The sequence below is a fragment of the Ammospiza caudacuta genome, chromosome 1, assembly GCF_027887145.1.
Source record: "Ammospiza caudacuta isolate bAmmCau1 chromosome 1, bAmmCau1.pri, whole genome shotgun sequence".
Classification (NCBI taxonomy): domain Eukaryota; kingdom Metazoa; phylum Chordata; class Aves; order Passeriformes; family Passerellidae; genus Ammospiza; species Ammospiza caudacuta.
The window spans coordinates 100,827,948-100,900,036 of NC_080593.1; the positions used below are offsets into that span (position 1 = coordinate 100,827,948).

General features: G+C 38.1%; 2 protein-coding genes across 2 annotated transcripts; both read right to left on the reverse strand.

Annotated features, from left to right (window-relative positions):
* Positions 1–36,231: 36,231 nt before the first annotated feature.
* On the reverse strand, positions 36,232–39,789 carry LOC131557671 (uncharacterized; the record flags this gene model as incomplete). The annotated part of the gene is given in 2 exon segments (XM_058805111.1): positions 36,232–39,669; positions 39,671–39,789. Coding segments are annotated over 2 exon segments (3,543 nt in total), but the record flags the coding sequence as incomplete, so codon positions are not given.
* On the reverse strand, positions 39,681–43,534 carry LOC131564154 (uncharacterized). Its single transcript, XM_058814446.1, has 2 exons — positions 42,779–43,534; positions 39,681–42,370 (listed from the first exon to the last, which is right to left on the reverse strand). Exon 2 carries the CDS (start codon positions 42,070–42,072, stop codon positions 39,811–39,813), a length of 2,262 nt encoding a protein of 753 aa, XP_058670429.1. The 5' UTR covers positions 42,073–42,370; positions 42,779–43,534; the 3' UTR covers positions 39,681–39,810.
* Between the last annotated feature and the right edge of the window lie 28,555 nt (positions 43,535–72,089).

Genomic DNA, 72,089 nt, shown 5'->3' on the forward strand with positions numbered 1-72,089 from the left:
AGTCAAAACCTACATTATAAGAAAATAAATTAATTAACTGGGGAGATGGCACTCAGAAAACACTGAACTGGCCAAGTAAGGGTAAAAAGCCATATGGCTTTCATTGTGTTTCAGGTTACAGCTTGCCTGAATTTGAAATTGTTTTTTTTCAGTACAGGCTAATTTCAAAATCTCTTATGGCAAAACAATGTCTATTTATTTTGATACTACATGGCATAAACCAATAGGAGTTCAGGGGTAGTGAAGGTTCAGACACAAATCAAGCAATCTCTGTGTCCTTGAGGTTAAATGCAGAATTCCTCTCTGTTCTTAATGGCTCAAGGAGATGCCACATAGGAGAGGTGCAGTAGTTTCTCTTTTATATTGTTATATGACTGCAATCTTCCTTGTGCTAAGTGCCATAGTTAATGGCTAACATTTATAACCAAACAGTTTATTCTGCAGCTGGAGAAGTAAATCCAGTCAAAAGCAAAAAAAGCTGAATTTGTGTTGAGAGTGCTTAGCCAAGCCTCGCACTTCACTTGGAGAGGTCCTTAAATGAGAAGCTGCTCAGGTGCATCTAAATATTTGCCTACAGCAGCTGCTTTTCACTCTCAGGGGTGTAAGGTATAACTTATGCTTCCCCACATGTTGTGCATGTCACTTTTTCAAGTGTGTTTATAGTATCCTGGAGGAAAAGCTTAAAAATCTGCAAGCCTCAGACCCCAGGACTGCAGAAGTTTTAAAGGTTAAAACAATGCTTATGTGTGGAAAGCCAAGGCAAAGGAAAATAAGCTTATTTCCTGTTTCATGGCTGAGCGCTCAGAGAGAGATCGCTGTGACGTGGAAGTAGATATTAGCATGATGTTTTATGAGCATTACAACAAAAGTAGGGTGATATAGTAAGTTTCTCACATTTAGAAAATCCTCTGTGGAGAGCTTTCTAGTTCTATTTTCTCACAAAAAAATCACGACAGATAAAATATACTGGCTTTGTTTGTTCTTCCATTCTCTCCCACTGAAATACATTTCATACTGTTCATTCAAGAGATTCTCTGCTTTAATTTTCATAAATATTTTGATTATCTGTCTTTCTAAGGACAATATATAATATATGTGTTATAATTTTACATTCTATGTGTTTCTGAGCAAATAATTTTGGTCATACTCTAAAATAAATACTTTGACTGCTAATGGGATACTGTTACTGGTTTCTTTGTTTTGCCATGGTTTTTTACAGTTTCAAACTTTGAGAATATTTTTAATTAGAAAAAAATTAATATGAAAGAATCATAGAATTCAAAAGTACCAGTTGCTTGTAAAGAAATACAGAAAATGTGAGCATGCATGAAAGTCAATCTCCAAACACAGAAAAGCTTAAAAAACCCTCGTTTTTTTCAGCGCTAGAAACAGAAACACCCTGAGACCTATTTTAGGTAATTTGTTAAATGTTGTCACTTGTTCCAGCCATCCATAAAATACCGACCCATATGTGAATCCTTACATATTAATCGGATTGAATTATGCTGCCAGCTGTTACAACAGCCAGAAAAAACACCTGTCCCTTTTAATGACTACTATCAATAATCTTCCTTGCAGTGTTTCAACTAAAGTAAGGAAAGTAAGTTTTTTGTGATATTTTCAATCTAGGTGAACTAGGAAGCAGAAGAAATCTTTGCAGAAACTTGTTCTCCTGGGTCTTTTAGTTGAGATGCTACGACTAAATAGGGTCTGATAAGCTCCAAGCAATGAAACTCCAAGCATTTTTGAGAATCATCCCTTGCTAATTATCATTCAGTGTGTTAAAACCTCTTCAGCTCCCTCACCTCCACTAAATTAAAATAAGTGGCAAGACCTGTATTAATTGGTTGAGCAGAAGCTGTTTCAGCTCTCAGCATTTTTGGAGCACTCTGTTCCCTGCTGCGATCATATAGGAGCAAGGAGAAGGTGTAGGTTGTTGTGAAGCGCCACTGATATTTTGTTTGTTATTTTCCTTTAGACTCCATTTACTCCTGGAACATTCCTGTGTAAAACTACCACTTTCCACTCAACTGTTTCTTTCTGGTAGCACTTTATCTTAGTGTTTCTCCAAGCCTGTTACTTTTGAACCTATTTGGACAGCCTCTTGGCTCTGCTAAGTAAACACTTTAGTGTGATTTGACAGCAGTGAGATCTCTGCTTTTTTTAAGATTTAAAGATCACACACAACATTATTTCATTCATGTAACTAAGAAAGCAGTAAATAACAAGTATCTTCAGGACTTTTTCCTAGCAAAGAGGAGGAAGATAATAATGTCTGCAGACTTAATCACCTTACATAATTTTCCACAATGATTTTTCTGTTTTATAGAATAAGCTCTGTTGAAAGACATATGCTCCCTCTTCAAAAAATACTCTAATGCTCCTAACTATGGATTTCTCCTTTCTTAAGTACCACTGCTCTCCTATTGTTTTGCTCTCACTAAACACATTTGTGCATCCATATTGGGTCTGGTTGAGATGCAATTAATTTTCCCCATAGCAGCCCCTACAGTGCTGAGCTTTGTACTGGTATCTGGAAGGATGTTGATTAAGAAACCAATATTTTGGCCACTATCAAGTAGTGCTGGAACGCCATCAGCACTGACTCTCCAACACGACATACACACACCAGCAGGCTGGGAGTGAGCAAGATCTTAGAAGAAGACAGGGCCAGAACAGCTGACTCAAATTGATCAAAGGGACATTCCATGCCATATGGTGTCTGCTCAGCAATGAAAGCTAAGAGGAAGAAGGAGGAAGTAGGATTGGCATTAATTATTCAGGACATTTGTCTTCAGAAGCAACTGCTACGTGGACTGAAACTCAACTTCCCAGGATGTGTCTGGACCTCCCCTGTGGCTAAGTAGAAAACAAGATCTTTTGGTTTGCTTTTCTATTTTGCAGAGCCTTTGCTTTTGCTTTATGAAACTGCCTTTATCTTGATCCACAAGCTGTTTCTGTTTTATTTTCTCCCCACCCCATTGTGTTGAAGAGGGGAGTGATGGAGCAACTCTGTGGCTGTCTGATGTCCAGCCAAGGTCAAGCCCCCATGTCATCAAACTACACTCCTATGATTTTCCCATCCGTTTTTTCCTACTATAATATTGCTTGCTCTTCCATGTTGCATCTGCATGGTCAGCCTAACCAATTTCCCTAGGAGATCCTGGTCTGTTATTGGGTCAGGAAATTTTTGCCTCACAGCAGATCATTCAAATATATTCTCCTGGAAGCAGGAATTCTTGTACAAGAGATAGAATGCATTAGGTAACTGTCCTAATCTGTTGTCCGTCCCTTTTGTCACTCTTTCCTGCCTTGTGAAATAAAAACATAGCACTTGTGAAGCCCAAGAAATGGTTTTGTAAGACTTTAGAATTTTTTGTGAGACATCCAGTTCTCATGAAAGTTTTAAAGCCTATTAATTAGTCATGGATTTTTTTTTTTGCCATTAAGTTATCAGCTTTTACTGTCATTAACTATCAGCTCAATACTGCTGTTTATGAGAATGTTTGGTTAATTTGCATATATTTGGAATAAATGTTTTTGCACACCAGAGAAATACATACTCAATTCTCTCTTGCCTTGGGCAGACATTATCTCAGAAATGAAACAATTAAAAATGAGCATATTTTCTAAGACTTTATTATTATGCCAAAGGGCTTGCACTAAGGTATCTTAGTTGTGCTCATCACAGTATTGCTAAACAGTGCTCACACCCCATATACTTAGATAAGCAAATAATTCACATTAGTACAGATGTAGAGAGTTACACAAATGTAAATTTCAATGTATATTGTGGTACTCAAACATTTATATTTTACAACCCTCAGAAGAAACATATTTTTCTTCACTGCAGTTAACATAAATATTTATCTCAAACCATTGTCAAAATTGCTAAAGCAGGCCAAATAACATCTGTTAAGTAGTACTTTAGCATGGGTTTTCCAACAAGGGAAGTGTTAGCTCCCAAAGGATAAGCTGAAACTAGAAGGATATGTATCAAGTAGTTTTCTGTAGTACAAAACGTTGAGTGTTTTGTTAAATGACCTTTTGTTCAAAGGCTATGGCATACTTAGAACAATACAATGGAAATCAGGACTCTGACCTGGTTTTTGATGGCAATACCCACAGAAATTTCCTCCCTTTCCTGTTCTCTTTTCCTCCCCAAATAACATTTCTCTACCTGTCTTACCTTAACAGATGTTCTTAAGGTCATTGATTATAGTAAACAACTTTTCTTCTCTCACTTTCCAGCAGAGTTCACAGATATGTTAATTCTGAATTCTACCTACAGTGTCAGTCACATATTACTATACAGAATGTATAAGAACATTGTTTTCTCAATGTTATTTTTTACAGGGAATCTGTAGAATAGTTGAAAAAAAAACTTTTTTCTTGGTTATGTTTCCATTTTTACAAAGATAGCATAATTATTCATCTCTTTATCACTGAATTATGAAACCAAAGAATCATAGGATGGCTTGGGTTCAAAGAGACCTTGAAGATCATCTCATTCCAACCAGTATGCCTTGGACAGGATCACTTTTCACTTGATCAGATTTCTCAGAGCCCCATCCAGCCTGGCCTTAAACATTTCCAGGGAAGGGGCACCCACAGCTTCTCTAGGCAAATTGTTCCAGTGACTCACCACCCTGACAGCAAAGATTTTTCCTCATATCTGATCTAAACTTATCTCTTCCAGTTTGATGCCATTCTCCCTTACCCTGTAACTACATACTTTTGTAAATAGTGTTTCTCTGAAAAGAACAAAAGACTTTCTCCCTTTTCTCCCTTTTTATGAATGAAATGAAACATTTTTTCTGTATAGACACTTTATCTTATTATTTTTACATTATAAATACATACTTACAAAGATAGAATGTTAATATTTGAGGATTATGAGACTATCCTAAAACAAATCAACATCAGAATTTCCAAACCTACAGTGAAGCAGCCTCTTACTTTCAAAGTAGAATCTCACAAGCTTTAAAATTCCACTAGGAAAATTTCAAGGATTTTATATTACTTTCTGACCATATTCAAGCCACAATTTTATGACCTCCTTTGCAGCCAGCCAATGAGGCTACGAACACAGAGGATACAGTTCTGCCACAGAAAATGCTGCTGGTTAAGTAATGGGCAAATACATTAAAGAGAAATACTAGTTAATCAGTCCTAGCCTACCATTCTGTCACATGCCTGTCATAGCATGCAGCAGTAGAACATGGGGAAGCCTTTTTAAATCAGTTGATGGTCTTCTCCTGCCACAAAAATAACTGAAGATTTATATTATTTGATTTTTAAAATTTCTTTATTATTTAGCTGGTGGAAATGAAAATGCTACTGAAATTACAACCTATTTCAGGTCTTCCCTTTTACTTTAGTATTTCTAAGCCATATTCTCATTATTATACATTGGAAATAGTATTGTCGAGAGTAGGGAAACAGAAATGGGACAGAAAAAATAAAAGCAAACAAGAGCTCATACCAAAACATATTTGCTTCATTATGTAAGAAAATAAAATATGGCACATATTAGTTAGAAAAGCACTTCACTATTTTTTCACTACTTTTCTGTTATGAAAACTAGGTTGTTACTGCTTGAGTCCAAGGACAAAACTATTATGTGTACTCTTTTCTATCCTCTGTGGATATTTCACTTGTCAATAAATTCCACCTAAGCCTCTTTTACGGAGAGCACATTCAGTATTAGAAATTATTTTAAAATAATATATCTTTAAAAATAAATTATGATTAAAAGTAGATCTGTTCTGGAATGAGAAAAATAATTTTGATTCTGATTAGACAGTATATTATTTTGGGAAAACTGTATGCTTTCAGGGAGAGAAAATGTGCTAAGATTTTCCTTTTTACTGAGTACGAACAAGTTGTTTAAAAAATAGTAAGAGTAACCTATGATTTGGACCATGCTAGGTGGAGAGAGAGCTGCTCTGGGTTCTTTTTAACCAAGAGCACACATATAAATGTCATTTCTGAAATTGACTGTTATGTTCTTCCAAGCTTTTGTTGTGACAAGGGTTTGGCCAGCTCTTTTGTTCTGTTTTCATTTCATTATCCATCTGTACATTATCCATCCTGTTTTGAGGATCAAAACATTTCTTGTATTTCAGGGCACCTATAATTTTGAAATTGGCATTCCATGAATCTTTAATCCATGAAGAGCTCACCCAAGAAATAATATGAGATAGAGTACCTACCCTGCCTATCATGAATGGATATCCATCTTTCTGCAACACAAACATCCCTGTGTCAATGACTTTGCAAATGGCTATGAATTGATACTGCTTTCAATTAGGGGAGTCCTGAAAGCATGGTTTTCTTGTTTGTTTGTTTGTTTGTTTGCTGTTTGAGATTTTTGGGGGGTTTTTTGGTAGTTGGTTTTTTGGGATGGGTTTGCTTTTATTTTTCTTTGTTTGTTTTTTTTTTGACTCAGCACTAGCTCTGGAAAGACAGAAAACAAGCGATGTTGAGAGGAGAGGACCTGGTGATGTTTTTGTTGCTTTTAAAAACTCATGAAATTTTTGAAAACAGAATTTGAGGTCTTTTTGAAACTGAAATCTTTCAAATAATAAAGTAGTAATGATTTATTTGGGAGGTTTTGTCTGTGACAGAGAGCATGCAGCAAAACTAAGACAAAAGGTATTATCTGGTGTCACTCTACATTAAGACAGGAAAATAAATCAGTGAAATAATAGACCCTGAGTCTACCTCAGGAACACTAACATGATGAATAATTCAGCTGAGAAACCTGCAAGTCTCCATATGGTGCAGTTGGAAGCACACAGATAAGCTGCTTTGCTTGCTCCTCAGAAACTGATATGAAAACAGGTGATTTTGGGGTTTTGGAAAGAAATAGAAAGCATGAAGGGATGTTCCATCTTTTAATTCAGAGGCAGCATTTCTAACTCAGCCTGCTTTGGGTGACTTTCTCTGAGACAGCTAGAAAGGCTACTTGCCTTTCTTCAAGTATCTGAACATATTACACCTTTTAAAAATGCAACTCAGTTGCTGCCATCTCAGATCTCTTTTGCTTCTGTAAATCAGTTATTTGTACAAGTCAGGTAGAGGTGAGGGGAAGACTATGTGTTGCAGATGTTGCTTTTCTTATGTTGAAACTGCAAAACAGTAGTTTCTTTTTCTTTGTAGTGAAAAAAAAAAATATAAAAGGAAATTAAACAGTATCCCCGTGAAGCCAAGAAGCAGATAGATGCTACTGAAGTGATATTTATATTTGAATGGAAATAAGAGCATAATATTTTTTTCATTGGAGAGTTTACCCATCAGGACTATTAGCCCATTAGGGTTCATCCCTGTTAAGTATTCAACTTCTGTAGAACAACATCTGATTGCCTCTTGAATGATCCTTTTGTTTTGCCTCAGCAATAGTGCCTGATAGACCATTCCATATGTTTATTATGTGCTAAGTGTAAAAAGTGTTGCTAACATCTGTCGAAAGTTAGCTTCTCTCTCATTTCAATTTATGTCTCTTGAAATTCTGCTGGGTGGGAAATAGTTATTCAGGCTGACATTTTGCACTCTCACTAGCTTTCAGCCTTCTTCAGCTAAGACCCACTAACCTTCATTCTGTCTCACATCATATTTATCTTCTGAGCTATATCTTTTTTTTCTAATCTACTTGTTATAGAGCTAATACACAGATTTTGTCAACACAAGCATTATGAAAATAAATTTCAGGTAAATGCCATTGGCTTGATGATCTGCTGATGCAAATCAACATGTTTTAACTGAAATTAATGGAGCATGGAAATACAACACAACAGAGAGGAAGGATTCCAAGAGGTTCCCAAACTATGTGGAAGAAAACCTACTAGCACAACTGGTAAATGAGCCTACCAGGGGAGGTGCCCTGCTAGACCTGTTCGCTGTGAATAAAAAAGGGTGAGTAGGTGATGTGGACGTCAGTGGCTGTCCTGGCATGGTGACCAGGAAATGTCAATGTGTTCTATGCTGAGAGAAGTAGGACAGGCACCAGCAGAAGATTCACCTTGGACTTAAGGCAGGCAGACTTCAGCTTGTTTAGAGCATTGATTGACAGAGTCCCTTGGGAGTCAGTCCTCAAAGGTGAAGGAGTCCAGGAAGGCTGAATCTGCTTTAAAAAGGAATAGTTAAATATTCAGAAGCAGGCTTTGCCAACATGTAGACAGACAAGTTGTCAGAGAAAAAGACTGGCCTGGCTGCTCAGAGAACTTCAGCTGCAACTTAGGGAAAAAATGAGAAACTACTGACTCTGGAAGGAGGGTCAGGTAACTTGGGAGGACTTTAAGGATGTCACAAGCTCGTGTAGGGAGAAGATTAGAAAGGCCAAATTGCAACTAGAACTTGATTTGGCTGCTACATTTCAAGATTTAAAAAAAAAAAGTTTCTATGAATACACTAGCATGGTCAAGGTCTATTTCCATGAATTGCTGAATGCAGAGAGTAGTGGTAGTTACAGGGAATGGGGAAAAGGCAGAGGTGCTTAATGCCTCAGGATTTCCAGTTCTCTGAGCTGGAGGTTTCACCAGCTTGACTTTGGTGATCTTAAAGGTCTCTTCTGACCTTGATGCTTTTATGATTTTTTCTGGAACAGAATAAACCTTTTGAGATCTGCCTTGATTTGCTATATCTGAAAGCCAGAGCTGCATGGTCCAGTGATGCTGTTTGATCCTGATCAATGTTCAAATGATGTTTTCTCCTAGCACCCTCAGAAGGTATTAGTGTAGTTAGCAGCTGACAGGACTTTCACTGAAAGTGCCACAGTCCTTTTTTCTGAAGTTAACAGAGTGGCACTATGGAGAAAATTTCTTCCTGATCTAAATCTGAGTGCTGTTTTCTGTCTGTGCCACAATTCCTTTAAATAAAAGGATTAAAATCTGTGTAGTAATACCAAAATTATTTCCACAGGTGCTCTCAGTGTTCTGAAGACCATCTTGCTCCTGCACAGCATGCTGCATGATAAATGCTTTCCCTGTACAGAGTCTGTGCTTTGCTGCAGTCAAGGAAAGGATTCCCACCTCACCACTATATCTTTGCAATGAAAAGCAGGTTGGCACAGATTTTTCCAGACATTAATGGCCATTGAATACTGGAAATGAGTGAAACCTGGTGATGAAAACAGGAAAAATTTTCCACCCAGTCTCTCAAGATGCTATCTGCGCTGAAATGGAGAAAGTAGCAGGAAGAACAGCAAACATCTGCTATTTCTTTACCATGTGCTTGGATGTGTGCTCTCACAGATGAATGTGTGTATGCGTGTCCATGCATTTGTATTTGTGCGCAACATGCAAGCTGCAGTGAGCATTGAGATCCCATTGGTCCTACAAAATTGTATGAATCTGGGGGCTTTACTGGAAAACAAGCCTGGTTATCTTCCTGCTGATGGAAATATGCTTATCTCAGCATGCAGTTCTGCATATATAGTCTCTAAATTGTGCTGATTTTTGTTAGCTTCTGCTGTGTAATACTGATCTATTCTGGCCTAGAATGTCCACCTTTCCTTAGATCCTTTTCATTAAATTCTAGGGCTCCTAAATAGCAGGAATATTCTCATGTTCCATCATAGAGCTATCAATGTGACTTCTTGAACCTAATTGACATTGTGAACTCACAAGTCAAACCATTCATGTTTGATTTCTCACTTCAGTAAATTCAGCCTCAGATTTTAAGTCGTGTTATTCTTCTCACATATCATCAGATGAAGCTAAGCATTTGAACCTAAACTTTTATCCTCAGCCATTCATAATTTTTTGAAATAATTCCATTAAAAACTTACATTTTATCACTTTCACTGACTATAATAAATATGAGGAACTGTGAAAGAGGTTTGGGTTAACCTATAATTCATCATTCACATTCCATTGTCCAAAGGTATAGTTTGGATTATGTTCTTTATTGCTTGGCAGTTGGAACAGTCTAAGAGATTGTTCTAATAATCACCTTGTTAGTTGATAATAACATATTTTGCTACCACCACTTAACCTCTTTTGATGGGCACCTGTGCCTTGACTTGGAGTTTGCCCTGCTGCTTAGTTGCTGATAATGTTGATAGTATGTAATGTATCAGGAGCTAGACTATTCCTGGAGGAACACGTTGGAAGACTGAAGGGTAATAGACAAGTTGCAGCAAGGGAAATTATGATTAGACATAAAGAAAAATTATATCTGAAGAAGATGATAAAACATTGGATTCCTGTAGAGACTCCGGTATCTCTATGCAAAGTAAAAAGCTGTTCAAGGTTAGTGTCTATTTTTTAACTAAAATCTTTAGAAGCCTAAACAATAACATATAATTTAAAATCTATTTATTTCATACATCTTCAACTGCAAACATTACCTGGAAAATTTGCCATATTTCAGCACCTCAGAAAAGATACAATTTGGATTGTGAGTTTTCTGCATGTGCTTTCTGTTAAGTGGACAAAAACACGTAGGTACCATTACACAGACCAGTTTAAATGTAGGATAATTGAGGCTGGAAGAAATCTTTGGAGGCGATCTAGTCCAGTCCCCTGCTAAGACCTGCTTTGGACTAGATCACCTCCAAAGCAACTAGAGCAGGTTGCTCAGCAGTGTGTCCAGTTTGGGTTTGAACATTGCAAGGATGGAGACTCAGCAACCTCTCTGGGCAACATGTTCCAGTGTTTGATAACTCCCACAGGAAGGAGTTCAACAGGACTTTCATGTATTTATGTTTGTGTTTACTGCCTCTTGTCTTTTCACCGGGCACAATTGAAGTGTCTTCTTCACTCTCTCCCATCAAGAATTTAAATACACTGATGAGATGAATCCTCACCTGAGCCCTCTTTTCACCAGGCTGCTCAGTTCCAGATCTCTCAGCCCCCACCTCATATGCTGGACATTTCAGCCACTTAACTATTTTCATGACCCTAGAATTTCATTTATATGCAGGGAAAAAAATAGCCTTTAATAAGAAGACTTTAAAAGAAATAGTCTTTGTTACATTAATACTTTTCCATCTAAAAAGTAGAGAATAGTTTATGTACAGAAAGATTGAATAAACTATTTCAAAATAAGAACAAAAGTAATCTTATCATTTTCATTTACTTTAATTTGAAAGACAGTTACATAAGACAATTTTCTACTTAGATGATTTTCTAGTAAGTCTAATAAAACTATAAACTTCCTTCTATTTCTCCCTTCAGTGAATATTATCCAATTACATAGACTTGCCATTATATATATATATATACACACACAGATGTATAATATCATTAATTAAAAATATCTTTTATCAAACTATCATTGAAGAGGAAAGATTCACTAATGAAGATGTTTCCTGTAATTGCAGAGGTATTTGACCAATTGTCCTTTCCCTATTTGCATTGAAGCTTTAGAATTCTGCCAGATAAGTGAATCCATTCTGATTTTTCTTTTCACTTGTATAACACAATATGATATACATTCCACATTTTTAGCTGCTTGCTATCAATACAAGGCAGTGATTCTTGTTTTCAGCTGGTAAAAATTTTATTTTTTAAAGTTGCCACCTTAGCTGAAATAGCCCAAGAGATATAAAAGCTCTCTCTGGGATGTGCAGACCTGTTGTAATTCAAGAACACACAGACTCAAGTAAGAAAGGGTCAGGACAATTCTTTAATTATAGAATTATATCAAGACACACTGAGTTTGATTTTGTATTTTTTTTTTATAGTCATGAGATTGTCCAATTTGAAGTCCTCTTTAAATATGATTTTTTTTAAATGTTGAATAACACCACATATTAACTGGTGCTAACATGAATATGTAAGCTGTATGAAACATATTTTTAAGCATTCTATGCCGTATGTGATCATCTGCATGCTGTGCATGTTCTCTAATTATGTATTTAACTTTTTAAGAGAATACATTGCATTATTATATGGTATAATACCATGGTGGTTTTTTGCAGCTATTACTGTCAAAGGAAGAATATGATACTGTCAAATTTAAGTGACTGTCTAGACTTCCAAGGTTCAACTTGTTCCATGTTAGAACAAATTTACTCTTCGAGCTCATTTCTAACCCTTGTTTACCTGTTTTCTCGATGCTCGGTCTGTCATTCAAACATTATTTATCTAAGACAGGTAGTTCTACATTTACTAAAGAACAACCATTTTCCTGTAAATGTTTACTTCAAGCAAGAGACAGGAAGGATTTAGGGGTTCATTGACTGCAAAATGTGTCCTGCAAAATCTGTCTATTTAGCATTGTAGCCCTGTGGATCTTGTGTTTTGATGTGGAAAGGCCAAAAGAACAAAAGAGGAGAAGGTTTAGATGGAACAAGGCTGTTGCACAGACCAGGTCAGCTGAAAAATCTTCCCCAGAGATATTTTGAATGCTTTCCTTCCTCTCCATAAATACATCCCACAAACAGGTGACACAGGTCAGGGTGCCACAGGTGCAGTCTCTGCTTAAGTTATTTTGCATTAGACTTAAATATTCCAGGGTACACTCAGTTGTGGTGGGAAGGACATCGTATAGGTTCCTAGTTTAAGAAGCAATATGATGAATCCTACTGAGGCAGATTTTCCCCTGCTTTTTTGTTTCTTTGGTTGGTTGGTTTGTTGGTTGATTTCTTTTTTTTAACATTTATTTCCCCAGGAGAAAAGGATGAGTTAACTCTACAACCCACATGCAAGAAAATTAAAACAGAGCTCTTCCCCTTTGGTGATCAGCTGAAATGAATGATTTTCCACTGTTTATTTCATGAATGAATAACCAAGTCATTATTTGCACTGTCTTTATTAATAGAAGGACTATGTCTATGTGTTTTTCTTAGTTTCCAGAAAGATTTTATTCCTCAAAGAATATCAGGAAGTAAAATCAGAAATAAAAGTATCTAGTTGCATAGCAAAAATAAAGATATTTTGATCAAGAACACATTTTACTAAGGCGTTATAAGGTGAATATTTTTATATTGCAATCATATGAATAATGGCTAATAAAAATGACAGCACTTTGTGAGAGTTTTATAGGAGATAAAGTGGCTGGAAGGGTTGTGGTCTTGGTCTAATAAATATCCCAAATAATTTCATTAATTACAAAAAAAAAGTTTTAATTAATTTTAGTTGACCATCAAGATTTTTAATTTATATTTATTCCTGAAATGTGAAGTAGAAAAGACCCTGACCAGCTTCCTTAAAAGATCTTATTCAGATAATTTAGCAGGTTTTGCTGCAGTAGGCATAGATCCATTTTACATATACTAATCAATAAAAATGTGGGTCTGGAGAAGGAAGACTTAGTAACAAGTCCTGGCCTCAAATAGTCCCAACCTCTGTGGTTTCTGAGCAGTGTCAGAGGAAAGACAGCAAGGAAACAGCTGTGAGTGGAAAGTACAGAGAGCTTAAAAGGAATACAAGGCATTAATAGATAAGATTTAATCAACTCTGAATCACTGGTTAAAAAGTAAAAGCAAGAAGTCAGAGAGTAGTTTTATTTCTGGTGTTATCTGGTTTTGACACACTTGGTGCTTTTAACAGTTTTCTGCTAGTAAGAGACAGCTAACCATAACACAGTGTTGTCTAAGGGAAAAATGAATAATGAATAAAAGAGCATGGAGGAATTGAGATGTCTTTGAAAACATTAAAGCTGGTGATAACTTTATTTCTACACTAGCCTGGCATTCTGGAATCTGTTTCTTCTTATGTCATCTTGCTTTTACACACTAACAAGAGAGCAAAGTCTGGAGTGGGGAGAGAGGTTTTTGTTGTTTGTTGTTTGTTTTAATTTTTTTCCTTTCATTTTCAAAGGAAATTAGGCAGGACAAGACAACGTGGCTCTGCATGGACCATGGGCTGAGAACCTCTGGTAAAGAATGTATCTGTAATGCAGGACTAAACTATTTGAATTGGAAATTATTTCCTACAGTCCTTTCTTTGCAAAGTTAATCACTTTTTGAAGCTTTTTAAAGATAGTTTCCAAATCTTATTTAATTATTTTCTTGGATTTACAAAATGGATGGTATTTTTTGCCATGTCTTCTTGTTTGAATCCCTTCTGTACAAATATTTCCATTATAAATGATCATGTCAAAATTAACCTCTAATAAAATGAACTTCTCTTCCTTTCTGCCATTGTATAGACCATCCACCCTCTCAATAAAAATCTCATTTATGTTTGTGCAGCATCTCTGTGGCAACTACAAGAAAAGCTTCTTGGAAAGTACCTCAGCAGTTTATCCTCTATTTTCTTGCTGTCTGTTTAATGAAGAGCTCCAGTCTTGCAGAAGCAGCAAGAAGAAAAAGCAGTCAACAAACCACTTCTCTATCATCCTGAGACAGCCTATACCTGAATTTCAGGGATGGGGCTTGAGGAGAAAATCAAACAAATAACTAAGAGAAAAACTAAAACCAGCAAATAATTTTCATCAAGAGTGCAGGAACTGCTGATCTCCTCATTAATGTGTTTCAGCCATTATCTTTAATGACTACACCATAAACTTAGAAATAAGGCTAATAACAGCAATTTCTTGAGTTCTATTCAGAAGAACACGTAAATCTGTGTAACGCATAATATTTCAATGAATTCTCTTTTAAGTACATTCACTTCGGGACAAAATTGTATATAACTTAACATAATTTTTCCAGTGTCCTGCTGGAAGAATCACTTATTTTCACTTTTCTTCTCCATGTGAAAAGTCATTACTTTTGCAGAGAACAGTTGGCATTTTCACAGCAGTGACTATTTTTCGCTTGAGGAGAGTGGAAAAAAATCACTATATATTTTCTTTGTGTGGAAAGTATAAAAAATATGAAGCAGATCCAGTGGTTTCATTTTTCATAGAACCTGCAATAATTTGATTTTCACTGGTCTTCTCAAAAATTGCTTTGGCCAAACTTACTTTAAAATAGCTGTAAGACATTTCTAGTTTTTATATCTGCACTGTGGTAAAAACAGTTAAACTATCTTTTCAAAAGGTCTTCTTTCTGAACCATAAGCATGTTTTAAAATAATGTTTTTATTAACATATTTATCACATATGTTTTTTATTTTAAATATTTAAACTACCAAATCAGAAATAAAGTGGCATAATCCAACTCCTCTCCATGTTCATCCTTCAGTCAGTTAGTAGTGTAGCAAAAATGTAGCTTGCTATCAAAATCTGGTCACACATACAGGCACTGCAAGAAAATAAATATAGTTCCCCCAGTTTAAATATAAATGATGCCTATAAATACCAGCTTTGTCCAATGAAGTTGTATGAAGGTTCTCTATCTTGCAACATCAATGTTAGTCAGAGCTATGACTTCAGAAATTCAAGATTAAACCTCAAGTACTTTCTGGGCTCAGTGCCATTTTGTGAGTACCAGTAGGCTGCAATAGCCCAAGTTATTTCTTATAGTAAAAAATTAATATCAAACTGCAGCAATTGATCTTCAGTGATTTGCTTTCTGCTCAAATTAGGTGAATGTAAGATTTCTATAGCTCCCTTAGTGAAAAGAGTTAATACAAAAAACAGTCTTCTTTGTAAATATTGAAAATAAAAACAGAAATCATATCAATAGTCTATATCCTTCTCTCTCAAGTATGTATTCTACATGATTCAGTTTTGCCTTTTTTTTAAATACCATACCTTACTCAAGTCTATTGAACTCAGTTATACTAACATGTAAAAAAAAATATTTCTGGCCTAAATTTGTCTCCTCCCAAAACTCTTTAAGAAACCTGGGGGGGGGGGGGGGGGGGGGGGGTTGAGGATTTTTTTTACCCTATAAAAATGAACCATAGAGGGTTGGACGAAATGTCACAACAATTAGCTAGGAGTAACCATTTCATCACCATTTCATCAGAGGGGTTTGTGTCTCACCTTGGTAGCCATTTAGTTGCAGTACTAATTTAGGTGTAACTTAACAGGTTAAAAAGAAGTTGGGTTCACGCCACAGCAGCACTTCCTCTTCTAGTTCATAAGATACATAACTGGAGGGTAATAAATCACTTTTCTGTGCTCAGGTAATATCAAACTGGAGAAGCTGCTCACTCCCTTGAAATCAAGGAGACCCTGCAGAGACACTCTGATAAATCAAAGGCCTGGGCAATCAGCAGCAGTATGAAGTTTAGCAAAGAGTGCCAGGTTCTGCACCTGGGATGGGTCAGCCCTTGATGTGTCTGCAGACTGGGGAATGAGATGCTGGAGAGCAGTGCCACAGAAAGGGACCTGGGGCTCCTGGTTGAACCTGAGCCAGCAGTGCCCTGGCAGCCAGGAGGGCCAAGCCTGTCCTGGGGGGCATCAGGCACAACATCACAGCTGGGCAAGGGAGGGGATTGTCCTGCTCTGCTCTGCACTGGGGCAGCCTCACCTCCAGCGCTGGGGGCATGTTTGGCTGCCACAATGTAAAAAAGGTGTAAAGCTATTACAGAGCGTCCAAAGGAGAGCTATGAATATGGGCGAGGGCTTTGGGGGGAAGCTGCATGAGGAGTGGCTGAGGTCACTTGTTCTGTTCAGCCTGGAGAAGAGGAGATTGAGGACAGAACCTCATTGCAGTGACAATTCCTTGTGAGGAGAAAAGGAGGGGCAGATGCTGATCTCTTCTCTGTGGTGACCAGTGACAGGACTGAAGCTGTGGCAGAGGAGCTTTAGTTTGGATATTAGGGAAAGGTTCTTCACCAGAGAGTGATTGGGCACTGGAGCAGACTCCCCAGGGAAGCACCAAGCCTGATGGAGTTCAAGTGTTTGTACAATGTGTGACTCTGGGAGTATCTTCTGCAGGACCAGGAGTTTGACTTTGATGATCTTAATGGGCCCCTTCCAACTCAGAAGATTGTATGATTCTCTGCTTCTATATTCCACGATGTGGACCGCCAGAAAATGGTTGAATCAAACTACTTGCTACTACAATGTTGCCCATCTGATTCCAGGCAGGTAAAAAATAAATTGCTACACTATTAACTGACTGAAGGATGAAAATGGAGAGGAGTTGGGGATCAAGCCACTTTATCTTCTGGTTCTGCAATACATGAGTCAAGTGAAGGAAATCTGTGCCACAGAACGGTGAAAGCTGAGAGATTCAGGTATTTCTGAGGCTGGATGACATTACTGTTAGAACAAATTGGGACTTTCACCTTTTCCACCAAGACACCTTAGAAATTACTGTTTTTACAGTTGAGAATGTCACCTAGTCTTACATGTTGCTGTGTGTATATATTAAGATATTCTCTTAGCTGAACAATGAACCAGTTATTCTGTAGGACATCATCACCTTCAGTGCACAAGAGAAAAATACATCACAAGCAAGAGATTAGTGTGTGCAACTCTCTATCCAGGCCTTCCTTCTTTACATCTTTCAATTTTCAAGCTAAATATTTTGGAATAAGTTTTTTTATTTGAAAAATTTAAAAATCTGAATAGTTATGGATCTCCTGCTCTGTTTTAACAAACATATATTTTTAAAGTACTTAAACTGATAACATACAGATAGATAACAATTTCTCCTTGATCAATCTAGTCCAGTATTTCAAATACTGTTGCTAATGAGCAGCATTTATCTGGTAGTCTATTTAATTGTTTCTATTTCATACATCAGTAAAACTCTGTTCAGCTGAAAAAGGTCATAACTTGAAAATGCAGTTCAGGAATGTGTGTATATTCTTATTCTCTTCTGTAAAATCTTATAAAATTGCTTTTAATTACTGATAAAATATTTTCTGTGAAAGTTGAAAGCAAGCTATAGAAATTGAAATCTGTTTGGCTCATTTTCTTTGGTAGCCATGAATTTGATAAAACTAACAGAATTTTCAAAGCCTTTTATAATGTTTATATAGAGGATATTTTCTCTGTATCTTTTGGTGGTGTGACTTTTTGAATTAAGGGGACGTTTCATGGCCTTCAATGTGTGATTATTTGCCTTAGCATGCAGTATTTTGTGTGTGATGAACCCAGGTGATGTCTTTAGAATATTATGGTTTTCATCAAAACCTTCATTGCAAAGCTTGTTGTTTTCTGAATTGTATGGTTAGTTACAGCTGTCCACTTTTTTCATGGAAATGTATTGACATCCTAGATATGTGTACTCCTTAACTCACATGCTCATGTTTCTTATAGCCTGACAATATTTCATTGTAGAATATCTGCATCTTCTTAACCCTGCTCAATTCATTTCACAGGAAGGAATATCATCCTTGTGTGCTGGGTAATGCTATAATCAGACTTTTTGGACTTCTTTTTCTGAAAGGATATAGTGAGCAGCAAAAGCATTTTGTCTCTGTTTGGTACACAGGAGCATGAAAAGATCTAAAACAAAGCCATGGATATAATTAGTCGTCACTCCTCATCTCCCTCATGCTCTAACAAACAGTAAGAAGTGTCCTTCACATTTCTGGTGTTTAGGCTACATTGGCAGAAATCCTATGTCATACATTTGGTGACGGCAGAGATGGAGAAAAGTGAGGTAATTTTTCTGCCCTTGTTCACCTAACCATGCACTGACCCTAAAGCTCCCGTGGAGAAGATGAAAAGTAACAAAGTTATTCTCTGAAACCCAGAATATTTTCACAATAAAAAATGCTTTTTGCTCTAATTCAAAAGTCCAGACTGAAATCACTTGCAACAACTTTTGGAGAGAAAAAGACAATTTATGAATAATCAAAATCTTAATTTTTATTTCTGTTCATATTTAATTTTGCGAGTATAATTAAATTTCCAAAGATAATTTTGAATTTTTTTTCAAAGCCAGAATTATAGACCTACAAAATCTGAAAAGATTTCAAAAGTTCTAACTTTTATCCTTCCTCATCTAAAAAAAAAGAATTCCTCCTTGCCAACTGCTTCTCACAAGTTTTCATTTCAAAATATTATTTCTTTTTTGAAGATAAAAAAATTCTTAAGAAATCCCTAACCAGTTCTACCTCAGATTTTCACACCTTTCTGCCCATGATAATGGAAAAATAATATTAATGTAGCAGATATTAGATATAATCTAGTGATTCCTACTAAAATCAAGAGAAGCATGATACATTTGAAAAAATACAGTGATGTCAATACAAGTTTTTTTTGGGATTTCTCTGTAGATTAACTGCAGGCTAGTTTACTGTGGTATAACACAAATTAAGGAACAATTACCAGCTACAGAAACTTTAATTATTATTTAAATCTGTCTTTCCTACAGCCTTAAAGGAAGGTCCTTATTGTTGATGGTAGGTTTCAATCTGAGTAATGACTCATTGATCTAAGCAAAACTTGGCCAAGTTCATAAGACTCTATAAAACAACACAAAAATTTCAAAGCAAGCCTTAAACAAAAGAAACTACAGGAAATTTCACCCATTTTCTACACTTAATTTACTTCGTACTTTACTAAAAAAGGTATATTAAAGCTTTATCAGGGAATTCCAGTTAGACTGGGATTGGTCCAGCTATTCAGAGTAGATGGTCATCAATAGTGGGAATGGCAAGAGAAAAACCCAGGAAATCAATAGTCATAATAATGGCATAGGCATTGTCCTTATTGAAATGCCCTGGGGAGGAGACTCAAAAGTAAATGGACTGGCAAATATTCCCATATTTATCCTGCTTAGTTTTCCTCTTCCTTTAAACTAATTGTGTATAAATAAAGTAGCTGTTAAGAATTCTACTAAATCTCCCCTAAATAGCCATCATTGATTTGCATTATAGTACGAATCGATAAGGAAAGGAAAAATAGAAAGCATGGATAAAAAAAAAACCCAACCCTTCAGGCATTCTTTCATAAAATTGTGCCAAAATACCCACTGTCAGCAAGAACTTTGTATTTCAAATGCCATCTATATTGTATGGTAATTTCAGATATAGATTGAGTTTATTGATAGGCTCAAGAAATTTCAAAAAAACTTCTGGTGCTGACTTATGCAGTACCAGAGTCACGTGAAAAGGTGACCTTGCATATAGAAATTACTTGTGAGTATATATAAAAATTTAGATCTTCAGTTCTATAGAAATAATCCCCACCAAATTTTATTTTTTTTTTGGAAATCCATTAGAAACAGCAAAGAGAAAAATAAAAATTTCATGCCTATGAAATAGTGTGAGTAATTGTGAGTTCCAGATTTTATACTCCTAAGACACGGTAACCAAGATGAAGAAATATACATGAAGTATACATTTTCCTATGAATACGATGTTTGTATACATATGCACAGATATAGATATATATTTGTATACACACTAGAATAACTAACAACTCTTCTATAGTTAGAAGATGGCGTATATTTCATTAGCTCTGCCAAGTGCAAGAAATTCAGTATAAAAATGTTGTCTGCTCATTTCTGTCTTTGTTCTGAAATTGGTATTTTCCACAAATAAGGGATATAAAAATTAAATGGCCTTTTTAGGAAAATGGCTGTTAGGACTTACAAAGGATGCTACCTGTTTTGGGAGAAGCCTTAATTGACAAGAAAAGCACAGGTATTGTGAGAGGTTTTCATTTAACTAACTGTGCAGGGTGGTCTTGCATGATAAAGAGAAGCACCTGTTAATCTCACTGTTCCCTTCTGCACCCCAAGCACACAGACCAGATTCTCAGCTCATGCAAATCAGTGAAGCCTCATTGATTTTGCAGAGACTGTGAATGGCTAATGGCATTGTACTGCAGCCTGAGAAAAAGTGGAGCTATAGCCCTCCTGCTTTATGGAGAGCCAAAATCTTCTCTGATTTAAAACTAGATTCCCCTCTGATTAGTTTATGGTGCTGAAAACAAACTCCTTTACACAGAGACAGAAATCCATGCCTTCTGCTGACTTTTAATGTGTCTCAGAGCCTTTCTGCAGGTGAAGACCTTACTCACTCCCAATCCCTGGGCTAAGCCATGTTTTGAAGGTCTAGACCCCTCCTGACTTCCAGAGCCCAAAGAATGAATACAGTCAGGAAAAATATTTAGAAGGCCTAAAAGTATTTTGTTTTAGAGTAACAGTCATTGAAACTAAAAAAGAATAAATAAAATTTGCTGCTCTATGTAGTGCCTTTTCTAAAAATTTCAGTGCTTTCACTGACTCCTCATTTTAAATCATTGTTTCAGTCTCTCTGCTTCCATTTGACTCCATTCTTCACCATGATTTTGGGTGGTAATGACTAGAAATATTTTTATACATATTGAGAGAGGCATAATAATATTTTGAAGCTTTTCCTGGTTTTGCTGGGCATCTCAATAGACACATTTTTCTGCTCTTTCCAACAGGAATTGTCAGTATGCTTTCCTTATACCCTTTCTCAAACATATAGGCTCCAGGATAGGATTCCTATTATCTTTCCACCTAAAAGTACCCCTCTTGCCACCACATGGAGCTGAATGCCTAAAACCCTGCTTCATTTTCAAAGGACGAAAGAGTTGTTAACAATTAATCCTTGTCAGCAAATATTAAATCATAAACAGGGTCTGAACTGCCACAAGAGAGATGGAATTTCCTTCACATCCTGCAGGCTAGGACTGCAAAATATTTTCTAAGCACCAACCCTGTGAAGACCAAAGGTTCTCTTAAGGAGTGAGTAGAGAAAACACAGTTTAAATATCTTTATTTTTGATTATGGGCTACATATATGTAGTAAATGAAGGTGTAACCTAACATTTTAAACTTCTGGCGAGTATTCCTTTTGTCCTCCACCTACCAGTGCCAACAGATTTAAAGATTAATGGAACACACACCTTTCAGACTAACTGGCAGACATGTCTGCATTCTTGGGCTTGGCATGCAGCTATTAGACTTTGCAGGGTGCTGTAATTTTTTGTGTATGTCTCTAAAATGGACTTTCACCAACTCTATTTAGAGCTATTCATCCAAAATGCTCCAGGAGATGTTATTCAAAAAGGCAAATGGTACAATATTTATTTCACTATTTTTGACCAGGGCTAGAGATATTAACCTGATTAGTTGACATATTTTACTTGTTTATTTCCTTTCTGTCAAGTTGTGAGTACATCAGAAGCAGCAAAATAAACACTCCACAATAAACTTTTGCTTGTGAAAAGGTCTTGCCAGTGCGCAAGTTGCATGGCATACTTTACGATAGAGAAGCTGGAGGGAAAAAAAAGACCCTGTAGAGATGATGGAAAACATCAAGACAAACATCAAAACATCTCCAGGCAGCAGATCAGGGACTGAATAAAGTGAGTAAAGCTGGGTTTGTGAGGTGAAAACATACTTGACATTGATCTCCTGCCAAAATGTTGATGTGGCATGGGATCAGCAGTGAGCAAGGTCATGAAGCAACTGGAAGTTTATTGACCTGAATCTTAACCAGTCAAGGATAACAGGTCTCTTTCATATGAATCATAAATGACTTTGAAAAATGCATGAATAAATAGCTCAGGAGGATGACAAAGCAACATTTAACCTTTTAAGTGCTGATTAGGGTTTACACCAGAGGTCAAATGCCATTATCATCAGAAATCTCCAGGGAGTCCTTTTGTGATTTATTTTGGTGGTCTTAATCCAGACATACTGCATAAATTTTCATATCATGAAAGTTAGTTACCAAATTATCAAACCAGCCAACATTTACTCTGAGTATTTATTCATTCCCAAAGAATTTCTGCAGAGATTCATACTGTATCTTTCCCTGTTTGTTCTGTGTATTAATAATCCTGGAGATTGTTTGGATAAGACCTAGCTGCAGGTGGAAACTGATGATACTGTAAACTATTGCTGTGAAAAAGCACTCTGTGAATTCCCTTAGAGACTTAGGGAATGTTAAAAAAAAAAAGGAAAAAAATAAAAGAAAGAAAAAAATCCTTATGTAGAATTTTATTGAAATGCCATTCTGCAATTGCAAGTAATAGCTTCATGACTGTAAAGATCACTTGCCAATCTCTTAGATATCCCTCAAGCAGCATCAATTGACTTCTGTATATAAATTTACATTAGTGAGACAAAATTTTTCAATGTTGCATTTGTGTTACCAAAGAGATGTTATTTTAAACAGGCATAAGGATTTTAAAAGGGCTTAAGTCACGCAAAAGTATAAATACCTTCAAAAGTTTTTCATACATAAGACCACCAGTAATTCAATCAATTCACCCAGCACTGTTATCATAAAAACATATTTAAACCAATATAAATTAATTTTTTCTCAGATATTTATTAAATCTTCCTCATCAGTCAAAGAATCTTGATCAATAGGCCTTCAAAAAGGCCTATTTCAAATGTAAGTTCTGTAGTTATGTCATTGATGACAGAAAGGCAGATGATCAGTCGGCTAATTATGTTTATTTTTACAATGTAATTATATATTAGAGTTCTGTGCTGTGTGAAATTTAAAAACATTCAAGGAATTCCAAGGAAAAAAAATAGATGTTTTGAGCCAATTAAATTTCTTCATGCAAGAGAATTTAGTCTCAACAGCTCGTTTTACAGAATTGAGAGATCACAGAAACGAGTGCTGCTTCTCTGATATCCAAGCACACTGTTACATTATTGATTTCTTTGGCAACAAAGAAACTCAATGGTTTATAAGGTCACTTACAACACTTTGCTTTTTGCAGAGATAACTATTTTCTTCCTTCTTGAAAGCATTTGTGAGATCCTAAAACCTTGCAGGAAATAAGCTGCCTGTTACACTTAAAAGCATGTGGTCTCTCAGAAATTCTCAAAAAATGTTGAGGGGAAATGCAGTGTTGCATATATTCTTTCCTTTGTCATTACCACAGCTTTAAACATTCCTGCCCAAGGAAAGTTTCCTTCATTATTACTACAGATAGCTAGAGGTTGTAGTTTGATTTGCTTTCTAATCCAATTTTTAATTAAAAGAAAATCTTTTGATGGGAGATCTTCTGTTTGCTTTCATCCTGGAATCCAACATTTTGGAAAAGATAAAGAATCACATATGCTTCCAGCTTGTTGTTCTTTTATAGGGAGACTTTGTTGCCCTTGTGCACAAAAAATTCTGTCTCATGGAAAACACATGAAATACTGTTTTTAGAGTAAATTCCTGGATGCCTATTTATTTACATAAATATGGATTTCTTCATTTTTATACCCTGGAAATTTTAGCTATTTGAATATGGCAATTTTCCTTCTTTCCACTCTCAAAAATATCTATTTTAATCCAACAATCTAGTGACCTCCCTTTCCACCAACCGCTTTTCATTTTTCTTTCTGTCATGGAAATCTTTGACAAGACAAATAAATTTGTGCTTTTGGACTTTATGTATATTTGCTTTTAATGGATTACATTACTTCTGCCTGAGAGCTATTGAATTGAGTATTGTGCTACATCAGGTCAACAGACACGCATCCTTTTCTTATCAGTGTATGCTCCACATTCCCAAGTTATCTGGGAAAGTCTCCTCTAGGTGTGGTCTATTATTACCGTTCAATATTTACACCTTTCGAGTGGTATCAGGGTGTCAGCAGCTAGAAAAAAAGTAGCATCTCAAATAGCCATCAGCTTTCACTTGGAGAACTGAAATTATGGAGAGTAAATGTGCATGCCTGTTTCGTCACTGAGGAAACTGTGAAGATGAGTGTATATTAAGGTGAGAATCACTGATGCCTGGCAGTGCTGAAGCCTAGCTGAATGCCAAGAGAGATATTTTAGAGCTAAAACAAGTCAGACATGATAACAAATTGTACTCACCAGCTTTAGAGAGACTTCATGCAGGTAAGTGCATGAAGAATTCTGCAGTAGCAATGAAAGTGTAAGGGAAATCGGTACACTAATCAGTGACCCTAACATGTCAGGTCTGCTACCTGTTATTATATAAGTATTCAATTCCTATTGTCCACATTTAATTGACCTGAAGTCAGCTGAAAAATACCAGCTAGCCTTTTTGGTTATTTCAGTGGATGAGAGAATGCTCCTAAAATACCGATAAAAGAATGAAAAGCTCTACAGATAATATGAATAAAAGATGTACTGGTTCCTGTTCTGAGGTGAAAGAATCTTGAAAGAAATATTTTTTCTTGTCAGAAAAACAGCTTTTCCTGAGCACTAAAATGTTCAAAAGAATCTCATCTTTTTGATTACTTACAGCATTTTGAAGGCACTGTTCCCACCCTAGTTAATCTATGTGATTGACAAGGTCTACATTTAACTGTTTTTTTTTTCTTCATTAGACAAGTCTATTTTTCCTTTTAAATAGTGAAACAAATCCACTGCCACGTACGAATTCCAATGTTGTCACTAGACCTGTGCTGCAGCAATTTAAAACTTCAGAAAAACATGTGGGATTGAATCCCATCTTTCTGCTTAAAAAGGCTTGAGATAAAAAAAAAAACCCTCTAAATAAAATTTAACCCTTAGAAGGACACTGTTATACACATAAATTACTCTGGCAAAGGCAGCTGAACAGGGGATCAGTAACGACTTTGTTTGTTATAAATTGCTATAATTTAAAAGTATTCTTCAGAACTACATAAAATAGTAGTCATTGACTCATATAATTGTGGAATGGTCTGGGTTGAAAGGGACCTTAAAGATAATCTACTTCCATGGACAGAGATACCTTTCACTAGACCTGATTGTTCAGGGCCCCTTGGATACTCCCACTGCTGAAACACCCACAACTGCTCTGGGAAGTCTGTTCCATTGACTCACCAACTTCATGCTAAGGAACTTCCTCCTAATGTCTAGTCTAAACTTGTGCTCTTCAGTTTTATTCCATTCCCTTTGTCCTGTTACTACATGCCCTTGCAAAAAGCCTGTCTCCATTTTTCTTGCAGACTTCCTTCAGATACAGGAAGGCCACAATTAGGTCACCTCAAAGTCTTTTCTTTTCCAGGCTGAACAGTCCAAATTCCTTATAGGAGAAGCTCTATCCCTCTCATCATCTTGCATCTTCCTCTGATCTTGCTCAAACAAGTCAAAGTTCTTCCTCTGCTGAGGACACCAGCATGTTGTCTCATGAAAATATTACTGCTATTGCATTAATTTAAATTAATGATATTAGAAAATTAACCATTTAAATTATTTATATAGTACTTTTAGATCACTTTTAAAGTATGTAAATGTATGTTCTTATTCAATCACCTTGACTCTGAAAATCTGGACCTAGACTGCTGTAAAACTACCCAAACCAACCAATATTTCTGCTTGATATTCAGGTTGCAAGTGTTACATTTTTGGATGCATTTTATGACAAAGGCTAGCATAGAACAAAGGAGAAAAACCATAAATGCATAATTCATCAGGTGTCATTGGGGGGGATGAATTGCTCTTGCAGGTATTGCTCTCTTGCCATCAGCTACATAAGGAACTCTCTCCATCTAGCACAGAGCAGGTACCTAAATCAGACTACCCAGTTCAGAGGTTCTCAATAAGTTAAATCTGCATTCAAAGCTCTCCTTCCACGAACACAAAAACCATGGTTAGCATCACAGCTGCATGACATTATATCTGCTGCTGTTTTAGCCTGTCTCTGTTGAGGCTGTTTTGACTTCCACGACATGCTGCATCGTGTTCTCAGCACTCTGCACCCACCTGCTGAGGACTCCTTTTGATGCTGGATTTTGCATCCTCTTCCTCTTTCAAAGTGGCATATTTCCAGCCTTTGCAAGCTACAGTCTGGACTTGGGGGCCATTAGCCCCCTTTTAAATTCGAATTGCTATGCCATTGGTTAATAAAAAAATTAACAATGCCTTGGTGCAGATCTCAGTCATAAGCTGCACCTTCACTGGCCACATAAATTGTGACACCAGTTATTCAGTCTTGTTTAGGACACAGAACATATTCTGTTTCCACCATTTTTCAATAACCTTGCTTTTAAAATATGTGTTAGAGAATATATTCATATTCCTATCTCTCATAATCAGTTCTCTGATTTTAAATAAAATTTGGCAAGACACTGTATGCCCTAAAGCGCTTTCATAGTCCCTAAAAGCCTCAGTAGTCTGAGGCTTGCTTGAACTGTTTTCTACTGGCCTGAAGTCTCAGATCTGAGGGGATATTTAACTGCACTTTTCTGGTTTGTACTTCTCTTCTCAGGTATTTTTATTCCTTTTGTTTGTTACTCAGATATCCCTCAGAAGCTGTGAGCCTGGCAAAATCATAGCCCACCAGTGAGTGGATCTGTGTACTGCTGAGAAGTTCCAAAACATCTCTGATGTGCCAGGTACTGCTCAGAGGGTGTCACCACCTAAGCTGGGGTTAAAGCCACATGTGTTTCACTTCTCAGCAGATACAGGCAGTCTCCTAAGATACACAGCAGATGCAATCTCGTCCTGCTCAAGCTGCTGGCTGGCTGGCATGGCTAGCAGGGACACTGAGCCTGCCACAGGGAACCCAGCACTAAGGTAGCACAGGCACACAGCTTCCTGCCGTCCCAGAGCACCAGCAGAGCAAGCTCTGCACAGAGCAAAAAGTTCTGCAGACATCATTCCAAACCTAGAGTAAATTCAGAGGTGGAGTAATCCTTAAAACTGCCCTTGTAGTGTGTGGGCAGCCACTCTGAAACCCCCCTGCTCCTTTCCCAAAACTTTCCATGTCTTCAAGCAGCAGCCTCCCTCACTAGCTTTGCAGTCTGTGCACAACAGATCACTTCCACAACAGCACTTGCTCACCCTTAATCCAACATGCCCTATTTATTCTTTGGACAACAAGCTCCTGTGGCAAGACTATACTTCCTAATTCTGTACAGAATGGGGATTTTAATGATGGGGAACAAAATTGACCCCTAAAGAGCTGTTAGCCATAATGTCCTTTTGGAAGTGGTTATTTGTCATTCACAGTAACAGGTCTACACAATTAGCATGTGATCATCATGCATTTAAAAATAAAGATGAGGGAGGGGACACTCTCGCTCTGATGGAAATTGCTCCCACTTTGTAGAGTTTATTGTTGTCTTGATTGCAGAGATGTTACAGGCTGCTGCAGAGCTCCTGATGAATAACCCTTATTATGTATTACATGCCGCATGATTTATGCTGAACATGGCACCTTATGATCTGTATTTCCACCATGCTCTCATAATGCTTTTGTGACTTAGCTCAGCTTGTCCTCTCTTTAACCTCTGTATTCAAAACATATTTACAAATATGCATATTTTACACATTCATATGACATTCTGCCCTGTCGGCTGCTGACTCCACCTTCAAACTACTGGAAGCTGCACAGATTTTAATGAAAACCTGCTTTTAGTGTTTCTTTCAGTGTGGACCAAGGATAAAGACAAAAAAGGCCCCAAACCTATCATAGCATTGTTCTTCATTAATTCCTTTGGTAAAAAAGCTGAGGAAAGAAAGAAAAATGGGCAAACCCATTGTCATTGCAATTTAAAGCAAAATAATTTCCACTAGTCCTTCCATAATTACAGTGGGAAGAAAGGCTAATGCATATTAAAACAGTGTTTCTTTCAGAAAGGATCATTTAGCTGTACTGATGAGCAAAAGGAGAATTAGTAATGTATTGACAATTCCTGTTTACATATGTTTGGCAATACATACATTGCACTTTGGTGAATGCCAGCAAAAAGAGGATGTGGCTTTATGTTTAAGACTGTGTGTTTGATTGGAGAAGACTTTGTTTTTAAAAGTTAACTTCAAATGTTTCTTAGCTTTCTACATCATCTAACTGTTTAAGATCTTTCTGAATCCTTTTGTTAAGGCACTTGATATTAGATTGATAGAAAGTGCTAGGTATTGATAGAAAGACAAGCCAGGTATTGGTATTTGAAGCAGTAGTTTTGCAGCATCCAGCTGATGATCTCTTTTTCTCCCCCTGAATGTATCCCAAAGAACATTATACTATTATCATCTGGATATATTTACAGTTTTGTGGCCAGAATTGCCTTGGGTAAGATAACCAAGTACAGTAAATATATATGTAAGTCTCTCTGCAAAGCCCACTTGCTTTTAAGCCTGTTTCTGCCTTAATGGGATTCATTGCTTCCCTAAGCAGCCCTTGTAATTTTCAGCAAGGTCCTTTAACTCATTTAATGTGCAACATTTGTTCATGCCTAATTTGTCTGAGCTAGGCCATGTTTGTGTTTTCCTTGAGTTGCAGAAAGGTTGATCGTGAGGGTGGAACTGCCTGCCTCCAGTGAATATATTTCTTTCCGAATTACAGTAATTACTGCAGGTTTCATTTGGTTGGTGCTCCCCTCTGTGCCCCTCCTTGACAAGGTTAACAAGCAGAAGGCAACTGAACATCAAAAGATAAGTGTCTGATTGCACGGGCAGTTGTTGACAGTGCCATTTCCCTGGTGATGGTGATAACATTCTCTTCTGGATTCTTCTGCAAAGGCACGTAGGAATTACATTTGCAGCCCTAAGGATAACTGGAGATGTCAACAGATCTGTGTTACACCCCGCTTGAATCCTGAAGGACATGCTGCCTCTGCTGAACAAAGACAATAGAGATAATTAGAGGTTTGGGGGGGGAGGTTTCTCTAATCCCCCCCTCTCAGCTTTAAAAACAGAAATATTTAATGTAGCCAGCTTTTAATGAAAGGTAATGAACTCCATTAGAATCTTTGTATTGGCTTTGAACAGCAGAACAGAATCTTTCTTGCCTCCCTTTATGTCTCTCTAAATATATATCTCTGTACAAACATATGTGCATCTGTGTATTTAAATATGTCACCATGAATATATATGTAATTATGTCTACATATATGTATATATGATATCCTTCTCTCCCTTTCTCTCGTTATATTTATATATATATAGAAAATAGAAATGTTGCCACTCTGATTTGCCTTTAGAAATACAAAACTGCATTAGAAATATGATTTTCCCTAAATAATCTAAAATTAACTCACTTGTAAAATACTTGCATCCATCCCTGGCCATCTCAAGCTGCAGTTGGTAACCTCAAAGTCTTAAATGTAAAATTATGAAAGAAAATCTACCTTTCAGTTGTTTTCTCACAGTGACAACTGCATAATGAGGGAACAGATATTTTAGCTTTAACATAGTTTCACTTTGAAGTACTTCCCTCTTGAAATTTCTCTTACAATACCAAATATCACCAGGCAACTCAGTCCTTAATGAACTGAAATACCTAATATAAAAAAATATGTTTTCCAATAAACAAATAGTTATATTTAAGATTTTTATAAACATCAGGTATCTCAGAATTCTCTACTAATTACCTCAAGGATTTGAACTAACTCTTTCTGTTTAATTCCCATCACCTGCCATTTATAATGGCTGCATTCAATTTATTTTTCCAAGGGATTAGGTGACCTCTGAATCACAACCATAATAAATCAGACTTTTAGAATTATTATTATTATTCAGATGTATACTGTTTTTGCAACTGTGAGAGGGAATGTTTCTCATGCATGAGTTATATGATAGAAGTCCTCAGACATGCAAATGGCGTATTTTTAATTCTCTTATTATGAAAATAAAAATCAAATAAGTTTATAAGTAACTTAGAAATTGGTTTCCAATCTGATCTCATTTGCTCATGTTTTGCAGAAAGTTAATTCCAGTGACTTCTGGAAAGTGACATTTGACTTACCTTAGTGTGAGGTATAGGAGATTGCTTGGCTTAAACAGATGCTTGGCTTAAACTGACTTTCAGACCATTTTAATCATTTAATTGAATGTGCAATACACTTTCAGATATACTAGGAAATCATTGTTATCTTGGAACTTTTATTAGAGGTCATAAAGAATAAATCTCACATATAAAGAACTTGCATTTTTCTCATCTTAGAATAAGTAAGGTAATGGTAACCCTTTTCTGAGATAAAAGATTAGAATAATTTAGTTTGTTACAGTCTAGATCAATGCATGTATAAATACAGATATTTCTCCTTGAGTTGGCCCAGTGTAGGCCCTATCAGGGGAAAAAAACTAGGCCCAATGGTTATTAGAGAATTAGATTAAATAAGAACAAGTGGTTTGAGCTCAAGCTGAAGTAGTGGGTCATAATTTATAAGGGAAGAAATCTTTTTGCGCTTCCCCAAAACACTCTGAGGTCAGAGCGATTCTTTTCCACACAATTTTTCACCCATTAAAGAATATAGGCAGACCTGTACAAACATTTTCTGCTTCAAAAAGAAAGGAGAAAGAAAAAAAAAAATAAAGCATCAGCCTTTTAAAATATTTGCATAGGGAAATTTGACTTGTTTATGCAATAGTTCTCGGTCTAGGTAGCGCCATTGCTGGTTCTTTATGAGATGGGTAAGAGGTGGGTTTGATCCCACAGGCTTATGCACAAGGTGCAGATTTCTGTACCACAAAGCCCTCTGCTCTTCTGCTCTGTCCTGGCATGCATGGAGTCCAGGGACAGCAGAGGGAAAACCTGATGCCCATGTAACTCTGGAAGCGATGACTGTGACGTGTGGTGCAGCCAAGAAATGGTGGCTGACAGGTCAGTGTATGAACAGTGTGGAGCCTCACTGAGGATGGACCCCATTTCATAGCAAGGGTGGTAATTAATTCACTTGGGAGGAATGGACATTCAAACTATTTGCCTGGGAAAATTAATGCAGTCTCCAGTCAGAGGACCAAAGGTAAAAGCCATAGCTCCCTTTTGTTGTCTGTGAAATGAGGTCAGCACAAGCAGGAAGGCAATTCAGGGAAACTAAAGATGCCTAATTTATATGCCTGAAGCAGACAGTTGTGAACATCCCCTGTGGAGAGCAACAAGAATATGTCAATGCTATTCCACTGTAAAAGGATTGTTAACTGCAGAGCTGCAATGTAAAGAAAAAAATCACTTCATGAAGAATCTCCCTACTGAAAAATGAAAAATTCCTTTTTTCTATCAACAGGTAAATTTTACTTTTTTCTGATAACACAGTACATGTATTGGAAGAAACTAACATACTCTACTATTCAGTCAAGCTCACAAACTTAAGCACAAAACCTGTTATCTGTCTTTTAAAATGTAAAAGAAATTCACACAAATTCCCCCCCAAAAGCCTAAAACTGGCTATGTTTTGATAATGAGACAAAATTAGAGTAAAGCAACAAATTGTGAAGCATGTGCTGCAAAAAAGAACAAATTCTTCAATAGCTACAACCTTTACACAAGGAAACAGAAGAGTATATTCTTGTGGGAGGTGAGAATATTTATTTTAAATTGCGGTATTCTGTTTAAAATCATTACTTGAGAAGACAGAGGGTGGGGGGAGCAACCCTAATGAAAAGTGTTGGCTATAGATCTCTGAGCCATATTCTCTTGGAGTCAGACTCCCATTTTCCTGTGAGCACTTGTACTGCCAAAAAATAGATACACAATTGTATCAATATGTATTTTCTCCCACATCTTTTGGCTTAAGACTGTCCTCTTCATATAATAAAGTATTACTGACACAGAAGGCTTTTCACATCATGGGGCTGCTGGTGAGTTACCTGTAGATTACTAATCAGAGCTATACATGCTGCCAAGCTCATTTCATTCCAGATGAAGAATATTTTTCAGATTTTATCTCAAACTTCAATGGGTTTTCATTTTTATAAGAGGTCAGGTTCGATATGTTCTGCTCAGAAGTATATTTAAACCCCAGCTAGAGCTCCACACAGGATCCTCTAACATCCCAAAGAAAGGGTCCTGAAGGTATGGACTACAAAGATTGAGAACAACTGATGTTTTTTACCCTTGCCTCAGACCAGTTGAATTGGGTTCCACAGAAGATTCATCTGGTTGAAATAAGAAGAAAAGTACTGTGTTTCCTGGAACAGTAAATAATGTATTACTTATCTGTGCTAGTGAGCATTTCTCTTGAACAAGTATTTTACTGACAGTGTTAGGGGAACCTTGATGGCATTCTCATGATGCCGAATTTTGCCCCAAAAGGCAAAGAATAACTGCTTAAGAGACTCAGCCTAAGTCAGATAAGCAGGAGGTATTTTATTGCGACGCGTCGGAGAAATCACAAAATGGATTTCTGAGTTCACATAGCAAAAGCAAGCCTTATATACAATTTTGTGTATAGGATTACATCAGATCAGATACATAATCATGCATATTCATATGGGGCGTGGTGTAGGCGGAGCGTGGGCGGAGCGTAGGTGGAGACATCTCTTTTGGGGAATTCTCAGGTGGTCGTTCCTGTTGCCTTCATCATAGACGGGGTCTTTCCGATGAGTCTTCCTCTTTAAACTTTTGAACCTCTTTCCTAATTTGGTTAATTCCCGGTGTACTTGGCTTGGTCTCTATAGCTTGGCAGAGTTCTTAGGGTCAGTTTGACATTGTTGGCCCTGAACATGCTTAGCCCATCAGTTCCCCCTATCCCTATCTCCTTCCTGTCCTTGTGTTTCATGCTTTAGCTGATTAATTGCTCTATGTGTTCCCTAATATTATGTCTTCTTCAAATGCCTCACATTCTATGTTTTAACTCATTGTTTCTTGGAGGCTATCTGCTTTGGGGCTTCATTCCCCCCTTTTCTTATAGCTTACGAATTCTTTCGTCAAGTTCTGGTCCCACAGGACGCTGATAGGCTCGTGCCATTGCCCAAATCATTTGGGTCCTCTTCATTATGCCTCTTAGTCTCCACCACAAACAAATGTTTGTAAGAGTTAGTAATAACAAAGCTATAATTACTACTAGCATTGGGTGCACCAGGTAATGGAAGACCTGTGTAGCTGTTGGGGAGTATCCTGTAAAGATGTCCCACCAGTGATGCTGGCCTACTTGTTCTACTTCGGTCAGGACGTTCTTTATCCTTTCTGAATTGTGTTCTATCTGCCATACCATTCGTTTAGTTGTTTGGTTCACCTTTTGCACCAATTTCTTTACTTCAGGGTGTGCAAGCATTGCTTTGAGAATTTTGACGTCCATCCCTATTTGTAATTTCGGTATCTCTTGATATAGGTTGAAATTTGCGTTAATTAGCTGTTGGGTAGTTATTGGAACAGTGTAATGAAAATCACAACCTATGATCTTGGTAAAGTTGCATGCACAAAAGTTAGTATTGTTAGTTTCTGCTAGGCAATTATCTATAGTGACGTTGTCACAAGCTGTCCTTACACAAGCACATCCATTTCCTATATAGTAAACTTGTGATTGTGTTTTATCCTGCGGAAGCATTTCTAAGGTACATACACTATTTTCAGCATCTAAGCATAAATCTTCGGCTTCTACCACAGCATTTTCGCAAACATAGCCTAATTGTCCTCTTGGGATGCATGCTTCTGTGCTAACCGATTGCCACTTGTTTTTGGTGTAATCATAACTGGCCCAAACGTTATGGTTTATTGGCCTGACAATGACATCTTGATGCATTGTCCCTAAAGTGAGGATGGGAAAGATACCTCTTTCCTCTGCCGCACTAATGGTGAGGACATAAGCTTCAACGTGTTCTCGTTGAGGTTCGTAAGTGAAGTTCACTAACTGCCACCAAGCTTGATGGTCCCTTTCAAATCGTGTAGTATGATTGTCCTTTAGTATTGTTTCCCTTATTTCTTGAGGTAATATACCTGCCGTTCCTTCTCTCATTATTCCTGCCGCTACCGACTGTACCCATTGTTGCGTCTGAGAGCATTGGATAGCGAGTGCAATATCTTTGCCAAGCTCCCCTGTGTAGTTAGCGAGCTTCACAAAATCCTCTGCAGTGTGGTTCGCTACCATGGTCAGTAATTTCACCACTAGCGATTGTGTTTCAGCTAATGTAAGCATGGATGTACTGAGAGGCACCTTAAGCTTTCCTAAGCTCGATGTGACGGTACTTAATTTGTTTACTAATACCTCTTGATCTATTGTGTTTACTATACCAAATCCGGTGCCAATCCACCCACTTAGATCTCTTTTTGTTTTTCTGTGATGAGACCTTGTCGCTAGCCATGCATTCCATCCCTTAAGGCTTTGCTGTATAAATGGTCGGCAATCCTTCTGCAAATAAGTAATATCGGTGTGAATGTTCATTTGCACCTTCTTCAGGGAATAAGTGGGGTCTAACAATAATTTTAGTTCGTTAGATTTTCTTATCACCTGAGGCCCTATAAAGGTTAGGTTGTGTACTGCTTTACACTCCACTGGTAGGGTGGTTTCTTGAGGCAAGTCTAGATCTGGATATAATGGGATCACGTCTTCTGGTAATTGTATCCTATAATCGACAGCACGCCCGAGAGCACGCCCGAGGGAGCTAATATCCTGTCCCAGTGTTTTCAACTCCCTTTCACATGTGAACATCATTGACTGATCCAATCTAAATGCCATCTCACACAGTGCTTTCCCTCCCTCAGGACCACTAGATATTACAATTTCTCCCGGAGAATGGAGAAGAGGGTGAGGGTCATAGGTTATGTTTTGAGGGCGTAGCTCCCCAAGTGAATCTTCTCTATAAATCACCCCCTTTATTGGTTGTCGTGATCCGGGTGGATCCTCCCTGAAGTCGCTCCACTGACATGAAATTGGGCCTTTTTGCTGGATCCAAACTGTGGGCCTGCCCATTTTCACTGGACTAAAGGTAATTAGGTTATGTTTAAAGGCTGGCATCAAGGGTTTAATTGTTAATACTAGCCGCCTTGTTTTCCCTTCCTCTGGGTCGAGTTCTCGACACCCAATTTGGACTTGGTCTCCCTTGTATGCTACCATGGAGGGCTGATCCCACACCTCACTTGCATATGGCTGATTGTTTCGTAAGGCATAAACCTCGAAATAGGGCCCTCTCGTTCCCAACTCTGGGTGGATACACTGGTGCGCATGAGACCATGGGTCTATTGGGGCAGAGCCTTGGGGAAGCACTATCGTTAGTCCAATGATTAGAGTTGTAAAGGTTTGGGGTGGAGTCGGGGTCATAATGTCTGGCTGTCAATTTTGTTTCTTTTGGCGTTCTTGTTGCTTGGTGTGAATTTGCTTTACTCGTAAAATAATCTTTTCTAGTTCAGTGTCTAGATCTCTTTGTTTTTTAAAAGGTCCAATTTGGTCACTTATTAGTGGATGTCGTGGGACAGAAGAATAGCAACGGGTCGATAAAACCTTAGAACGACTAAGTTTCAAACAATATTGTAACCAGCGGTGTACTTTCCAATGGCACCACCCTAATACAATTTGTTCGGGTGCTTCAAACAATTCCCTAGCCTCTAAAATGGATCTGTTGGCGAATTTCTCTAAGGCCAAATAGTTGTCATTCTCCCTTGCTTCTTTGCAGCTACACTCATAACATTGGAGGTCCAGTAAACAACTTTGTACGTTCCAAAATTTTCTATCACAACCTCCACAAAGAAATCCAATTAGTCCCACACAATTTCTTTCTCCACACCCAAAACACGGCTGATCGTGAATAGGGTCCTGTGGGTCAGGTCCTTGTTGACTGTATGTTTCAACCCACCCTGTCCACTGTATTGGCGTGCTACGCAATGCAGCTCTAGCTTCGGCATTAAATTCTGCTATGAGGGATAAAGGTTTTGGCAAAGTCAATGTTAGTTTATGTTGAATTCTCACGTGATCCTGCGGAGACAGCTGACTCAGAAGTCTGTACATCTAGGGCAGGTTTGATCTCCTCTTGTTTGTTTTCCGGAGCTCTCTTGACCCGTGAATAGTGGATCCACGTAGGTCGCTCCTTGATCCGAACCGCGGTGAAGGTAGTCAGCAGCACTTGGAAAGGTCCCTCCCACTTTTCTTGTAGGGGTTTTCCTAAAAGATTCTTAACATATACCCAATCACCGGGGTTAAACGGATGCAATTTGCAATCAGGTTGCTTAGGTTGGTGTTCTATTACCACAGTAGCATTCTTATCAAACTGTTTCCCCACCGTAATTACATAATCATAAATATACTGATTACCGATTTGGTCTATAACGTCTCCATTTACAACTTGCATAGCGTAAGGTCTACCATACAAAATTTCAAATGGGCTTAACTTCTCTCTTGATCTTGGTTTGACTCTCAGCCTGAGCAAAGCAATAGGCAAAGCCTGATACCACTGCAAATTAGTCTCCTGGCATATTTTGGCAATTTGCTGTTTGATGAGATGATTCATCTTTTCCACTTGCCCACTGGCCTGTGGGCGATAAGGTGTGTGTAGTTGCCATTTGATTTGTAATGCTTTGCTTATTGCTCTCACCACTTTTGCACAGAAGTGTGTACCTCTATCCGAGGAAATGCTCTTTGGTACCCCAAACCGTGGAATAATTTCATTCAACAGTACTTTGGTCACTTCTCTTTCCTTATTTGTCCTACAAGGGAATGCTTCAGGCCACCCAGAAAATGTATCAGTTAGTACCAACAAATACCGAAAACCCCCTTTTCTTGGGAGTTCAGAAAAATCAATTTGCCATACTTCACCTGGGAATTTACCTCGATTTATGGCTCCTTGATGTACTTTGGTTCCTGTGTTCGGGTTATTTTTCAGACACCGCTCGCACTGGGACGTAACGTGTTTTATAGTAGTAAATAATTTTGGTCCTGCTATTCTGGTCTGCAAATATTGGTAAAGCGAATCTAGGCCCCAATGGGCCTTCTCATGTTCTGCCTTCACAAACTGCCACATCACGTTTCCTGGTATCACTAACTGTCCTGTTTCTAATCGACCCCAACCATTTTCTAGTATTTTGCCCTTATTCCTTTGAATCCATCTATGATCTGACTCTTGGTAATCTGGCTGGATATTGATATCCAGCTCCCCTGGTATTAGGGCCGCTATTTCCGCTTCCCTATTTCTTGTGGCCGCCAATTTAGCTTCTGTGTCTGCCTTCCTGTTCCCTATCTCTGGTATAGTGTTACCTTTCAGATGTCCCTTACAATGCATTATGGCCACTTGTGCTGGGAGTTGGACCGCCTCTAGCAATCGCAGAATCTCTTCCGCATGTTTGACTGTTTTTCCTTGTGTAGTCAATAGTCCTCTTTCTTTCCAGATGGCCCCATGAGCATGTACAACAGAGAAGGCATATTTAGAGTCTGTCCATATATTAATTTGCATGTTTTCTGCCAATTCCAGGGCTCGGGTCAGAGCTATCAGCTCTGCCTTTTGAGCTGAAGTCCCTGCAGGCAAGGGGTTTGACTCAATTACCTTTTCTGTAGTGGTGACTGCATAGCCAGCCATTCTTACTCCTTGCTTCACGAAGCTGCTGCCATCTGAGAACCAGTTGTCCGCACCTTCGAGCGGCTCTTCTTTGAGATCTGGGCGACTGGAATAGACGGCTTCAATTGTTTCCAGGCAGTCGTGTTCGATGGGTTCTGCTGGGGCTCTCCCTTCTAGAAATGAAGCTGGGTTCACAATGTTAGTTACCTGAATGGTTACGTCATCTGATTCAGCCAAAATGGCCTGGTATTTTAGGAATCTGGAAGGGGACAACCAATGGTTGCCTTTCTGTTCCAGCACGGCTGACACAGTGTGAGATACTAACACAGTCATCTTTTGGCCCAGTGTGAGCTTTCTGGCCTCTTCTATGTTAATTATCACTGCAGCCACTGCCCTCAGACAGCCTGGCCATCCTTTACTTACTTCATCCAGTCGCTTGGAGAAGTAGGCCACAGCTCTCTTGTGTGTTCCCAACTGCTGTGCCAGGACTCCTAGGGCCATCCCTTGTCGTTCATGGGAGAACAGCCAGAATGGTTTTGATACATCTGGGAGACCTAAAGCCGGTGCCCTCATTAGCTCCAGCTTCAACTTCTTGAAGGCCTCTTCTGCCTCGGGAGTCCAAACTAGAACATCCTTGGTTTCTTTCAACAAATCGTACAGTGGTTTAGCAAGTATCCCGTACTGGTAGATCCACAGCCGACACCAACCTGTCATTCCCAGAAAGGCGCGCAGGTCTCTCACCGTCTCTGGTTTGGGCATTTGACAGATGGCCTCTTTCCTAGCTGCTCCCAGGGATCGCTGTCCTCTGGAGACTTCGTATCCCAGGTACACTACTTCTTTTTGCACCAGCTGTGCTTTCTGTTGAGAGACTCGGTATCCACTTAAACCCAGGAAATTTAACAAGGAAATAGTCCATTCAATGCATTCTTCCTCTGTCACTGTTGCTATTAAAAGGTCATCTACGTATTGCAGAAGGGTGCCATCTCCCAGCGGCCTTTCCCACTGTTCTAATTCTTTGGCTAACTGATTCCCAAAAATCGTAGGGGAGTTTGTCCATCCTTGGGGCAATACCGTCCAGGTAAGTTGGGTCTTTCTTCCTTTATCTACAGATTCCCATTCAAAGGCAAAAATCTTTTGACTCTCGGGAGCTAAGGGAAGGCAGAAAAATGCATCTTTCAAGTCTAATACAGTGAACCAGGCCAAATTATCCTTGAGTCTAGTTAAAAGCGTGTATGGATTAGCAACTAAAGGATGTAATATCTTGGTTATTTCGTTTACTGCTCTCAAGTCCTGAACTAGTCTGTAAGCTCCATTAGGTTTCTTTACTGGCAAGATTGGTGTATTAAAATCCGATTCACATTCTACCAATAACCCCAGTTCCAAAAACCTTTTGATTATGGGCTCAATCCCCTTCCTGTCTTCTATTCTCAAAGGGTATTGTTTTCTTACCACCGGTCTTGCCCCATCTTTAAGTTCAACAACAATCGGTGCTGCTTGTTTTGATTTTCCAGGTATATCAGTAGCCCATACTAATGGGTATGCCTCGCTCAGGATTCGCTCAAAATTGTGATTCTCAGGTTTAGGTTTCACACAACTGATTGTTAGGCTTAGGGCTGTAATCAGTTGTTCTTCTTTTACTTGAAATTCAAATCTGTCCTTTTTGAACTTTATTATGGCTCCCAAGTTTTCTAATAAGTCTCTCCCTAGTAGAGGTTTTGGCGAATTTGGCAAATACAGAAACTGGTGTATTCCCATTTGTTTCCCAATTTTGTATTTGATAGGTTTCAAAAAGTAAGCCTTTTCTGGTTGGCCTGTTGCTCCCACAACATTCATCACTTTTAGGTACCAATTCTTGATTTAAAACTGAAAAGGTTGCTCCCGTATCAATCAAAAAGTCCAATTCCTTTTTACCTTCCCCTAGCTCCATTTTAACCAGTGGGTCTGCTAGGGTATGGCCCACCGGTCCCCCTCATTCACTTTCTTGCTGTGTGGTGGTAGTGGTGACCATTAACCTTCTCTTTAACTGGGGGCATTCCTGTTTCCAGTGTCCCGTCTGTAGGCAGTATGCACATTGATCTGGCCCTACTCTAGCTGGGTGGGGTTGGAACCTTCCTCCCCCTCTCACCGGGTAGCCTCTACCCCTACCCCTGGTTCCAGGTTCCGAGTGACCTGTCTTCTGAGCTGCCACTGCCACAGCCACTACTCGAGCTATCCTCCTGTCCTCCCTTTTCTTCTCCTCAACTTCTCTATTATTATATACCTTCCATGCCTCATTCAACAAGGCCTCCAGGTTTTTATTTTCTGGATGTTCAAGCTTTTGCAATTTCTTTCTGATGTCTGGGTTACTCTGTCCCATCATTAATCCTAACAGGTGTTGTTTCCCTTCTTCCGTTGCTGGGTCCAGGGGTGTGTATTGTCTCATGGCTGCCCTAAGTCTATCCAAAAACTCTGACGGGGTCTCATCCTTTCCCTGCCTAATGTCATATAACATCGACCAATTGATAGCCTTAGGGATCGCATTACGCAAGCCCATCGCTATCAGCTTTCTGTACTGCACCAATCGTCGATAGTGCTCTTCGTTGCCCGGATCCCATTCTGGTTTACTACTGGGGAAATTATCTTCTAGTCTCCCTGATAATACTTGAGCATGTCGTTTTCCTGTTTCCAATACGAGTTCCCTTTCTGTATCTGTCAATTCTGACAACATCACCTCTATATCTTCCCAATCAATATCTAAATTCCTTGCCATTAATTCAAACCTCTTCGCTACTCCCTCTGGATTCCTCCTGAAGTTCCTTGCCTCATCCCTCCAATTGTTCAGATCACTTGTGGAGAACGGTACCTTTACCCTGGTCCTTTCTCCTACCATCGGCATAAGTTGTCGGAGAGGAGCTATTGTATGGTTCCGTTCCTCTTCTTGCTTTGCTTCCCTCCGTGCCACAGATCTGGTATAATACGAATGACTAGTCCCTTCCCCAGGATCTTCCTGTGCCTCAATGTCTTCCCTATTCTTTCTTTTCTCTTTTCTCTTTCCCTTTCCCTGTTCTTCATCTTCACCTTCTATTTCTGTTAACTCTTTTCCTACTACCCCCCTGGCATGGTTTACACAGTCCAGCCGCGCCTCGCTCTGCATCTGTCGCCTTTCTTCCCGCATCTGCCGGCGCCTATCCTGTTCCGGGCTACTGTCCTCATCTTCTGTTCCCCTTCCATCTCTCTTATCCTCTATCTGAATTATTATATTCAGCTTCTGTGAGTTGTTCTCTACCTCCCTTTCGCATGTCTCAGTGTCATTTTTCTCACTATACCTTAGCTTAGAGACGTTGCCTCCCAGTGAGTTATCCCCAGTCCTCGGTGTGCTAGTTTCTATTCTACAGGTACCTGATTTCCCAAAACCTCCACTTTTGGGTGTACTACCATCCCCATATGGACTTAGTTCGGGGAGGCTGCGTGTCTCCCCTCGACTCTCTGTTCCATGTGGGCTGCCTTCTTCCCTCTCAACTTCTAATCTGGGTGGGCTGTCAACATCCTTGTAGCTTCCCGACCCCTGTGGACTATCTGGTCCCTGCGGGCTGCTTTCCTTCTTATCCATCCCCGATTTTAATGGGCTATCCTCCTCCCAAGTGTTATCTAGTTTCTGAGGACTGTGCCCAAACTTAGATTTCCACCATCGTTCCAGCTCCTTTAAGGGGCTAGGATCCCCTTGTTCCTCCCTTGGCCTGGGAAGAGGCCCTTCCCGTCCTGGGGCGAATGGATGGTATTCCCACAGGCTTATTTCGCTCTCCTTTCCACTATCCCTTCTTGTCAATTTAAGACATTGCTGCCCAATGCTACATGCATCACAGCACCGTTCTTTAGGCTTTGAACCTTTCTTATCTTTTTCCAGGGCTAGCACTAGGGGGTCCTGAGGTGCTACATTTACCCCGCACTCTTTTTGCCACTCCGGTTTATTTCTTAGGGTAAAGAACATGTCAGCATACATCACTTCATCCCATTTGTTAAGTCGGCGAAGGAAAAGCATCAATTGCAAAATAGTATTATAATTAGTTGTTCCCTCCGGCGGCCATTTCTCATTGTCATCTAACTTGTACAACGGCCACCACTGCGTACAATATTTAAGGAGTGTCTTTTTACTTATGTTTCCCCCCGGGATCCCTCCCAAGTCCTTCCAGTGTCTTAGGATACATCCTAAGGGGGTTTTCATATTTACGTCCTTACTCTGTTGACTTCCCATAGTTATTCCCTGTGTTGGTTTTAACACTTCACACAATTTTCAGTCGCTTTTGTCCTGGCTTCTCGCGCCGCAGCGATGCTGCGTCTCATTCACTCTCAACCATACACTCACACCTTTATAAAGGAATTCCTACCTTATGGTCTATATCAGAACAGACTGTTACCGGGTTTGGTCACGCGAGGTCACCTACAGACCGTGAGACACCAGTTTGCCAGATTCGTGCAATCGCAACCGTAGACAGTGTAACAATTGCAGGAGGTCACAATTTTCTTCCGGATATCTATCAACTTATTCTCTTCTAAAAATTATAGAGAGAGCAGCAAAATATTTTTTTGTAAGATTTTGCAACAAACACATAGAACAGACACAAAAGATCACCGGCTGACAGACCTCTTCAGATAGCAGTTTCAGTTCTTAACCCTTAATTCACAGTATTACAACATCAAACACAATGTTAAAACAGTTTCCCATACAGACCAAAAAATACCAAGATAAACAAACACTTCTTTCAGCAGGACTTTTGTCCTTTTCTTTACAAAAACAATGCCGGGAATCTCCTGGCAAACCAATGCTAGCCACAACCCTGGCAAACCAATGCTAGCAACCCAATGGGATTCGTTACCGGGGCGTCCCCCAGCTTTCCCTTCGGGCGGTCACGTCTGACCCCCGTTTCCTTACCAATAAAACCAATAAACAATTAAAATACCTCTTAATTGAAGCAGGAGATGCAGGGAACCCTCCGTCCACCAAGGCGCCAGTCCAGGGGGGGGGTCTCTTCTTGACAAAAATTCGTCAGGGGCGCCCAGAGAATCCCGACCCCGGACCCGGCCCGGGAGGACCTCAGGGCCCGGATCTCCTGTCTGGTCCCATCTGGGTCGCCAGAAAATGATGCCGAATTTTGCCCCAAAAGGCAAAGAATAACTGCTTAAGAGACTCAGCCTAAGTCAGATAAGCAGGAGGTATTTTATTGCGACGCGTCGGAGAAATCACAAAATGGATTTCTGAGTTCACATAGCAAAAGCAAGCCTTATATACAATTTTGTGTATAGGATTACATCAGATCAGATACATAATCATGCATATTCATATGGGGCGTGGTGTAGGCGGAGCGTGGGCGGAGCGTAGGTGGAGACATCTCTTTTGGGGAATTCTCAGGTGGTCGTTCCTGTTGCCTTCATCATAGACGGGGTCTTTCCGATGAGTCTTCCTCTTTAAACTTTTGAACCTCTTTCCTAATTTGGTTAATTCCCGGTGTACTTGGCTTGGTCTCTATAGCTTGGCAGAGTTCTTAGGGTCAGTTTGACATTGTTGGCCCTGAACATGCTTAGCCCATCAGTTCCCCCTATCCCTATCTCCTTCCTGTCCTTGTGTTTCATGCTTTAGCTGATTAATTGCTCTATGTGTTCCCTAATATTATGTCTTCTTCAAATGCCTCACATTCTATGTTTTAACTCATTGTTTCTTGGAGGCTATCTGCTTTGGGGCTTCACTCACCTCATTTCAAACTAAACTGCAGTGGAAATCCATTTTGTCCAGAAATTGCTGACAAATCACTTTCTGCATGCACTGACCTAAATTTTCACATGTCTCAAAATCTCTTGAGTTTTTCTGGATTACCTGCCCTGCCCCTTGGGAAATAATCAGTGCTTTCATTCACAATAGTTCCTAGTGGTATTTCTTCTAATACAAGTGAATCCCTGTGGAAAAGGAGCATTAAATAAAAAAACCAGATCCTATGAAAAAGACACTACACACATGTTGTTTACCTTGTAACTAAACACTCAAATCAATACATCTACCTATCCTTCCATGCTTTTCCATTCCCTTCCCTTCCCTGCTTTTTCCTTCCCCCACCTCTGCCTTGCCTACTATCTTTGCACAGAATTTAAAGTTTATTCCATTTTATTTCAAGTCTCTGTTTATTTGTGCTTAGGAAAATTCAGAGATGTATAATACCACTTAATGGCCTCTGAAAACAAGCCAGAGGCCTTGACCCCTGCAAACTACTTGTCTCCCAACACAGCACTGCACGCATCCAAGTGTTTATTCTGTGAGAAGACAGCTATGAGTGCTGCTCACAGCCATACTCCACGTCTGGAGAGATTTCATCACTAAGAGTGGAAAGACGTTACCTTCTGATGGGGTCTGAAGTCAAAGATTTTTAAGTGCTCGAATACATCTAGAGAGGGATGTAGAAGCATTGCAGCAGCAGACTCATCAACCCACGTGGTCCATTGTGAAAGTGCTTTGGCCTGAAGAGTTATGGGGTCTCAGTGGGTGAGCTGTTGAGCAGTGGCATGCAGCAGGTGACCTCTCTTGTCTTCAGTGAGCATTCAAAAAGATGCAAGGGGGGATAAACCCCACTTAAATCTCTGAAATTTTATGTGTGTGGAGGAAATCTAGCGCATATGCTTCTGTCTGTTTTTATTGCCTAAAATAATAAAAAAATAAAAATAATAAAATTTTATTATTATTATTAAAAACAGGCCCCATTAGAGATTGAATACAGGAAAAGAACACAATTATCTTTCCTATAAATTATCCCTTCCTTTCTAAGTCAGCACTTTCGATCTCATCTATTAGATAGCCAGTATGTAGAGATGAGATCTATGGACAATTGAATTTACTCTTTCTCTCTCTTTCTTGCTATGCTTGTGTTCTGGAAGGGCAGAAATAGCTACATTGAAAAACTATCTCTCTCTTAAGTATGCACAGTCTTTAAAAGAATGGTAAGGAATGAGCTTAAAAATGAGTCTGTTAAAAACTGTTAAGAAACAGTAACCTTTAAAAATGCAGAGTTGCTGCTGGTATTAACTCAAATGCCATCCGAATTCTCAAGATCCTTACATAAGCATACATCTGTATCTGCAGAAAAATTAAATGCATTTCAGTGTATATGCATAGCACATGCCAGTGGAATGGAAATTAAATGTGCAAGGATATGCAAATATCCCACAAATTAAATAAGCAGGAAAAAAAAAAGACTTCAGATAAACTCATTGCATCTCCACAGTGGAATTTTGCTGTCCTTGCCTACTGCAAGTGGCAGTCGGAAAATATTGAACTGATCAGCTGCAGACCAGGTCCCAGCAGCTCTAGTGTCACGACATTAGAGCAGACAGGGAGGGCAAAGAATCTCAGCAGTTCCTGCCCTCTGAGACACCTTCCTCTGTGTTAGTTGCACTGAATTCCCTGGTCTCTGGCCAATACAGACAGACTTCATAGTAGGCTTGCTGCTTTCTGCTTAATAAAATCATAGACTGAAAAGACCTCATCTTTACTGAAGTAAAAGTGATATGTTATTACCTTCCTTGTTTTAACAGAGCATTACAAATCTGAGAAATAATACCAACTTGCTTTTCCATTAAGCAACTGAGCGGGCTTAGAGCTTAGTTTCCTGTGGTGAAGCTGTAAGAGTCCCTACCATATATTCAAAAAATTACTTTGTTCAAGTGTCTTATCTCATTTTAAAAATTGACCTGTTTTTTCAATGAAGAGACAGTTAAAATTTTAGTGAAGTGGTTGCAGGTTCAGAAGACACAGAAACTATTAGGCACTTTATTCATAAATTTAACAGAAACAAGGAGAAGTTTATGTGGTGATGGAACTTCACATATACCTTGTTTAAGGCTTCTTCTAATGGCACAAACTAATCAAAAAGAGTTTCAAGACTAGCCTAATTCAGTCTATTCAGTGTTACCTCTTTTCCCAGATTGGGGAAAATGTTTTAATGTCAGCATGAGTAGTTTCCCAAAAAACCTGCAAACAAATGGTGATGATGTTACTATGGACCATTTCTCTGAGAACAACAGATTTTTAATGAGGAATACATGATCCTACCTCAGAGCCTATGAGCCCCCACCTGCCTTCCTTCTCCCCTTCACTTACACAAGAAAGCTCTAAGGATGCAAAATAAGTTGCAGTCACAGTTCTGCACTGACTCTAGCATGGCCACATTGTAAAACAGGAAAGTTTGGATTGTTTTGGGAAATAAGTCAACACTGCATTCAATTTTGTGAAATACTATGCTAGTAGCTCCTTCTGACCTTGAAATAGCAGGCCAGTGTGTATTTATTTAAATGTCTTCAGGAGTCTGTGCTAAGTAGATCAGTCTTACATTTTATTACTGTTTGCTGTCCTTTCTGTTGCTGTTTATCCTCACATTTGAAAGGAACCTGACAACTGAAAATTTGGATTTGCAAGCAGATTAATGCTATGTCCCACAAAGATAACTGAAGAAAACAATGACAGTAAGATCTCCCTCTGAGAGCTACATCATGGGCTTCATAAGGGTTACTTCACAATATTTATTTGTGCATCATCCATAATAACTATGCTCTGCTGGTTATTTCTTCTCCACTCAAAGTGTTTTGATTTTTAAACTAAATTAAAAAAAAAAAAAAAAAAAACCACAAAAAAAGGCACTGAACTTTCTTGCAGTTGGAGATTGAGCAAACTTCCATAAATTAAAAGCAATAAATTGAGTAACCTGAGAATTGTAAAACATGTCCCTGTTTTTGGAGACAATACCAAGTGACAGACTACAAGTGTCATTATAACTTTGAAGAAAAAGTTATACTGACACTTGAAGAAAAAAGTTTCATTTTATTACTTTCTCATCATACATGAGAATTGCAAATAAAACCTGATAAGGAGACTATTTCAGGACTTTCATAAGCACCACCAAGGAGTGTTTAAAATAAGTTATAATACTTCAGCTGTGCAATTTCTTGAACATTTTTCTTTATTTGGTAGCATTTCACCTGAGAGTCTGTGTTCTGTGAAAAAAATATGCCCATATCAAGGGTAAATAAAAAAAAAGAAGTGTATAAAAAAGTAATGGAATTCAAACACACTTTGTGATAACTCACTATATCTTCAAAAGGACAGTATATTAAGGTCTTCTTCAGACATTAAAAAGAGAACATGTCTGTAACCTCCCTCCCTCCCCTCTGCTCAGGAGCAGAAGTAAAGAGAGCACATGAACACCAGCACCAGTGGAGGACTGCTAACTCACAGTGTCTAGGAAATAACAGGTGTTATGTGTTTAGGCACTCGCCTTTACTGCTATCACATGCCCTGGGGTACTTTTCATACAACATGGAGTAAGGAATGAGTAAAATCTCTGTTCCCCAAGCCACTTCTTCCTTGTTTCATTGATCCCTGTAATTCTTTTCCATGCTCAGCAAAAACATGCACATAGTTATATGTTTCTGTGTTGATGTGTCGGAATAAAAAAATCTGATTTAAAGGTGTTTGAAGAGACAGGTTTACATCCAGATCTGATCATGCATGCAAAAAACAAATGAGATGATGTTTCAAGACCATAAATGCAACTGCTTCTGGCAGTCACAAAAGAATAAAACTTTCCCTCTAAAGATTAAAATTATCATTCTGTCCTTAATTACTCTAATATAAAACAGAGTAACAGGTAAATACTTTAATGATTGGGCTTTCAGGAAGAAAATTAATTCAAAATACTATTCAAAAGCTATATTTTGCCCCCAGAGGAAGGATATAGGAAAGAATGAATCAAATTGAACACCTGGATAGGGAACTTCTTATTCAGACTTTGTTCCTTATTTGATTATTGTTGATAATACTTTAAAATGTTATCTAATTCTTGGGCTATGTTAGTGTTTTTAGTCAAACTCAGTAGTTTTGCTAAGGGTCAGAATTCAAAGACTGACAATACATAAAAATTAGGCTGTGCCCCAAAGAAAGATAAAAATGCTATTTCATTAAGAAAAAAAAATCATTGCAAAATTTTCTTCCTTTCCTGACACTTATCATGGTTTGACCTGGCACAGAGCCAGTGCCCCCATGAGAATACCCTCTCCCTGGTGTCTGCTGTGAGATGTGACCAGGAATAAGCAAAGCAGGCTCCTGCTTAGAAATAAAGAAAACTTTATTAACTAAACTACAAGAAAATAAGAACAAAACCACAAGGAAAATGAAAACCTTAAAAAAGCATTTTCCTCCTCCCACCCACCAAATTTCCCAATGCAATACATTCCCCCAAATCACCAACTCTCAGTCCAGCACCACCCTTTAGAATACTCAGTCTTCAGTCCATGAAGAGGAGAGGAGTCCTTCTTGCACCATAGGCTTCCCCTGGAAACACTGTTGAAACTTTGTGTGTTTCCATGTCACTCAGCACCACCCGGAAAACCCTTTTGCCATCGTGACATCTTCCTTCCAAGACCAGTGCTCTCACCACTGTGCATGGACCAGAGCTACTTTTAGGGTTGTCTTTCAAGGATGCCTTGTCTCGCTCCAAAAAAGGCACAGTCTCTCCTTTGGGACATCTGTCCCCCCCAAATTTTTCACCCCCTGGGGCCGAGGGGTCCCCACAATGAACCCTCCTGGTTCTGAGGCACTGCCTCCCCCTAAATGCAGTCTCTGTGTCACAGGAAAAAAAAAAATGGTTCCGTCTTTGGCCACACGAGAAAAGTCCAGCCAAAAGGCCACTCCGTCATCTCTCCCCCCACTCAAGAGTCTTCTGCACTTCCCTCGTGGCCCATCCCCTCTTATCTCATCTCTTATCTCTCTTCTCATTCAGCTCCAGGAGGATCAGCATTTGCAAGGTCTCAATCATGCAAGAAAAGGGTTGAAAATTTCAGTCTCTGCCTGTCCCAGAGCTCCGGAACTCCCACGCTGCCCTGCTGGGCACCTTCTCGCCGCACCCCCCCTTTCTCCTCCTGGGCCAGCCACTATCAAATTCAGACGCCGGCTCTCCCTCTCTCTCTCCTGGGGGTGGCTGCCCGATGCCTCCTGGGGCTCCTCCACCCTTCCATCCTCAAGGGCCTCTTCATCCCCCATCTCTGTCCAGGCCCAGGCCTACCACAGGGCTGCCCCTCCCCCGCCCAGCAGCAGCAGCTGAATGGGGGAGGGAGATCCGACCTCTTTGCCTCGAAGTCCCAAGAGAGCTTGCCAGGGCTGCAGCTCTGGTTTTTAACCCCTGTGTGTTCTCAGAGGTGTGTCCGAACGTCAGTGGCCACATCAGGTGCCAATATTAAAATCTGAACACCCATTGGTTTGACTACAGCATCCCAGAATTCCCATTTTCTGGTCAAACCAGCACACACTCCTGCTTGTACAGAAAGTAAAGGGAAAAATTACATTTGAATGATAAACTTTCATAAGTTGATTTTGTTTCATGATAGTGAAATCTTTTTCGGAATCTAACTGTAGTGGTAGGAAGCTTGTTTCTCCTTTTGCAACCTCAGCTGCGTAGCTGTGAGATGAAGTCAGAATGGAAAATAAGTGAATAAGTGAATAGTCCTTTTTGAGATAATTCTCCTCTGCATTGGATTTTTTTGTTTGTTATGATTGCCTGATGGATTTAGTAATGTCTTTGTCTTTCCCATGTTCTCCGTTAACAGCTTTCAGTGCATTGAAGCATACATCATTTGGCAATGGTCTTTCTGAAGGAAGGAAAAAAAATCTCATTCATCCTTTTTTGTACTCCCTTACATTATGGACTTAATTATAACCAGTTAACTTAGGGGTTTTATGAATTTCCTTTTCCATATAATTGAACAAATCCCTGTTTGTCAAGCACAAAAACATCTTAAGGCTTGTGTTTAGATATATTTCTATTATTTCAAATATTAGGTATTAGTAAATAATTCTAAGACTCTCTCTCTTTCCCCTGCCCCTGCAGTAGATGAGCATGCATGTGATGAGTGTACTAAAAGTATAAAAATCCTGAAGGAAAGCAGATTTTTATCTTGATCCAATGGACTTTTTTCAGTCATTAATAGGATATTAATTATTATCCAAATAGGATACTGCAATAATTTTCACTAATTTATATTCAGGATAGCAGTACAGAGAGTAAAATTTGTATTTGTTATCTCAATTTTGTGAATATTCTGCCAGGGGGTCTAGATCAAAATTTTCTAAACTTGGCAGCTCTCTATATTGATTTAACAAATTGCTAGTCCATGCCATTTTTCAGGACATCAGTTGCATATGATTTCTTAACCTCAAAATGACACAGCTGACACACTTTTTTTTTTTTTTAATAATGTATAGAAAAATAAGAGTGTACATGTCCAAAGGATAGAAGAATTGAGCGAAGATTGCTTTCAAAACCAATCTTCAGGTTTAGTTTGTCTGTCTCAAATTTCAGGTATTTTTCCACACCACACTCAATGACCTTGACAAAAGGAGTCTCACTTAAAACTCACTGCTCATCTAAAAGAGCATTTATTAAAATTTCATTTGGAATTTTGCCTTGGAATTTGTCCCCATGTATACACCTATGTCTCAGTTCTGGCTGTCTTGCTGAGGAGTAACATTGCATTTATTAGGAGTAATAAAGCAATCACCTAAATATAATATTGCAGCATGGACTACTGTACAATTTTCCCCAAGTAGTATAGTATTAGTCTATGGTTTAATGTCGCTGGCTAGTGACTCATTAAAAACCTACTACTCCAAGAGAGTGGGTTAATATTCATGGTGGTATATTTCCCTGTACTGACCCTTAGTCCTCAAAGTTTAATGCTGCATCTGTCACATTTTTTTATATACACTGCACATAATCCTTGAACTAAATTATGCAAAGCTGTAAAGCCTGCTTGCCCTGCCCTGTTGTCTATATTGCAGTGGCTACTTTGCCAACTCACTCATACAACATAGCTAACTGTGTGCCCTCCCAAATTTTTTTCCAGCTGAGCTGGAGCGTAGGTGAGGTTGTAGCCTTTTACCTTGGCTCTCAAGGACAGTCTTCTGCAGAGCTTTGCCTTGTTGGAGTGACTGGTGTTATTTTGCCCCTCATCCTTGAACCATATCCTGTTGTTCTCTCCAACAGAAGGAAAATCATAGAATCATGTCGTATCCCAACTCGGAAGAGACTCACAAGGATCACTGGTGTTCAGCCCCTTGCCCTGCTCAGGACCACCCCGAGAACCACATTGTGTAATATCACTGCCACAGGGTGCTTCAGCACACAGGGTGCTCCACAAACAGGCTAGGAGAAGAAGAAAGGTCTGGTAGTGGCTAAAATGGGGAGGTTATAGGTTTCTGTTTCTAAAACCTTTTCTAACCATATTATGTCACTGAGCCTTATTCCAACAGCTGACCCTTCTATGCTCCTGCTGCTCTCCTTTCATTTTCTCTGTACGCTTGTTTTTTCTCTTCTCTGCAAAAACAGTATTTCCAAGTTGTGACCATTATTCATGTCTAGGAATCTGACCATTCAGTTCATGGCATAGAAAAATGCTACTCTGATGAACTGCCTGGTAGAACCAGTTCAATTTATTTTTCATCTCAAATATACCATATTCTGCCTGTCTTGGATTCTTCTCATTCTTTCTCTTGTCACTTGCTTCTGATCAAGCATGGAATTGCATTTTTTACAGATCTTACTTTTTTGCATATAAGGCTGTGTCTGACCAATTCCATGAACTTGTTGTGTCTTCATATAAGGCTCTGCTTCTGAGCCTGAGATTGAATTGTATTTATTTGATAAGCATTGCAATATCTTACATCTGATTTCAAAGTGACATACCACTGTGCCTCAGAACATTCTGCAAGGGAATACATGTGATATCTGGATCTTTTGATCCTTCTCTAAAAAAAAAAAAAAAAAAGGGGAAGCAAAACCATATTTTTCTGTATATTCATCTGCTTAATATCGTTCAATTTAATTTGCTTTTAAAACAGTATCCAGCATTTTGTATAGCAAGTATGAAAATATAACAAATTTAGCAGTAATGATAGCTCAAAAACTGCTTAGAAGTTCACCAAGAATTAGGCTGTCTTTTCCATTGCTCAGTTGAAAGAAAAGCAAGGTTCAGCCTGTGCATCAACAAAGAGGAAGGTAAAGACTGTTTACCCAGTTCTCAGAGATTAAGTAAATGGGAGGTGGAAAATGGGCAAAGATCATCAGATACTATAGCCCTGTTCTTTCTCCTGCTTTTTCTGTTCAAGGTGACTGGCACAGAGAGCTGCTTCACAAACAGAGCAGTGAAGAGGAAAAGAGCGTGAGGTACATTCTGGTATTTTTTTGCCCACTTCCTAGGGTACAGAAACTGAGCTTCAACCTTTTGATAACGTGAGAAGAAAAAGAATCCAGAAAAGATTGTTTAAAAATTCCCCTTAATGTCAGTTAGAGAGATTTGATGTTCTAAATCATGCCTCACTCTGCAAATTGTGTGAATGAAAACTGAAGTGACCCCAGAGCACAGAGAACATAAGTACCTAAATCATCTGTGGGCATGGATGTGATGCAGGAGAACATAATTTAAAACTCTTATTATTCAAGGAGTGACTCTTTCAAAAGGTTACATATGTGGACTCTCAGAAAGCCTTATAACTTTCAATAAGACCTTTGTAATACAGCTCCAATTAAAAGTTACAATTTGGTGTTGTTACTTATAAACAGACATTTTTGTGAAATAACCTGAAATATATATACTGATACAAAACCAATATTTTCCTTGCCACCTGGACTTTGCTGAAACTAAATGAGTTACTTTTAAAGAGGAAGAGAGTTTCACAAGTAGGAACAGAAAAAGAAGAAAGACACACTTCATTCATTCTATGACCATTAAAAGAACAAGCTTATGAATATCAGAGGACTGTGAGACTTCAGTAGAAAAGACAACTATCAGATGAAAGCACTCTAAGTGAAGATGAATTTCCAGGATGACCTCTAAGCACAGTTTAGGAATATTCATAGGATAGTGTCCTATCTGGCATCTATATTATCTTTGGTCTTCATGACCCTTTAGTTATATTTCAGGATTTAAAGTCAAGTTTCAGCTGCCAAGTCAAGAGGCAGAGTTTAACAGATACTGAATTGTTAGAAAATATGAGAACCATGTGCTAGAAAGTTACCTAGTCTTCAGAGAGAGAGCAGGACTGAATCCAGGAAAAAAAATTAAAAAACCCAAACCCCCACAGAATTATGTTTAATCTGCAAAAGAACAACTAAATTGATATTACTTGGTGAAAGAAAATCTAATTATTGCAGTCAGAGATGAAAAGGAGAACTAAATATAAAATGTTTTATATCTATACCTCACAAGTCAGTGTTAAAATCAAAATGGGATGATGGAATAAAAAAGAAAAAGGCAGATTTTGCATGTCAAATCAAAGGAAAAATGGAGCAGGTAAGGCAATGCAAATGGAGGAAGCATAAATTATTGCAGAATTATAGAGCTATCAATTTATGAAGGAAAGGCACAAGGGCCTACAGTAAGCATAATAAAGGGTAAGAATGATGGAAAATACTGCACATGAACAGATCTGTATTGGATGATTTAACTTGTCAAAAAATATGTAAATTAACTCAAAAAATAAGTAGCAGGAAAAAAATTCTGTTGCAAAGAACACAAACCGCATTCAGGAACAATGTAACAATAAGGAAATACCATAAGGTATAAAAAGATCTCATTGAAGGAAACATTAATTAATCTCTAATTGCAATTTAAGGAATAACAAAATAAGAACTATATTCTTATATGTAATCAATAGAAAATATGTAATGAAATGTATTTTTTTCCTCTATGGAACTGTTGAAGGTAGCTACTGTTCTCTCCAAAATGTAGAATGTATGAGATTTAAGCATGAAAAGTGGTTGAGCTCAGACTAAATACTAAAACTGTCATGTTTTACTACAAGCTATAGTTGCTTGAATTCAGCCAGAAGTAGCTGCCAGTAATTTTTCAGATATCACCAGCACATTTGTTTTGCTATTAATTCCCCAGTAAATTTATCTCCTTTTTTACACTTGGACAGAGTAGCTTCTTCCTGAAAGAAATACTTTCAAAGAGCAGTAACAGAAGGAGTACTTCTGCATCAAAAATATTCAGTGCTCAGCTGTGAGGCCATGAAATGAGAGAGTTCTGACAGTAGAACTGGAAGATTATCTGTGGACTTGACAGAGGATAGAAGAGGGAGAGAGAATGAAGAACCAGGAAAAGGGTGACAAGGGAAAAGTGCTTACCCTCCCTTTCCAAAAACCATGCTGCCTTAACAGTAAGGCAGCCTGTTGCAGCAACAATGAAAGAGAGGACCTGTCGGGAGTTTAGTTCAAGCATGGCTTAAAGAAAAAGGCCACGAAGCCATGCAGCTGAGAGAAAAGTAACAGGTAGCTGTGAAGCAGTTTCAAAGCAGTTTCCAGCCTGACTTCTATAAACAATTAGTCTCTCTCAGGCATCCTTGTATAAGCAATAAAGTTCTCAGGCAGTCTTCCCATAACAAAGGTAACATCCTCTCTGGGAAAAGATGGCACCCTGGGAACAGTTATGGAAGTTTTGGGAACCGTTCGTATCACAGTGAGAACACTGATTTTGTTTGATGTAAACAATCAACGGTATTGTAAATCAAAAGGAGTGGTTAGAGTTTTCTCTGTTAGCCTATTATAAAGCTGTATTTTGGAATATGCATGAAGTTAATTAACACTGTTATTTAAAGTGACGGATCGATCAATAAAGTCGGAGTTCGATGCATTATAGGATGGTCGTTCTCCCCCTCACTTCAACAAGGACCTGAAGTCATTTCTTAGTGACACAATCAAAACATCTTCCTGTCCTACATTTCTTAAAGTCCAGGACTGTTTCCTGCTCTGGATCACATGCTCTGTCATCCACTAATCAGAAGACGTCTTTTTGTTCAATGTCATTTTCTGCACATTGCCTAAACATCGATGTGAATTGGGTATCCATCACCTTTTTTGCACCAAGCACCAACTACTGCATAGAAACAGCAGCCCTCCTTCTTTGAGGAAAATGATCATAAAAATTGGAGGCTTTAAACCACAGAAACCTAGGGCAGGGATGTCCTCAGAATTTTCACCTAGAAGGCCAAGGAGGTGTGAGCCTCTTGGAAAATGAGTTAAGGCTTCTTGTTGTCTCCTGATCTTGCAAAAAATTAAAATAACCTAAATGCAGCAAATATGTATTGTGATCCAAGAGATGTGAGTTATCCAAACTCTTTCAGCACAGCACAATAGCGCATAATGATGTTGGAAGTCGGAGAACTGCTGCAGCAGTAAATGAACAATTCAAAAGAGTAGAAGTACAAAAATGTTCTCTACCCATGTCTTTTCCTTATGCCAAAATAAGCTTAGGTAGCTGTGAAATTCCCATGAATTAAAATCGTTGGTACACATGCATAGTTAAAATACATTTTATTTGTTTTTTGGAGGAAAGAGAAGGACAGGAAGACATGAGATTTCTGAGATATGTATGTTTGCTGCTGGTGGATTTCTTGGCCAAAAGAGTCTCAATTCTATAGAAGAGAGAAGTATCTCCAGACTTGGAATCCTGCCTGTATATATTCACACAAACCACTTTGCTTCCACACTCATGGAAAAACTTGAGATGAGGTAATGATAATATTTTGGATCAAATTTTTGTATGTTAACCTCCAAAAAAGCAAGATCAAATTCTTTTTTTAAACTTGACTGTTTTGCCAATTCCTTAAAAAATTTGACTGTGCATGCATACATCTTGGCAAAGTATGAGACATTTGTTCGTCTTTGTGATTTTTGCATTATTCAGCATTTTCTCCTGACATCTACAAAATGCAACAGGTCTGATTTTCACTTTTCTTTTGAAGTGTTTCTGCTTCTCCCTAACTTCAGCCTGAATTATGAAGGTCAGCCTACCAGGTTCACTGACCAACCTTTGCAAAAATTCCACAAGCAGCTAATAAATGGGGTTGTCATAAAGTTTTTTCATCAGACAATTGAATAATACAGATTTCAATTCACAGGCTTAACATATTTAAAAGCAATGTGTCTTTTTAGTGCCACTATGAAGAATGTGTGTTCACAGCAAGGACCGTTCTTGTAGCACAATAAAAAGTCCAATATTATAAAAAGTCAGATTTAGTAATATCTCAAATACAGAATAATGACAACCTTGTTTACAAGCTGCTGGAGTGGGTCAGAGTAATTCAGGTGACCTGCTTTCTCTAGACACAGGCATAGGTTACAATGCATTAGTTAGAGAAGCAAATTAGTCTAAATTTTTTCTTCTACTATTTGCAGAGAGAAAGGTATTTAAACTAGATTCTGAAAACTGTAGTGGAAAACTCTTGCCTGGGTTATAATCATAACACATGCCTCTAAAGTAAACCTACATTAGCACAATTCAATGTGGTAATTAAGATAGAAAAAGACAGTACTAAGCTGCATGGCCTATCAGATTCCTTGGGGAGAAAAAAAAGGACTGACGTGACTTGAAATGTGTCCAAAGGGTTTAGTTAGCCTCCAATTAGCTGCAAACTTCCTCTATTAAAATGCATAACAAATACCAGACTACATGTCCCTGAACCCTTCATTATTTAAGTCCTAATTTCAGATGGTTCTTTTATTATACCATATATCCCAAAAGCTAGCATTGACTTTTAATTACACTGTACAATCATTGCTGTCAGGTGATAAGTTGGAAGGACAGAAGACTTCAGGGCACCTCTGGGTGAACCACAAGAGCTCAGCTCTTAACTAAAAGCAAACAATAGAACAAAGGCAAACATTCTAGGAACAATCTACAATAAAATGAAGGCCAAATGGTCATTTCTCCTTAACCTTGCATTTTATACTTGCCATGAAATCGAGAGTCTATTTAGGCAGAAAGACAGAAGTATAGGAACTCAGAAGGTGAAGTGGAACAGAATATGAATTGTGCTCAACTCCTGGCACTCCCTCCACTTCAAAAAGGATATATGCATTTCTTTGTTCCTGCATTACTCTTATTGACCTCTTATAAAAGGTCCTGCTGGGGGCTGTTTGCTGAAGACTTCCATACTGTGCCAATATAATTAATATACTGGAGATGGGGAGGTAGTGCATTAGGCAGATTTTAACTTCTGTCTTTGTGTATGTTTTGATGCAGTTTAGTGTCTCCTGGCCATTGTCCATTTTAATTTTGTCTGTGTGAGACTTTGAAGGTGGGTGGAAACACTTGATTAGATTTTGAAATTCAGAGATGCTCATATGTCCTTGGGATTGCTGGGTGGTGGTAACTGCTTGCCAAAGTAGAAGGACACAAAACCATCAGTGAAAATTCCACTATCAGAGGATGACAGGGCAAGAAGAGAGATGTGTGTGGATGCCACCCTTCTAAAAGGGAGAGGCTTGACATTAGGAAGAACAGAGCTGGGCATTATAACTAGAAGAGAAGTATTACACTATCACATTTTTTAATTTATTTTCTACATTATGGGAAAATTATGGGATAGAAGGAAAAAAAAAACCTTTTGAGCTTCTTTTTTTGTTTTGTTTTGTTTTTTTCATGGGGAAAACAGAGCAGCTGGTGTAGAGTCACAGAGTCATGGAATCATAGAATCACAGACTCACAGAAAGGCTTGGGTTGGAAGTGACCATAAAGATCACCTTGTTCCAGCTCCCCATCATGGAGAGGGACATCTTTTACTAGACCAGGTCCCTCAGAGCCCAATCCAGCCTGGCTTTAAACATTTCCAGGGATGGTTCAACCTCAGCTTCTCTGTTCCCCTGCCTTACCACACTCACAGTAAATAATTTTTTCCTAATATCCAATCTAAACCTACTGTCCTTCAGTTTGAAGCCATTTACCCTAGTCCTGTCACTGCATGCTTTTGTAAATAGTCTCTTTCCATCTTTCTTGCAGGCATCCTTCAGGTACTGGAAGGGCACAATTAGGTCACTCTGAAGCCTTCTCTTTTCCAGGCTAAACAATTCCAATTCTCTCAGCAATTCCTCACAGGAGACATGCTCCATCCCTTTAATCATCTTGGTGGCCATCCTCTGAACTCTCTCCAATGGGTCAATGGCCTAATGTCCACCATGGGAATCTGGAGTGCAGAGTATTCAGCTGAAGTTCTCCTTTTTTGTTTTCTGTCTCTCAGTATAACTATGACATCTTCACTGCATGAGCAAGTCACACAAGTAAGAATTGTGCAGAAAACGGACTTTTATTACATTAACAAATGCTTTGTGGATTTGTGAAGAATTATCTTGTTAATTATACATAAATATCTTCTCAAAATCTAGTACTTTGTGCTGAAATGGAAAAATCATGAAAATATACAAACCCTTTTTTTTTCTTAAATGTTTTCAAAACAAAATCCACATCTTCTAACAAAAATTAATATTGTTTTCTGCTATGGCTTCTCTTTCCTCACTTTAAGATGGCTACAGTTGAGAAGTTCAGAATCTAGACTGGTGCAGCCTTCAAATAATTTTCTTCCTCCCACTTTGCTTAATAATTTCCTGGGAAATTTAGTTCTCTTGTGATTCAGTTATGAAGGATACATTTTAAACAGCAAATACTAATTTATCAAGGGGAAAGAAACCTGAAAATCTAATAACAAACAGTCAGTACAATGGTAGTTTAAAGGATGCTGAACTCTCAATTCAGTACAGCTACAGCTAAGTGCAGGTTCTATTTCTGTGCTGAATTTGGCCGTGAAGTATGCAATAAAAATAGAAGGGTCAGAGGAAGCTATAAAGCAACAACATGAGATCATTCAAAGCTTATGCAGCCCTTTAGAAGTCCTAATCTGAAATGTCTAATCATCTGAAATCATTACCATTTAGGGCATTTTTTGAATACTCAGAAGTAATGAAATGTCAGATGCAAGCTTAAAAAGGAGATGCCAAGTTAAGGTGCAGGAAGTTACTAAGGGAGTGAGAACCTGAATAAATACCATTATTCATTGCTGAAATATAATTACTCATGGTTTTTTAGGTTAATATTCTCCTTTCCAGATAAGCTGAACACGAATAGTTGAACTTAAGCCTAAGGTAAAAGTCAGTCACTGAATAATATTGCTTTTCTTATAGTGGAAGTTCAGTATGAAATGTTTATTAATCACTCCATTAACCCAGAGCAGACAGGTAAAAATCAACAGAATGTATACACCACTGCTTTCTGTTTGCCAGTTAACAATTCAATTCTGAGTGATCTATTAGTAGAGAGAAAAGTAAATTTTTAAAACTGCTTAAAACAATGTATCTAGGCCAAGCTTTGGGAGGCAGGCATTAATCAGAAGTATGAAGAGAGTGGTCTCTCTAAAACACTGCAAAACCAGCTTTCCCACAAATAAACTGGCTTTGTCTATGCAGACAGGCAAAGTAGTTCTGGCTGCACTGGCCCTCAAAGTCACATTGTCTTCTGTTAGTAGTGTTGGTGATTAAATTAATCTGAAATTCAAGGTAAGAATTTTTATGTTTGAAATAATTCAGAGTAAAAAATACCAACAGAGCAGTTGGATGAGTTGCTCACCTGCCTTGGCTTGATAGAGCCAGACTGCATTGTCAGATGCATGGAGCAGCCTTTAAAATCTTCAGAGTTCAACCTATAAACCCATCTAATCATATATTTGGTTGTGTCAAGAACAATTGATTGGTGAATCTGAGTGAAAAAAGGGCTTGTATCTACAACTAAGTGACCAGCCCCTCCTTTTTAAAGGTTTTCTCTACAAGCCTGATTTGATTTGTTTACTTTTCCCCTCAATAAATTATTATATATAATTAAGTAATAATTAGAAGCCCTACATTCAGTATAAAACAAATGTTCTTATACCATACCTTTTTTATTAGGTTTTTTCTTCATTCACATCCATCCTGTCCCTCATAACTGATGTTCTCATTCTTGGTGTAATTAATCATACAGATGAAAAGAAAAGAAAGGAGATAAAAAAGAAAAATAAGAGGTTCCAAGAGCTTAACATAAGTTCCTGGAGTTCTCTAGTCCTTCATCCAAGCATAGGCTTCTCCATAAAACAAGGTATACAGAGCTATGAGGGGTTACTCTGTACTGGTCCTTATGGGTATTCCACTAAATGAATAATGCAGCGGACAATTCCTAACAGCATCCTTCCTGATGTCTGAAGTCTGCTTGATGTCTGAAGCCTGCTCTCCTCATGTCCAGATGTGAAATTTGATGGCACCTTTCCTCCTGCCAACAGAGATCTGTTTGTGGTTGCTCTGGCCAAGACGGCCTCCCTTCTCCACTGGTGAGATCCTCTCTGCTAAGAATCAATGAATCGAAGAGGGCATCTTCCCTTGTTGCCTCCCTCAGTACTTCCATTGCTTTGGCTCTGCTCATTTCCTTGCCATCTTGCAAATTGTTTGCTGAATTATTTGTTCCAGGTTCTTCTGAGGGATTGAAGTAACTGGAGTGGTTGCCTGACTTTTTTTGGTCCTAATTCCATGACCTCTTTAAAGAGAGATGTGATGTTTGCATCCCATGATTTTTCAAAAATAATCAGAAATGTTTCTGAGATTTCTTCAATTGAACAGCAGGGCTTGGAGAAATAAAAAATCTGAAACACATGAAAAAATCAGGAAATGGACATGAAAATTAAAGAGTTAATGCAGTACCCTCCTAAAGCAGGACATTCTGGCAGGTGTAAAGCTCTAATTAAGAACTGCAATTTTAAATTTCAACTGTTATAAATTTCAGTATTAACTAAAGCGCTTTATAAAGGAATTTAAAATGCCAATGGAAAGAGCATTTCACTCTCCCTTAGGCATTTCCCGTGGTGCAAGGGCATATACATAAAAACCAGAGATGGAAAACAACAGCTTTGCTTTTATCAAGTTTAAGAACATATGTATATAATTACATTTTTAATAAATACATTATGCATTTTAACTCTTTATGCTTCATAACCTAGAGATTCTGTTCATCAGCAGAAGCTGGTTGAAAAATGCAGTGTTTATCCTTATTTTGTAAATATTTCAACATAATTTTATTCCTTAGATAGTTCTATTACTTATCTTTCTGAACCTTAGAAATAAATCTGAGAAGTGAATATATTCAAACTTCATTCTGCAGTTGGAACACATTTCAGTGAATTTGCTTGTTTATTGACCACCTAGTAATATGAGTGCAGCTAATGGTCCTTCAAAACTATTTTGTGCTTAGTGATTACCCATTTTTGCTAACACAACAGGAAAGACTTTCAAGGTGGCTGGATTTTCAAGGTTTAGATTATTGCTGCTGTTGAATACTGGACTCCTTTTGTGCATCTCAAGCTGGACATGCAAGAATTGACTTGACAATTTCCTTTTATGCTATCTGATTTTAAACTGAAAGAGGACGATTGTGAATGCAAATGCCAACCAATGGGGTGCCGACCTCACGAGGGTGGTATGATTGGTAACTAACACAATTTCTCCCATCTGCATCAGCTTTGTGTACCACACAGCTGAAATAGGTTCATCTTCTTGGAAAGCAATTTAAAAGTTTCCTCCATAAGGTAATCATATTACCATATTTATTTGCTGCTGTGTTTTCCCTGCCTCATTTGCCTAACTCACATCTATTGCAGCTGGTGATGCTAGGGGAAAAAAAGTGTGAAAAAAAGGAACAGAAGGGGATAAAGCAGGAAAACAACCACTATGACATTTTTGCTTTCTTTCCTCAAACCTTTTATATTGGGAGTCAAATTTATTTTGTTGAATGAATATTGGTGTAATTTGATGCATCCTTAATCCCAGCACACTTATCTGAATAGGTATTATGGACTAGAAAACTGATTTTTTTCTGCTTAGCCAAGTGAACCACAAGAAGAATAAAAATTCTACAGCCTTAAAGGCAATGGTCTGAAGAAAAACAAACAGCAGAAAGTAATCATGGAAGGGACAAAAGGAGATCAGACATTCTGCTAAGGAGGAAGCAGCCTTCAATTAAATATCTATTAATTGGTAATGAATGCCAAATAACATTAAATAAGCATCTAACAGAATATTAATCACATACTTAAGGGCTAATTGCAGTATATTAACAATAATGGCCCTTTAAGAAACTAGATATACTATGGGAAGCAGTAAGTGTTAATTGAAAGCTATTTCAGGAACTTTATTTTGCTTTTCTTAATTGGACAGTGACACAATCTATTGTTACTGAGCCCTTCTGTCCTTATGCTTTCAAGTTTGCCATTACTTCTATGCTACAGAATGCAGCAGCAGAATTCAACCAGTTGTGCTCCAAGAAAAAAAAAATTAAGTATTTTTCCTTTATATGGCCTGCCATAATCCTTATGGACAGCACATGTGCTTCTTGTCCAATAACTTTAGTTCACTCTACTGGATAATGACAGTTTAAGAGTTACTCTATGTTTAAACCTGTCTTCCAGCAATTTTTCACCAGAGCTACATCATTCCCCAAGAATGAAACTTGAATGCACTTACAATAACCTACAAGCTTCACTCTTGATCAGAAACACTAAAAGAAGAAAATAACAGAAAATTAAAAAAAAATACAGAAAAGAAAAAACAGTGAAGTGGTGCTTAAAGCAAAGCAATGTAAAGAATAGAAAAGAAAGTGTAGAGGAAACAAAATGGGGATTTAATAAAAATAAAGTACATGAAGCAATTTTTCAGTTTTCTCTAAGAAGTTAATGAAAATCAAGTCAGAAATGTTCTCCTGTCAAGAAATAAAATTTGGTGTGGTATTTTTGGGAGTCTCTTTCCTCTCAGACCAGGGTGTCACAAACAAAACAGTTCTCAATGTGATGCCACTCCGGGGGTCTGTGTCACATCCAGGGTTGACAGACTGGTGCTGCCATCAAAAGAAGTTGCCTCATTTATCCCCTTGGACCCTTTTCCTCATCCCCTCACTGTGCATTTCTGTGCACCAGTAAAATTATTCATGTAATTAGGGCATTGAACAGATTGGACACCTGATCCAGATGAAATAGCATGAGAGGAAAATTAGTTCTAACTCAGGTCATTCCCCCAGTGAAATTAAAAAAAGTCCCAAAGGTTCTTCATCTAATGTGGCATGACGAGATTTTTCTAGGGACAGACTGAAGCTCAAGCTTCAGGTTAGACATCCTGTGTTTACCAATTATTGCAAAGAAATAGTTGGTATAACACCAGCTGTCTGGGGCAGGGCAGGGCACTGCCTCACCCAGCACAACCTGGCCTGCCCCACCTCTCACCAGGTGCACATGAGCAGGCATTCCAAACACTCCAGAAATGGCTTGAGACACTAAACTTACCCAGTTTCTAACACAGCAGGAACTTAGGAACTCATCCATGTGAGCAATTTTTGTTTCTCTGTTTGGTGACTGTCACATTCTTACTTCAGTAAAGAAGATTAATGTCTGGCTGAAAAGCCCTACCAGTGATGCTTAACTGCAGCACAGTGGCTCCATAAAGCCAGTAGTGGTGAATAATTCCATATAAACATAGCTAAAAATGCCAGGGTCGAGCAGGGTAGCAAATTCATAAACGTCTTCCAGATCAATGTCAATTTTATTCTGCCAAGAATGCATGTCACCCCAAACAGTCTGCCCCACTGCTGAACTGAAGCAGTTCTTTGTACTGTTTCTAAAAAAATTTGAATTGAACTGCTTCATCTTTTTTCTTTCTCAAAGTCTGATTTTTGCTATGTTCTATAGGCAAAAGCTTTTGCTGCTTACTGTAGAATAGGAACTCGTGACAAGTGGCATGATGTGTAGACTCCAGCCACTGCAATATCCAGAGTAATTTGTGTTAAACCTCTTGTTGTGATTTAGAAATGGTATTCTCCAAATTAGTACTCCCACTAAAAAGACCACACACCACTCCCCTCCCTTCTCCAGTGGGTGTCACAAAAGACAAAGAACACAAGGTACTGGAAACAACACTGGGATAAGAAAATGAAGGGAAATAATAGTAAGAACAAAAGATATAAAACTATTTACACAGAATCATCTCAACAATAAAAAAATACTGGACTGTTCTACCCACCAAGTTCCTAAACTGTCAGGAATGTCTTTCTCCTGGGAAGTAAGAGAGTTCCTTTCCACATCAAATAACTGTAGGGTTTTGGCCATGCCCTCTCCCAGATATTGCAAAAGGTTTACAGCACTCCAAGCTCTGTATCTCCAACACTAGCATCACTTCTTGCACTGAAAATAGATTTAAGGACAGAAGGCCCCCAAATGCACTGACGTCCAGGGCGTGATCTTAATGACTATTAATTCTGACAGTCTGATTAAAAATGAAAAATAAGCTATTTTCCAACAAGGAAATAAATAAGCATTAAATTCACCTTATTCTTCAGATCGAGATTTCTGCAGTACAAAAAGTCCCAGCAGTGCCCTTTGATATTCAGAGATGATTAGTCCAGCTGCAGACAGCTGCGCCTCACAAATCTACTCAACATTTAGCTCTGGCACAGGCTGCCTGAGCTGGGTGAGGAGCTGCACAACTCACTGCAAGCCAAGCTTTAGCCAGTGGAGATTCAGTAGTAGCCCCAGTGAGAGAGCAGATGGACAATGAGGGCTCTGAGCCTTCATTAGCATTGCTTGAGCCCAAAGACAGTTTTAGACAGCTGCACCTGACCTGCCTACCCTTCTCCATATGAAATCTTCTCACGTCCCTCGTGTTTGCTGCCTGGGCAAGGATTATCTCTTCTCTCATGGGGACTGTCTGATATTCTTTTGTTCCCATTTGATTTATGCTCTTCCTTTATTCAGTCAAGTTTAGTTATTTTCCTCATCTGTACCCTCTAGAAGACAGGGAGAAGGACAGATTCCAATGGGGTGGAGAGCCATTGCTTAGAGTTCCTGAAGCCAGGGTTTTCCAGAAAAGTCAATTCCATTCCATGGGTTAAAATTGAGAGATTGTAGAATAGAACTATGAGGATATCCTATAATCTGTGTGTTTTGAGGAAAAGCACTATTTTCATATTTTTTGGGCAGTAAAATCTGAAAAATCTTTTCTGTAAAAAAATCTGGATTTTTAAAACTGTAGTTTTAGAAGTATTTCTTGAATGTGAAAAACATAGTCAAAGGGACTGCAGAAGACATGTTTGTTGACTTTTTTACAGGCATTATCCTGCAAAATATGAATAAAGGCCATTTCCCTGAGTTTGTTTTTTGACAACTAGTGTAAAGGTGAATTATTCTGGTTGAGGATTTTCGCAGAAAATGCAATGGGAAGTTCTCTTCATCTACATATGGAAAACACTCTGAACCAAGTAACTGGATTATGATTCAGTCGTGAACAGAAAACAATGACTTATAATGGTTTTCTGTTCATGAAAACAATGACTTATAATGGTTTTCTGATACTCCCGCACTAGTGAAGCACCTCAGTCACCTCTTAGTCCAATCTTACAATGCCTGTAGAATATCAGGAGACATCTACTGTCTGAGGAATGAACACATAGCAGTAGATGCTAGATGATCATGCTTTAAGATTATCGGTTTTCTATTCCACTCATCTCTTTTATATTTTGCAGCAATATATCACAGGCTCATGTATTGAAAAAGTCTCCAAGGACATATCATTCTCTAAGGAAACTGCAGGACGTTTAAAGCTTTTGTCTACAAATGAAATATAGTATGTTAAGCTAATAACAAAGGAAATGTCTCTTCTTACAGGACTTCTGGTGCTGTTAAATGTTGTAGAGAGAATTTTAGGATAAAGGGATGTTGTTCTAAGTGTCCTTGAAAATAAACCCTAAAACTGTACAACCCTCATTAAAAACAGCAAGGATTATCAAGCTTAGTGCTATCACATACAAATCAGGAGGATTAGTACTGATTTATCTTTAGCATCTTCCATTAAAAAAAATCAACATGTAGTGCCTTCAGAACACAAAATATCATTTTAGGGTCAAACTCTGATGGTACAGAGAACATAGGTTTCGAACTCCTGGACACAAATATGGCTTGATTATATATACATATGTATACATATATTTATATAAAGCTTTTATGTATGACTTTTATGATTTTGACTGACCACTGTTTCCACTGTTTACTTATTTACTCAGCACTGACTGTATCCTTGACCTTGCACAACATGCAGATATCAAAACAATCCATTCCCTACAGGCTTTACAATTTGGAAGACAAACATGAATGATAAGACCCACTAGGAAACCCAGAGGGTATGTACTCCGTAAATGATAGGGTTTTTATTTTGTATTCTTGATTTTGCTTTTTATTGTGTTCCTGACACAGAGATAGGAAGCACTAAAAGTCTGTAGAGCCCTCTAAAAGTGGGTGACAAGAAATATTAATGTGCCTTGTTTTGAATACAGAGGGTAAGGTTCCTCAGTGGTCCTGTACCATTCAGAAGAGAGATAAAAGTTGATAATGATGCCTGCTTTATTTGTAAGATGAACATTTTCTACAATTCATGCAGAAATATAAATATTATTTTCTCGGAAAAGAAAAAAATTATTTTGCAAAATTCTTAAAACTATATTGACAGTTACAGACCAACTGGCATAACCTATCATATGGAAATTTCATCTGCCACAGAGAAAGAGAAGGATTGAGAGAGAGAACATAGAGCAAAACTTGGTGCTGAGAAATTGCCATACAAGATTCAGGACTGATTGTGAATAATTTTGCTTATTCCAGTTATTTTTGGAAAGAGAAATATTACATACATTATCTTTCACATTTTCCTTTGTTGCTGACAGTTGCCAAAGATTCCATTTTCCATTGATCTTTCTAGTCTTTTTTTTTACAATAAGTAACATTTCAATTTCCAAATCACATGCTCCCAAACTACACTTTGCAAATGCAAACAGAGTAGCAAACTATACTGGCAAAATACCTGATTGTGCACACTCTGGACATAAATATAGATTTGTCTGTACATTTTAACTGACTTTATTATCCAGTTTTGTTTTGCTCTAACTAGATAATGACAAAAATTACACTGAAATCCAAGGGATGACTATAATTCACTGAGGTGGAATGCCATGTACTTTATCTGATAATTTTAATTTTTAATATTATGTCTGTATCTGCTTCCAGGTCCTAAGACTTATCACATCTATCTTTTTGCCCATGAAAGTATTCTCTCTGTTTCCTCTAGACAATATGATTTCTTCCTCCCCCTATGCCCCTGCACTCCAGCTATTTCTCTAATCTATTTTTAGAAATTCCATTTAGTAAATGTAACTTCTAAGGATAAATTTAAGTGAAAATAGATATTAAAGTAGATCTTTGACTGTAGGATTTTTTGTAAAATATTATTTTTTCCTAAACACTTAAGATAAAATATAAATTAGTGGCAATGTAAATTATACCTATGCACTCTAGAAAAATCATCTGTCTTTCTACTAGAAACAAATCTACAGTCAATCAGCATTATCAGCCAGATGCTATGCAAAGAAACCCACTTGAAATCATGTGGATTTTCAAGAGAATTCCTCCTTTTCTGCTTCTTCATTACTCTGAGGGAAAGGTAGAAATCTGGTGCAAATATTATCTCTGCATAGCTGCAAATGTTGCTTTACAGCAATGGAATATTATCTTGCTTTAGAACTCCAAGGCATTATTCAATGCGTATGTTTTCAGTCTACAGTAAAGTGCTCTAAATGAAAATGTTCTCTCTTAACTCACCACACAGACTCTGCAGACTTCATCAGAAAATTATGTTCCCGAGTCGCAAGACCATTCTTAAAAGTTTTACAGTTGTGCATACATGCAAATTTGTATGCCTAGGACAAATGAAATATCCATTTAAATAAAAGAGGGGAGAAGAGCAGTCCTTATGTCATAGTGCCTTACCTTCAAAATAAGGTTGTCATTGACATTAAAATTTTAGTAGAAAATATTTAGGGGCAAGCCTGTGACTGATGTCATTCATTTCCTATGAAACTTTGATGAAAGATTCCTTAAGGCAGAAAGTTGACTGTCTTTTCCTGTTGTGGATATAGGCAAGAAGAGAAAAAGTACACACATACAGAGATATATTTATGAAATGCATTTAACTGTAGTAAACAAAAGAAAGAAATTGTGTCTGAAGATTCAAAAGATTCAACATTTCCTGTGATCAGCTAAATTTAATAGAAGTGACCAGATGCTTATTAATAAATGAAGGCCTTCTCATGGGACTTGAAGGGCAGTGCTATTTTATCCAAATATATGTGCTTATTCTTTCTGAACAATAAGTGCTGAGAGGAACTAAACATATCTGCTGGTCAACTTGATTGGAGCCTAAGGCATTTCAAAAGTGATACAGAAAAGGAAAATAGAAATGGATAACAGGATGGCAGTCAGAAAAACCTCAATTCACCTAAATCAGAACAAATTGTGTATACTCTGCTGACCTACTTTTATGACTTCTGTCTTTATTTTCCTAACATTTAACTTGGAACACCAAAAAGAGCCTGAAAATGCAGAAGCTTTGGCTCTGCTCTCTGTTGCCATTTTTCCACTGATTCTTGAGTCTTATTAAGAGCTCTCTGAGGAACAGCTCATTGGCAACAATATTGGCAAGCAAAACACCAGAAAACTCAAGACTATTTGCCTTGGTTTTAATGTAATTTTAAAGAAAAAATCAGATATGACTGGATAATTAAATACCATTTTTAATCTGAAGAAAGATATTAAGTTAGAGTCTTTTATCAGAGACATTCTATAAGCATAGAGCTCAGGTATAGATGTACGTCAGACTAGCATTACATGTTATCTATCCAAATGTATAAATTCATCCCACAGCAGGCATGAGGTAACCCACTGTCACTGAGATGTAGCCAAAACAAAGGCATGACACTTATAAAAGCCCACAAATTAGTGTATAATAATTACTAACTTGATTTGAAGATGCATATAAGCGTTCTAATATAGTGTAACTAAAAACTGTGTATAAGTGTTTTGTAACTTTGTGAATAGTCTATAAACTTGTACCTGAGCAATGTGAGCACCAAAAGAGAGAATAAAGGTTAGAACAGTTAGAACATAGAAAAGATTCAAGGAACAAAAAGTTGCCACAGTAACAGACAAGTGCATGGCACTACAAATAGGCAGGCATCCTGCTGAGCACACAAGAGAGGTGGCTGGGAAGACAGATGAAAAGGAGAGAAGCATTATCAAAGCCATAGCTAGATGCATAAAAGTACCAAGACTAAGTGAGAAAACTAACTAAATAAAAAAGAACCACCATGACCATCAGTTCTAACTACATGGTATCAGATCTCCATATTCACATATAGTTTAGTACATAAAAAGTGTTAAGACCAACAGTACTTTAAATATACTGGAGAAGATTACAAATAGGCAAGCACTAATCATTTGCAAGAGTGTTCAAATGATTGGACAAGTAAAGTTTAAAACTTTAAGCTGTCCTGTTTAACCTGTCTTCTAAAACTTTCCCCCACAGTGATGTCTGAGTTTTTGCATGCATATACATATACATACACTCAATGGCAGCAGAGAGATAAGCTGGCTTTCACTCAAGTGCTTTTTGGGAGTATGCAAAGTGCTTCTCCTTGCCCACCATGTGCAAATTTTGCGGGGGAACACTGTTTATTGTATGTACTAGAGAAAGTGTGAAGCAACACTTCACATGAGTGAGGACTAGGGAATTCTTGCAGTGTGGTGACATGCCTCTTAGAACATTAAAATTCATGAAAAACGGCTTTGAAAATCTCCCCTGTTTCTGCTATAACAATGTAATCCTACATATAAAATTACAATCCTATTTCTTTCTTCTCTAACCTTGTAATTTCTGAGCCTTCCTTCCCTCCATAGGGGAGGCCTGGTCAGAATTTTGCCCAGTCTTTACAGAAATTGCTCATTAAAATGCAGACAGTATGGCTAGGAACTTTCCAACTTCCCATTTCAGTGGGAAAAAACAGAGTTAGCCTTGAAAAGATAAATAGGTGGAGACTGTTTTTCCCTTCATGGCTGAAGAAGACAGGTGAATTCTTATTTATACAGCCTTTGAGATGTTTTTTGATTATATACTCTATGATTTGGATTATGATGACAGCATACTTCACAGTTACTGAAGGAAGCCTAGCAATAAACTACAGCAAGTACAGGCAGAGATGCACAAGCACACAGAGACAAATTGAATTGTTGGTGCAATTCCACTCACTTCATTGGGACTACACCAGGAGATGAAATTGTCCCTCAGCATTACTTAAGGTTCAAAGAGTGTGTTTAAAAGACAATAAATGGATAATGCCCAACTTGGGCACTTTATAACCAAGTTTTCCTCTCTCATGGGGGATGATCCAGAGTCAGAGAAGTGTTATAACCTTTCATTTTTCATTGGTACTAACGTATATCTACGTACCCAACGTACTCTATATGGGAAAATCAATAAGTGCAATGCTTAGTGATAAATGTTTATAATTTTCTTTCTTGCTACCACGTCCTAATAAAAACACTACTTCAAGAAATTGCGGTTACACTTACAAAAAGGAAAACACTTAATTCTTTTTAAGTACAAAATTATGCATAACAAATATACTCTCTTGGGTTTAAATATAAGGACATATATGTTTTTTGAAATAATTGACTGACACGGAGAAAAGATGGTTAAACTTCACTTTTTCATTGCCTTTTGAAAGGTGTTAGGATGAGGACTGTGTGCTTAAAGGTGAGAGAAAAAGTTGGCCTGAATTTCATTTTTCCTTTGATTTATGTGTGCAACAAAGCAAGTAGTAAATGTGAATGAATTTAATTGGTTATTCTGCCCCTCTATCTCAAAAAACCTTTCTTGCTGATGAAATATCTCAAAAACTAAATAACCCAGTGTCACCATATATTATGTGAAATGACAGGTTTCATGTTTCAGCTGAAAAGCAAGACAAAGGGATATGCATTTACAATGTGACAAAGAATTCTTCTGACTTATGCATAGGTTCCTTTTTTAACTTACTCAGTCAATCCACCATTGTACAGACAGGGGATATGCTATACCAGAGAGAAATAAGTAATTCACTCTATCTCTTTCCCCAGGTGATTTCTTTCAGTTCACAGATTTTCTGTAGAAGCTTTTAATATTTGGGTAAGTGTATGGCTTAGTATTTTTAAGTGAAATGTAAACAAGGGAAAAAATGTGGACTGATATAATGAAAACTAAAATTCCTATAGTTACAACCTTTGATCCCATAATTTGTTTAAAAAATTATGTAAAATTATGTAAAAAAAATTATGCTCCCATTTAAGAACCTGTGATTTTAAAACCATTCATAATAATTCTACCTTTACCACCAGAAGTTTTTCCTGAAAAATCATTTATCTTATTGTAAAAAAGACAAAGTTAATCTCTTTGTTCTCATCCTGACTTTGAAGTGGAGCTTCATCCAGATATTTGTTAATGGAGTGGGAGTATCCAGGACTAGTTTTGGGCCATGGAGACGCTGAAGTAATCTTGTAGAGAAAAGACTTACTAGGATAAGGCTGCTGATTTCTCTCCTCAGAGTAAATACTGTTCCTGAAGAAGGTTTTCTTTTCAGAGTAAAGGCTCATGATTTTTTTTCATCTTCCCACATGTTATATAAGAATGTCTCCATATATTGTGCCCCTCTCTCAAACGGAAAAGTTCACTTAGGTAAGGTCTATGATGAAAAGTTGTGTTTGAAAATTTGACATATTGCAGAAATGTGTCCTGTTGCCAAAAAAAAAAAGTAATTCAATTATTTTTCTTGCTCATAGATTAAAAAAGCTACTGTAAATGAGAAATAATCATCTACAAAGAAATTTTACCCCTGGTGACATCTTAGATTAATTCTTAGCTTGGTGAAGTAAATATCTTCATCAATATTTATAATGAAAATAATACACTTTCTGAATGCTGGTAAAAATGTGCAATGATGAAAAAATGTGTGGAATATTAAATAATGAGGGGGCAAGCTTCTGGTGTAAAATGTGAATTCCTTTGAATAACTGAAGCTCTAGTGTGGACAGATACAAGTTCAGACACCAGCAAATAAAAATGTAGACCATAATTGCAAGAAGAGCTTTATTCTGGATTGCAGTGACATTGAGAGGGAATTAAGGATTAAAATATATAACAAAATGAAGAATGAAATAATGTAACTAAAAGGTTGAGCATCATCTTGGGATATGGAAGAAAGGAAATAAGAAACATGAGAAAAGTCTGCTTCACAAGTGACATCAACTGAAATATACTATTATGGAACAGTTCTATATAGTTAAGGTGTTTTCTCTTCAAAGAAAATCTCAGTGTTGCAAAAAAATTTACAGGACAGCCTTGAAAAAATATTACACAAACAGAAACCGCAAACGTATTTTACAGCACTCCTAGTGAACCTCAGAGTTGGTATAATCAATTAGTCAGTCAATGT

Excerpts from the sequence above, each read along its gene's own strand:
- LOC131564154 (XM_058814446.1), bottom strand. The coding sequence starts at position 42,072 with ATGGGAAGTCAACAGAGTAAGGACGTAAATATGAAAACCCCCTTAGGA.